The sequence below is a fragment of the Pelodiscus sinensis genome, unplaced genomic scaffold, assembly GCF_049634645.1.
Source record: "Pelodiscus sinensis isolate JC-2024 unplaced genomic scaffold, ASM4963464v1 ctg38, whole genome shotgun sequence".
Lineage (NCBI taxonomy): Eukaryota > Metazoa > Chordata > Testudines > Trionychidae > Pelodiscus > Pelodiscus sinensis.
Window position 1 is genome coordinate 3,348,572 of NW_027465857.1, and position 70,682 is coordinate 3,419,253.

A 70,682-nucleotide genomic window follows, 5' to 3' on the forward strand; every position below is an offset into this window, starting at 1 on the left:
AGCCTAACAAACTACAGCGAGGGAATTTGCATTTCAGGCAATGAGGAATGAAAAATGGAGGTGGAGTAATGTATTGCTGCTTGAAGAAGAGGAATGACAGTGGTAAAGTTGAGTACAGATGACAGCACCCAATCAGCTTGTGACAAACTCATTTCCTGCAAGAATATAGGGTTTCATCTGCTGGAACATTTAATAGGCATCAAAGCAAGATCACTTCTCTCCACTCAGTGCAGATTGAGAGCCTTCACTCTTGCTTTATTTTTGCCATTAAACCCTTTATATAGTTTTAATACAATATGTATAATCCTCCTGAAAACAAATAAATTTACACATTTCCCAGATTCCAAGGATTTCTAATGTTTACACATTTTATTTATATTTTCATAGAGACATTAAATATATGATGTGTGGAAATATGCAAAAAAACTAATTTATTAGAGTTTACAGAACAGCATTATGTTATGGACTTAATTACAGATCCAGGGAAGGCAGGCAGAGCCTGCAACCAGCAGAGCCAGGGGTGGGTGTCCACACCAGCCTAATTTTCAATATTAATTGAAAGGTGTGAGTGTGCCAAAGCCTGGCCATGCATTCTAAAGAACTTTTAATCTTCCCTAAATTGGGAGCAGTGATCTCCCCAGAGAATGAAGCTCTTTGGCAGGAGCTGGGAAGCAAACTTGTTATATTACACAATCCATCTTCATCAGTGCTTCCTTAGCAGGTGTGTGAGGCTGCAGAGCCCAACGAATGCCAGCAGCACACTGAGGCAATACCCCAGTGCTGTACCTATATTTGGGAACCTGTGGAGCCTTTGGCCTTCATGCACTTAGAGAGGTCGCAGGCCTCCAGGAAAAGGGGGGGCTCCCCTCTCACTGACCCAGTGTAAAGCAGCAACAACACCATGGAAGTCAATGAAAAGACCCTTTTAGCACAAGTGTAAGTACCAGGAGTATAAGGCCTGAGATTCTTGCATGGATTCTGGAGTGTTGCTCACTTAGCAAATGGCTTTGGGGCCCATGTGCTGATGGGAACCTTAAGAATGACCATAGGTGGTCAGACCAATGGCCCACTGTAAACTGACTGGCTTAATCCTGGGCCTGTAAGTAAAGGTCCAGTGGATCCTTTCAAACCATGGGGCCTGAGGGCAGGGCAGGCAACAATGCAAATGCAGTCCCCCAGTCAATAAGGCCCAGGCCCTGGTTCAGGGCAGGGCAGCCCAACAAACACAGTTCCCCAGGCACAAGCAGCAGGGGGGGGACGTGGGCCCTCTGTACTCCACCACATCCCAGCCCAGAGCCCTAGCAGCAGCAGCCCTGGCTGCTACTGGGGTCAGCAGGGATCCAGCCTGCAACACACTGACACACTCTAGAATGTTAGGAGATCAGCTTGACAGTCATCAGCATCCCCCAAGCCACTTCCTAACTCCCCCTCTTCATCTACCTGGCTACACACCAGCTGCTGGTCCTCAGGGTTGTGGTAGTCAGAGCCTTTGGGCAGGGTGTAGAAGGTCTCCTCTTCAGAGCAAGGGTCCGGTGGTCCAGGCTAGTCCTCAGCCTCTACCAGGCCCTCCTGGTTTAGGAGGGCAGGGCAGGGCAGGCCTCTGCTTCCTGCTGGGGCCTTACTTAGCTCCTGGGCTGGGCTTTTATGCTCCCTGCCCCACCCCTTGGCCTCTGTGGAGTTAAAGGAGCAGGACTCAGCCCAGTATCTTGTCTGTTAACAGTGGCCAGTGCCAGGTGCCCCAGAGGGAATGAACAGAACAGGGAATCATCAAGTGATACCTCCCCTGTCACTCATTCCCAGCTTCTGGAAGTTAAAGCATGGGGTTGGGGCTAATAGCTGTTGATGGACCTGTCCTCCAGGAACTTATCTAGCTCTTTTTGAACTCCATACCCTTAATCATTTCTGTTGCCCTTCCCTGCACCTTTTCTAATTCTAACATCTCTTTTTTGAGATAGGGCATCCGGCACTGCACAAGGCATGGGCGTACCCTCGATTTATAGAGTAGTGTGACAGGGTGCGGTCACAGAAGACCCCTTGGGAGTGCTTCCTGGGGTGCTGACAAAGCCACTGACACTCGCCTTCTTGCTCTCTGGGGCTTCTCACCACCCTGTCCTGCTGGGCCAGCTCCCTGGTCTCACCCAGCCAAGGCACGGAGCTGAGATCACTGCCCCCTGCCCCTCCCCCGAGAAGCAGTACAGACACTGAATCTCTTCAGGTCTGAGGAGAGTGCAGTTTTGGGCCCAGCTTCCTGGGATACCACTCCCCAAATGGGATCAGAACCCCAAAGGAATTATTCAGGTAACAATTTCACAATGAAGGGGTAATATGGCGCATAATATTACACTAAATGGCGACCGGACGGGAACATTCAAATGAAGCCTGGGATATTTAAGTCCCGGGCTTCATTTGCAACTTCGAATGCCTACATTAGCCTCCCTAGTTTGAACTAGGGGGCTTGTGTAGACATACCCTGACAGAGTCAGGCTGGAGGACTACAGCAGATAGAGAGAAAGGCAGCCCTGAGCAATTAGGGGCAAAGGAGATAGGGCTGCTGCAAATTAAGCAGAGCCAGCTGATCTCACCTGAGGCTGTCATTGAATCTGTTAAAAGGACCTGCTGGCAGGAAGGGGGGGAGTAGAGCATGCTATGCCATGCAGCATTGCCAGAGATAGCTAAGTGGTGGAGGGTGAGGTGCCCCAGACCAGGGTTGTTAGGCCTTCCTTTGGCTGGCAGCCTGAAAGCCCAGCTGGAGAGCTGGACAGGGCTGTTTTTGCAGCCCAGGCTGATCCTGGGGCATTGGCCCAAAACCTTTGTGGCCGAGAGACTGGAGCTGGAATCCTGCAAAGGGCAAATAGTCCAGGACTGAGGCTGCTTGAGGTAGGCCTGAGCAGGTGTGATGGACTGGGCCGGGTCTGGGCACCGCTGAGGGCGTCTGCTCAGGGCGAATTGCTCAAATTCAGGGCTCCTTACAGCCCCTGACTGGAGACCTTTCACAAATAGGCCACAAACCAGTCACACCAAGCACTTCAGCTACCAATTTGTCCAGCAGGAAGCCTCACCAGCAAAACCCCACAGACACCCCAGCTCTTCCTGTGCCACAATCAGCCCCGGGCCTGCACACAGGTGAGGGGTTATAGAACCCAATCTCACCTACCCCGAACAGGTCTTTCTGGTCCCAAAGAACCAGCCACAAATCCCCATCAACTTACACTTTGGCTCTTACCCACAAGATCATGCTGGGCCAATCCTTTAGAATCTAAAATCTAAAGGTTAATTAATAAAAGAAAGAAAAGCATGAGTGTAAGGTTAAGGGGAATACATTACATGCATCGAATCACCAAGTTCTCAATGCAGGCTCTTAGCAGAGATGTTACAAACTGCTAGCTTAGATGTCTCAACTCGGGCCGGGTTCAATATCTAGGGGTCCATCTCACACAGAACTGGCTTGAGCCCCCCACCCAGTAGCCTGGGAAATTCACACACCCATGGGCACCTTTGAGAGGTGTAGTAAGTTGAGGGTCAGTAACATGGAGTCAGCAGGCCTAAATAGAGGCTTGTAACATGAAAACAGCAACAGGCCTGCAATCTAGTGAGCAAGACTTTGGTTCAGGAACACAGGAGCCAAGAAAGAGGCCCTATTGATAATTGTGTGATTGTGTAAGTTAGGTCGAGCATGGAAGGACACAGGGAGGCACTGGGTACAGACTGTGAGCCAAAGGGGAGTAACGGAACATCTTAATAAGAAATGTCTTGGTACAGACTCCCTAAAAACTAATGCACATACCGACCTAGGTTCAGGACCGGGTCGAGATTGACAGCATGAAGGATAGTAAGTAAGCCCCCCTTCCGTAAGGTGAGGGGTGGTAACTAGGCAACAGAGGGTGGTAACCTGGTACATAAAGAAGTGATGTAAGTTGTTTGTACCTGTCTATAAAAGGACACCGCAGAGGGTGCTCTCCGGCCGACCTTGGGGGGCGCACTAGGCGCCTGAACGGCAGGTGTCATTGCCTAAACTTACAGAATGCACAGTAGCTTAATTTTGACTAACTGCTGTTAATATCTGTTATATGGCAATAGGCCTGCCCGGTGTTGGTACCTTGTCAACGCGGGCCATAGTGCCCAGTGGTGTAACATTGTACTGATCTCTCTTACCAACTGGTAGAGCTTCGCATTTGACAATAAACCTGCTCGATTGATTTCAAACCTTGCCTGCATCTGTCGTTTCCGGGGCCTCTCAGAGATCTCCTGTGTTGACCCAAGTGCACGGGGTCTAACACTCTAGATAAAGGGAGTACTGATTGTTAGGCACGCAGCTGAAAGTTTATCATCACTGATGGAGTAGAGGTCCTGTCAGGAGCATGCCAGGACGACCCTGACCAGACAACGCTGACACTGACAGTCCAGACCACCGAAGGTACCGAGGTACAGAACACCAAGGTACAAAAAGAGGCAATGCTTCCCCACTCGCAAGCACAGAGTCTGAGTGTAGAAAAGAAACATTTAATGAAACAGAAAGAGAAGTCATACGGCATTAACTTGGGGAAAACACCACAAACAGAGTTCATAGCCCAAAATCTCCCAGAGTCTGATACCCCAAAAGTCTCTGTCCCTGGTCAGTGCCGCCCAGAGTTCAAAAGTTCACCTGCAAGGTTCTACCTCCCAACCTGGGTGGAAAGGGGGGCAGGGGGGGTTGATAGGGGCACCTTATGTGGTCTGAGGCCGACAGTGCCACCTCTCCGTACGATTCTGCTGCAGCCTTTACCACAAGCCACTCCGCCACGCTACAACAGCTGTCTTGTTCCACTCCACCGACCGCTCTGCTGGTCTCCTGCCACCGCTCCTACAGGACACCCGCCGGCCGTTCCCACCAGCTGCTCCGCTGGTCGCCTGCCGCCACTCCTACTGGCCACCCGCCAGTCATTCCCACCAACCACTCCGCTGGCTGCAATGGGTCTGGCTCCCGGCCAAACCAGTGATTTCATCTCTTAGTGACTTCAACTCTTTAGCCATCACCTAGACTGGCAAAAGATTCCATCTTCCACTGGACTAGCAAAGAGACTCCTCATAGAGTCTACTTCAGGTCTGTCCTTAAAACAAAAGGGGGAAAGAGGCAGGTTGGGCCAGTCTTACAGCTCACACCTGGCAGGCGTGAAGCAGGCTGACTCAAGCCCTTTAGCCTTCCCCCCCCCCCCCCCAACTCAGTTCACTCAACTCTGGAAGGGGGAGGCTTGTTCCTCGGAGACCTCTTACAGTGATTGTGTTTCTCCTGCAAGCACTGGTGGCATGTTTTACAGTTCCCACATTTAGGGGTAGCATGATTTGTGACCCCACAACAGCCCAAATTATTTACAATTCTCCACATTCCATTCCAACACTGATCCTCCGTCAGCCCTGGCTGAATTGGATTTACATAGCCACACCCTGGATTCCTTCCCCCTCCTGGCATGAGCTGTATTTACATATTAACAGTTAACAGTGAATTATCTTGCAGAGCTAAACAATTGTAGTGAGCACACCCACCCCCAGGGCAGCTCCCTCCTTTTAGCTGGCTGATAACAAGCAGCAGTTCAGCCCCTGCTTACAAGGAGAATACATTACATGCATCAAATCACCAAGTTCTCGATGCAGGCTCTTAGCAGAGATGTTACAAACTGCTAGCTTAGAAGTCTCTGGTGTACATCCTATGTCAGGATGGGTCAGCAATCCTTCTTGGCTCACTGTCCCTCGCAAGACTGCATCTGGGATCAGTAGCAGAATTGAAGGCAAGATGGAGTCTGCCTCATGGCACTTTATATCCATCCCTGGTCTCTTCCAAGCTGGAGTGGGTCACATGGCCAAGTGACCTATCCCTGTGTCCCATGTCATCAGCCATTATATTGGCTGGTTTACAGGTTCCCAGACACATTCCTCAGGTGTGTATTGGGCACCTTGAGAGCCATTGTCCTTGGGGCCGTGCTAATTAGCATAGTCACTGACTGAACAATTGCTCTTTACAACAGGCCATCCAGAGCCCATTGCTCTGTCTCAGGCAGAGATCATTCCCAGTATCAGCACAGAGCCCATATTCATAACTCCGCATACAAACATCACATAAGTACATGAGTATCATACATAGAATCAGTAGAACATAAGCTTTCATTTGACACCTCACATGGCCCCCTTTGTACAGACTTTGGGGCAAACACCCCCTGGGGCACAGCAATGACCTGGCTGCTCCCCTTAAAATCCAGTAATGTGACAGCGGGGTATCGGGACCCAGCAGTGGGGCCACCCTTCCACACTATGCAAAACCATCACAGCTAGAGCTGCAGGTGCCTCCCACCTACTTAATGTGTCTCTGTGACCAAACCCACACATTGTTCTTGTGAGCACTAGGCACAGAAGTGCAACAAACACAAACTTGGACTGACCTAGACCGAAGATCGCACTACTCTAACAGCCATAGTGACTAGGACATAGCACTGATGGATGGAGATGGAAACCCTAACTGAAGAGTAACAGGGCTAAATCTTGAAACTTATACACCAGATCAGACTCTCACCAAATCCCTTCCCCATCTCACAGGGTTCAGAGCATACAGTTTGGGAGGGTCAATAAGACCCAGTAGGGAGAGACCCTGTGAAGATGAGATTTGTATCCAGCCCCAGGTTTGAATTGCAAATGTCCCCAACGTTTTGAGGCTGGAGTCCCAAGTTTGCACCACTGTCTAATCTGACCATGGTGAGGTTGCAAAACTGGCCTGAAAATATCACTGGTAGAAACTCTCCTATGACTACTGCTTCTGCTCTGGATAAAATACTGTGCCAGTTCCTCTCTCTGCCTTTCCTGGTACACAGCATTTTCACGTATTCCCACTGCAGCCAAGAACACAGAGACACATAGCAGAGAGAAGAACAGGGAGAGGGAAAAAGTTGAACAGATGTTCTTTACAGACCCTGCAAGGTCTGAGTGTTAGGCAGAGTTGAGTGGGTTCATGTTTTACCCAGATTGATTCCACAAGAACCTAAAAAAATGCTCTGAACACGAAAGCTTCATTTTGTCAACGTGATTGGTTAACAGACACGGAGGTGGCAATTTTCCCAGCCATCTTTGGCTATTAGCCATATAGCATGAGAGGGATGGGCAATAGGAGCTTTCATTTTGGCTATATTTAGTAATAAGAAACTGGGTAGCTTGGGTTTTTGACTGCAGCAAAAAGGACCATCTCTTTTAGCAGAATCCCTGGCCCTTTGTACTCGCAGGGTGCATCTACACAGGACCCTTACCTCGAAATAAGGTATGCAAATTGCGTAGCTTATTTCAAGTTAATTTCAAAATAGCTTATTTCGAAATTTGGTGCTGTCTGCATAGTGCCAAATTTTGAAATTAAATGTTATTCCAAAATGTCCCTTAACCCTTGTGGAATGAGAGTTACAGGGATGCTGGAATAGCACACCCGTTATTTTGAAATCTATTTTGAAATAACAGGCACAGTCAAAATATGCAGAATAGCTATTTCAGGATACTTTCAGTATCCCAAAATAGCGTCGCAGTGTAGACATAGCCTCAGAGAGATAGCCAACATCTCAGGAAGGTGCAGGCAGAAGTTTTCACACCAGGGTGCAACTGATGTCTAGAGTTAAGGCTGGGAAGGAAGGAAGAGTGAATAATTTCAGTGGATCTTAATTACCAAGATAATAATCATCCTATAAACAGTAAAATCCTAATTTGGCTGAACTGGGTTATTGCATAGGCAGAGAAGCTACGTCTAGACTACATCCCTTTTCCGTAAAAGGGATGCAAATTAGACACATCGCAATTGCAAATGAAGCAGGGATTTAAATCCCCCCGCTTCATTAGCATAACAATGGCTGCCGCTTTTTTTTCAGCACAGAGCTTTGCCGGAAAACAGCGCCAGTCTAGATGCTGATCTTGCGGAAAATAAAGCCTTTTCCGAAAGATCCCTGTCTAGACTGGCGCTTTTTTCCTGCAAAGCTCCGTGCTGAAAAAAAGCGGCAGTCATGTTTATGCAAATGAAGCGGGGGGGATTTAAATCCCCGCTTCATTTGCAATTGCGATGTGTCTAATTTGCATCCCTTTTACGGAAAAGGGATGCAGTCTAGACACAGCCAGAGGGTTTGAGGCAGTCACGTTTGCTCAAATGCTCACAGGTGAACCCAGTAGGGGTAGATGTGGGAGCTGGAAAGACAACTCACAGGAGACATTAAAGACTTCTCCCTCCACAGTTTCTGGCTTATATACCTCAATTACCCCAAAGCAGCAAAGCCCTTTGTAGCAGTTGGGGTTTACTGGTGTGGCATCCTGACAGGTCTTCTTCTCTGTCTATGATGATAACTGATTGGCTGCGTGCTTTCCTGCATTTGCTCCCCTGTTTACTGTGTTGACCATGTGCAATTAGTCAACACAACAGACTCTGAGAGAGCCCCCAAAGACCACAAAATTAAATAAGGATTGATGGTGCCCGGCCAGGTTTATTGCTAAACTAAATACGATAATAGTTGTGAGTGGACAGACTTGCCACTGCACCACTATGCATATGTACCCCCTGACAATGGACTCAGGATTCCACTATTGCCCCCTCAGCTGGACAAAGACAACTCTTTGGGGTACACTTTATACAAAGGTACAAACAAGTTACACATCACTCCTGACATATCAGGTTGCCACCCTCTGATGTTTGTACACTAATGCAAGAATCCTGGGCAACAAACAGGAAGAACTGGAGGCCCTGGCCCAGTCCAAGAAATATGATTTAATTGGGATAACGGAGACTTGGTGGGATGACTCGCATGACTGGAGCGCTGTCATGGAAGGGTATAGACTGTTCAGGAAGAACAGGCAGGGGAGACAAGGAGGAGGAGTTGCACTATATGTAAGAGAGCAGTATGATTGCTCTGAACTCCAGTATAAAGAGGGAGAAAAACCTGTTAAGAGTCTATGGGTTAAGTTTAAAGGAGCAAACAACAGCAGTGATGTTGTGGTTGGTGTCTGCTACAGGCCACCGAATCAGGTGGATGAGGTAGATGAGACTTTCTTCGGACAACTGAGCGAAGCTTCCAGATCGCAGGCCCTGGTTCTCGTGAGGGACTTTAATCACCCTGACATCTGTTGGGAGACCAATACGGCAGTACACAGGCAAGCCAGGAAGTTTTTGGAGAATGTTGGGGATAACTTCTTGACACAAGTGCTGAAGGAGCCGACCAGGGGCCGTGCGCAGCTTGACCTTCTGTTCACAAACAGGGAGGAACTAGTAGGGGAAGTGGAGGTGGGTGACAACCTGGGAAGCAGTGATCATGAGATGGTAGATTTCAGGATCCTGACCAAAGGAAGAAAAGAGAGTAGTAAAATACGCACCTTGGACTTCAAAAAAGCAGATTTGGACTCCCTCAGAGATCTGATGGAAAGAATCCCCTGGGATGTTAACATGAAGGGGAAAGGAGTCCAGGACAGCTGGCAGTATTTTAAAGAAGCCTTATTGAAGGCACAGAAAGAAACCATCCCGACGCGTAGCAAGAGAGGCAAACATGGTAGGAGACCGGATTGGCTTACAGGGGAAATCCTTGGTGAACTTAAGCACAAAAAGGAAGCTTACAAAAAGTGGAAACTTGGACAAATGACCAGGGAGGGGTTTAAATGTATAGCGTGAGAATGCCGGGGGGTTATCATAAGAACATAAGAACGGCCGTACTGGGTCAGACCAAAGGTCCATCTAGCCCAGTATCCTGTCTGCCCACAGTGGCCAGCACCAGGTGCCCCAGAGAGGGTGGACCAAAGACAATGATCAAGCGATTTGTCTCCTGCCATCCCTCTCCAGCCTCTGACAGACAGAGGCCAAGGACACCATTTTATCCCCTGGCTAATAGCCTTTTATGGACCTAACCTCCATGAAATTATCTAGCTTCTCTTTAAACTCTATTATAGTCCTAGCTTCCACAGCCTCCTCTGGCAAGGAGTTCCACAGGTTGACTACACGCTGTGTGAAGAAGAACTTTCTTTTATTAGTTTTAAACCTGCTACCCATTAATTTCATTTGGTGTCCTCTAGTTCTTCTATTTAGGGAACTAATAAATAACTTTTCTTTATCGGCCCTCTCCACACCACTCATGATTTTACATACCTCTATCATATCCCCCCTCAGTCTCCTCTTTTCTAAACTGAAAAGTCCCAGTCTCTTTAGCCTCTCCTCATATGGAACCTGTTTCAAACCCCTAATCATTTTAGTTGCCCTTTTCTGAACCCTTTCCAAGGCCAAAATATCTTTTTTGAGGTGAGGAGACCACATCTGTACACAGTATTCAAGATGTGGGCGTACCATAGTTTTATACAGGGGCAGTAAGATATTCTGGGTCTTATTTTCTATCCCTTTCTTAATAATTCCTAGCATCCTATTTGCCTTTTTGACCGCCGCTGCACACTGTGTGGAAGTTTTCAGAGAACTGTCCACGATAACTCCAAGATCTCTTTCCTGATTTGTCATAGCCAAATTAGCTCCCAATCATACTGTACGTATAGTTGGGGTTATTTTTCCTGATGTGCATTACTTTACACTTATCCACATTAAATTTCATTTGCCATTTTGTTGCCCAATCACTCAGTTTGGTGAGGTCTTCTTGGAGTCCCTCACATTGGGTATGTCTACACTAGCACCCTAGTTCGAACTAGGGTGGTTAATGTAGGCAACCGGAGTTGCAAATGAAGCCTGGGATTTGAATTGCCCGGGCTTCATTTGCATATTGCCGGGTGCCGCCATTTTTAAATGTCCGCTTGTTCGGACTCCGTGCCCGCGGCTAAATGTGGCACGAACTAGATAGTTCAGATTAGGCTTCCTGTTCCGAACTACCGTTACTCCTCGTGCAAATGAAGCCTGGGAAATTCAAATCCCGGGCTTCATTTGCAACTCCGGTTGCCTACATTAACCACCCTAGTTCGAGCTAGGGTGTTAGTGTAGACATACCCATTCTGCTTCTGTCTTGACTATCCTAAACAGTTTGGTATCATCTGTAAACTTTACTACCTCACTGCTTGCCCCTTTCTCCAGCTCATTTATGAATAAGTTGAAAAGGATTGGTCCCAGGACTAACTCTTGGGGGACACCACTAGCTTCCCCTCTCCATTCTGAAAATTTACCATTTATTCCTACCCTTTGTTTCCTGTCTTTTAACCAGTTCTCAGTCCAAGAAAGGACCTTCCCTCTTATCCCATGGCCATGTAATTTACACAAGAGCCTTTGGTGAGGGACCTTGTCAAAGGCTTTCTGAAAATCCAAGTATACTATATCTACTGGATCTCCCTTGTCCGCATGTTTGTTAACCCCTTCAAAGAACTCGTGTCTACATTGGCACCCTTTTCCGGAAAAGGGATGCTAATGAGACACTTCGGAATTGCAAATGCCGCGGGGGATTTAAATATCCCTCGCGGCATTTGCATGAACATGGCTGCCGCTTTTTTCCGGCTCGGGGCTTTGCCGGAGAAAAGCGCCAGTCTAGACGGGATCTTTTGGAAAATAAAGCCTTTTCCGGAAGATCCCTTATTCCTCTTAAAATCAGGAATAAGGGATCTTCCGGAAAAGGCTTTATTTTCCAAAAGATCCCGTCTAGACTGGCACTTTTCTCCGGCAGAGCCCCGAGCCGGAAAAAAGCGGCAGCCATGTTCATGCAAATGCCGCGAGGGATATTTAAATCCCCCGGGGCATTTGCAATTCTGAAGTGTCTCATTAGCATCCCTTTTCCGGAAAAGGGTGCCAATGTAGATAGACACAGCCTAATAGATTAGTAAGACAGGATTTCCCTTTACAGAAACCATGTTGACTTTTGTCCAACAAATTATGTTCATCTACATGCTTCACAATTTTTATTCAATTTTATCAGAAAGTCAAAGCGCAAATGGAATTGTGACTGGCTAAGGATGAACTGAAGGGTAACAAGAAAGGTTTCTACAGGCATGTTAACAAGAAGAAGGTGATCAGAGAGGGTGTGGGGCCCCTACTGGATGATGGAGGTAACCTAGTGACATATGATGTGGGGAAAGCTGAAGTACTCAATGCTTTCTTTGCCTCTGTATTCACGGACAAGGTGGGCTCCCAGACTAATGCGCTAAGTGACGCAAGATGGGATGAAGACGGACAGCCCTTGGTGGGTAAAGAACAGGTTAGGAACTATTTAGAAAAGCTAAACATACACAAATCCATGGGTCCGGACTTAATGCATCCGAGGGTACTGAGGGAGTTGGAAAATGTCATTGACGAGCCTTTGGCCATTATCTTTGAACAGTCGTGGAGATCGGGAGAAATCCCGGATGATTGGAAAAAGGCAAATGTAGTGCCCATCTTCAAAAAAGGGAAGAAGGACGATCCAGGGAAATATAGGTCAGTCAGTCTTACTTTGGTTCCTGGAAAAATCATGGAAGGGATCCTTAAGGAATCCATTTTGAGGTACTTGGAAGAGAGGAAAGTGATCAGGAATAGTCAGCATGGATTCATAAAGGGCAAGTCATGCATGACCAATCTGATTAGCTTCTATGATGAGGTAACTGGCTCTGTGGACATGGGAAAGTCAGTGGATGTGATATACCTTGACTTTAGCAAGGCTTTTGATACGGTCTCCCACAATATTCTTGCCAGCAAGTTAAGGGATTGTGGATTGGATAAATGGACGGTAAGATGGATAGAAAGATGGCTAGAAGGCCGGGCCCAGTGGGTAGTGATCAACGGCTCGATGTCAGGATGGCGGTCGGTTTCTAGCGGAGTGCCCCAAGGTTCGGCTCTAGGACCGGTTTTGTTCAATATCTTTATTAATGAGCTAGATGAGGGGATGGATTGCACCCTCAGCAAGTTTGCAGATGACACTAAGCTGGGGGGAGAGGTAGATACGCTTGAGGGCAGAGATAGGGTACAGAGTGACTTAGACAAATTGGTGGATTGGGCCACAAGAAATCTGATGAGGTTCAACAAGGACAAGTGCAGAGTCCTGCACTTGGGACAGAAGAATCCCAAGCATTATTACAGGCTGGGGACCAACCAGCTAAGTAGCAGTTCTGCAGAAAAGGACCTGGGGGTTACAGTGGATGAGAAGCTGGATATGAGTCAACAGTGTGCCCTTGTAACCAAGAAGGCTAATGGCATATTAGGGTGCATTAAGAGGAGCATTGCCAGCAGATCCAGAGATGTCATTATTTCCCATTATTCGGCTCTGGTGAGACCACATCTGGGGTATTGTGTCCAGTTCTGGGCCCCCCACTACAAAAAGGCACTGGAGAGGGTCCAGCGGAGGGCAACCAAAATGATTAGGGGGCTGGAGCATATGACTTATGAGGAGAGGCTGAGGGACTTGGGTCTGTTCAGTCTGCAGAAGCGAAGAGTGAGGGGGGATTTGATAGCAGCCTTCAACTTCCTGAAGGGAGGTTCCACAGAGGATGGAGAGAGGCTGTTCTCAGTAGTGACAGGTGGCAGAACAAGGAGCAATGGTCTCAAGTTACAGTGGGAGAGGTCCAGGTTGGATATTAGGAAAAACTATTTCCCTAGGAGGGTGGTGAAGCACTGGAATGGGTTACCTAGGGAAGTAGTGGAGTCTCCATCCCTAGAGGTGTTTAAGTCTCGGCTTGACAAAGCCCTGGCTGGGTTGATTTAGTTGGAATTGGTCCTGCCTAGAGCAGGGGGCTGGACTTGACCTTCTGAGGTCTCTTCCAGCTCTATGGTTCTATGATTCTATGTTACCTAGATTAACCCATTACCTTGTACATGGGGGTTTGATTACTATTTATTATGCTGTTAGTTTAGACCTGGTCCTGAACCTAGGTTGGCATGCCTGTTATTTGTGAGGAGTAGGTTGGTACCAAGCATGGCCGACTGGTATCATAGTCAGGGGAAGGCATTGCCTTCCCAAACCGCCAGCGTGGCCCCGCCCACACTCCACCCCCAGAACGCCTACTATAGGCGTACTGGGTCGGAGTGTTGCTGCCTCAGAGCACCCGCACTTCCCAGGGAGGCTGGGGCTGGTAAAAAATGTTAAGGACTCATTCTTTTATTGGAAATTGCTGTCTTTCAAATGTTTAACAGATTTGTAAAAATCATTTCTCCAAAAGGTTACAAAAGGTCTACTGAACTCCATTAGAGAGAGGTTGTGCTCTAAATCACCCATTACGTGCATGAGACTCTGGCAAGGGACACACCAAAGTCCTAACTTTCTCCCTTCATACACAACATTACTTGGCTCATACCCAGCAGCATTCTATTTCCAGGACAGTTTTCTTGACCCTTGGGTCGCTCGACCACAACAGAGGGGCATGCCTCACTGAATCGAGGTGTGAAATTATGAAAGAATGTGCCTTCCATAGCGTGGATTGCGCTAAGATCTCAGATGTGAAATTGCCACTTGTTTTTCTCTCCCTCACACTGGCCGGGTAGAAAAGATTGTATTTATCACCTGTCAGGGTTTGGCAGAGCTGAGTTACGTGGAGCAGGACAGCATAAAATTATCATACACAAGCATGAAATTACAAAATCGCTTGGAACTGAACAACAAAATTTCATTTCTGAGGGAAGCCATTCAATTTTTTAGCCATGGCATCTCAACTGCCAAACTTTGAATTGAAATTGAGAGTGAGGTACATGGAATATAGACAGCAATAACAAGCAAAGGCATGTAAACTAGCTATGCAAATACACTACATTAATGGCCCCAGAAACCTCCCACAGGAGATATGTAACTAAATAAATATCACATGTTCCAATAACTCAATGTATCTTATACATTGTGAAATGAATTATGCTGCAATTGGAGCATGGGCTGCTCCTGGCGATGGGACTCCCACATGGTTGGTGGTTCTCTCAGGTTGTGTGTCTTTTTTGCTTTTCCTCTCCCAATCTTTATGGGTAAACACTGCAAATATTTCAGCAGTAGAAATTGGAAAGAGAGGGTAGTGAGGCGGAATGAAGCTGTATGGACCAGAATTTGGGCAGGACACTGGGCTTAACCCCATAGCAGTGCAAGGCAGCGATGTGATTGCTAACACATAGAATGCTCCCTGCCCTGGCTTTGTGTCTTATCTGAAAGCTAAACTCACAAGTGCAACTACTTTCCCATGGGGCTCACTGGAGGCACAACTCACACTGATATACAGGGGGAGCCTGTTTGTCAGGCCAAACTTCATGCACTGCATGGTTTCCTTTAATCATCTGTGTGATACGAGTGGTCTTGGTGCAACCTGAGCAGGGCTTGCAATGGACTGAAATTGCATCTCCTTGCAGCTTAGGGGCCTCGTCAGCAGCTGCTGAACTGTCCGCCCAGTGAGTGCAGCAGCAATTGCTGGCTGTTACTGTGGTTTGGAGTAAAAGAGCTGTTCTGTTCTATGGCAACTGGTTGCATCCCTTTGGCTCTGGGCAAGGCAGGGAGAATATTTTAAAAGCACTATTTGTGTCAGGGCTTGTTGTGCATTTGTCTGCCGCTCCCTGGGGATTCTCTCCTGCCACAGAACTGGCATTGAACCTTCCTGGCACTGGCACCAGCCCCCCCAGCTGCAGCAGACTCCGGAGTGCTCTCAGGAGCAGCCAACACAAGGCTCTGCTCAGTAATCAGTTCTGCTGGTGAGCAGGCAGCTCAATCAATCATGGAGGGGACAGATGTGTCAGCTCTCTGCAGTGCTGCTGGGGCCAGCCAGGGTCTGTGCCGAGCAAACCAAATGGGTTGTTAAATAGAATAAAAGGTGGAAGGCCTGGGACTGGGCTTTCACAAAATGCTGAACACCCACCCTCAACAACCAGGCCCCTCAGAGGTTTCCCCACTCTGAGCCCCCCCCCCCCCCCCCAAATAGAGGTGCCTAAAGCACTAGACACTTAGGAAAAGTTTGGCCCTAGACACTAGGACTACACTTGTGGAGTGTCCACACTGCAAGCGTGTTCTTTCGACAGTACAGTGACAGGAAATTGAAAGAACAGAGGAGTTTTTGCGTAATTGGTCTTCCGCATTCTATGAGGAAGAAGCCTTTTTACGAAAGAGCTCTTTCACAAAAAGGCATGTGTGGCCAGGCAGGAGGGTTTTTGTGCAAGAAATGGCCTCCAGGAAAAAGCACAGGTGCTCTGGTGGACACTCCATAAAACTCATCACAGCTCTAGAGTTCCTGTCTCCTGGCCCCTCTTAGAGCTGCAGCCCCCTGGAGAAGCCATGTGGCAAGAAGCCAGCCCAGAGAGCAGCACCTCACGGCTCTGCTCTCCCTGGGTATGTCTACACTACAGAGTTAGTTCGAACTAACTTAGTTCAAATTAGTTAATTCGAACTAAGCTAATTCGAACTAACGCGTCTAGAACTAAAAACTAGTTTGAATTAGCGTTTTGCTAATTCGAACTAGCATGTCCACATTGAGTGGACCCTGAACCAGGCTTAAGGATGGCCGGAAGCAGTGCTGGCAGGGCATCAGAGGAGGACTTAGAGCATGGAAATGCTGTCTCAGGCTAGCCGAGGGCTGCGCTTAAAGGGACCCGACCCCCACTCCAGACAGACAGTTCTCAGGGGTGCCCCGCTTGAAAACCAGTCCTGGCTTGGAGTGCCCGGAGTGCCCACACTGGGCACATCACAGCACTCGGCCATCAGCCCGGCTGCACTTGCCGCAGGCTGCCATCTGGGGAGAGGGGACAATTGGGGGGCTGCAGGAGAGCTTCCACCCCCAGAAGCCCGCAGAGCCAGCCCAGTCCTCCCCATCGGGGGCTCATACCCCATTCCTTCCTCACCTCCTTCCACTTACCCTTCCCTAGCCCCCCTTCCTGATGTACAAAATAAAGATAACGTTTCTTCCAACATTGACTCTGTCTTTATTGAACAAAACTGGGGGAGACTGGGAAAAGGAGGTGGGAGAGGGGAAGAGAAAGGCTGGAAGAGGGGAGGGCAACTAACATGATCAGGGGTTGGGAACAGGTCCCAGATGAAGAGAGGCTACAGAGACCGGGACTGTTCAGCTTAGAAAAGAGGAGATGGAGCGGGGACAGGATAGAGGTCTCTAAAAGCAGGAGTTGGGTGGAGACGGTGCATACAGAAAAGTTCTTCATGAGTTCCCATAAAGAAGGACTAGAGGACACCAAAGGAAAGGAATGGGTAGCAGGCTTCAAACTAGTAAGAGAAAGTTGTTCTTCACACAGCAAAGAGTCAACCTGTGGAACTCCTTGCTGCAGGAGGCTGTGAAGGCTACAACTAGAACAGAGTTTAAAGGGAAGTGAGATCAAGTCATGGAGGTTGGGTCCATGGAGTAGTCTTAGCCAGGGGGTAGGAGTGGTGTCCCTGCCCAAAGTTTGTGGAAGGCTGGAGAGGGATGTGTCACATTACCGAATTGGAGGGAAGCAGCCAGATCGCTGCTGCACCCCTAGGTGGGGGTGTTGGCCCCAGAAATTAGTATTGAATGGGAGCTTATTGTTTGTTAATCTTATGTACGCTATTTATGTGAGTGTATAATGTCTGTGTGTGTAGGTAGGAATCTGTAATCTGTGTGGAAGCTGAATATTTCTCTGAATGTGGTTAAGCATTGCTATGGACAGGCTGAGTAGCGAAGCCCTGTGAGACAATGGCTCTCAATAGGCTATGGACACACCCAAAGAATGGGATTTGTCACCTGAGGGCAGCCAGCAGGGAACATAGAGATTGGCCTCTGACCAGGTGACCTGCTGCATACCAGAAGAGGCCAGGAAGGGGGTATAAAGAGGCCATGTGGTCGATGCCATTTTGTTCTCAGCTCAGCACTTCATCCCAGAGGCAGCATTGCAGGGATCGAAGAGCCCGGAAGACCTGTGAACCCATCCTGATCGTACGATGTGCAATAAGAACTTTTAAATCAGCAGCTGCAACATCTCTGCTAGAGCCTGCATCGAGGACTGGGAGATTCGGTGCATGTAACGTACTGTACTTTAATAACCTTACTCACAGGCTTTTCTTTCTTGTAATAATAAACCTTTAGTTATAGATTCTAAAGGATTGGCCTAGCGTGATTTGTGGGCAAGGTCCAGAGGGTAAATTGACCAGGGATCTGTGGCTGGTTTCTTGGAACCGGACAGAACTTGTTCAGGGTAGGTGGGATTGGGTGCTAGGACCCCCCACCCGTGTATGAGGCCCGGGGTCATCTGGGGCACGGATATGGCTAGGGTGTCGGAGGGGTTTTGCTCGGGAGGCTTCAGGCAGGCAGCTGAAGCGCTCTGTGAGACTGGTTCGTGGCCTATTTGGAGAGGTCACCAGTCGGGGGGGCTGTAAGGAGCCCCGCATTTGAGCAATTCGCCCTGAGTGGACGCCCTCAGCTGTGCCCAGACACGGCCCGGTCCGTCACAGGATGGCACGAGACAAATGGCTTGGTCACTGTCTTCGGTCCATCCCCTCCAGGGTCGCTAGGGTTGGCCGCTGTCGGCAGACAGGCTACTGGGCTAGATGGACCTTTGGTCTGACCCAGGACGGCCATTGTAAGCTCAGGGCTCAGGGTCGGAGGTCGCAGTGGACCCCCTTGATTTTCATGCACACCTGCTCCTGGGTGGCCAGGCTGGCAGTTCTCCTGCCCTAGACGGCCACTTTCCTGTGCCTAGTGTGGAGGTCGTGGACGAGGTCCACGATGTCTGCACTAGCCCAGGAAGGTGCCCGCCTCTTGCGGTCCCGGGCAGGCTCCCGGGAGCCGCCAGCCTGGTCCCGGGAAGAGGGGGTGGGCTGGGGGACAGTGGGTGGGTGGCTCTGTGCCGTGCCAGGTGCAGGGTCTGCTAGCTGGGTGCTGGGAGGCTTGCACCTGGCACAGGCACCGTAGCCAGCCCGTGCCCCTTTAAGGGGTCCGGGGCCGGGAGGGGGGCATAGAGTTTCCCTGGTGTTGGCCAGAGTGGCCACCAGGGCAAGCTGGGGAGGGCTAGCCTCCCACTAGTTCGAATTAAGGAGCTACACACCCCTTAATTCAAACTAGTAAGTTCGAACTAGGCTTAGTCCTCGTAAAATGAGGTTTTCCTAGTTCGAACTAAGCGCTCTGCTAGTTCGATTCAAATTCGAACTAGCGGAGCGCTAGTGTAGCGCCTATGAATGTTAGTTCGAACTAACGTCCGTTAGTTTGAACTAACATTGTAGTGTAGACATTACCCCCTTACTCCAGCCTGCTGCACCATGGCACAGCCACAAGCTCCCCAAGACCTCTCCGGCCCACACAGGAAGGAGACCCAGGGGGAGCAAGAGGCAGGAACCCTCTTGGTCAGGCCTGGAGATAGAGTTCCTCCTGGACCTGTGGGGCCAGGAGGAGACGCTCCAGGGTCCCCGGGCCAAGTGACAGAAAACCGACATTTATGGGCAGATGGCGCAGTCCCTGGCAGAGCACAGACACCCTTCCCGGGCCTTGGAACAGGGAAGGTCAAAGAACTCCGCCAGGGATATGCCTGTGCCACCGAGCACTCAGGGGCACGACCCCACTCCTGCCCCTACTACAGGGAGCTGCATGCCATCCTGGGGGATGGGGAAACATGCTCCCCATCCACCCATGTGGACTCTGGGCTGCCAAACCCCATCATTGCCCAGCCAAAAAGAGGAGCAGGAGGGCGAGGACCAGCCAGCTGTGGAGGAGGAGAACAGGAGCATTGTGACCTTGTCCCTGGAGCCAGTGCCTGTCATCAAGGACACCTCCCAGGCCTCCTCAGAAGCCTGGGAGGGATCCTCAGGTGAGTGGTCTCTTTGTTATGTACACAGAGGGCGGGCAAAGCAGGTGCACAGGGGGAGAGTATTGCTCCGTCTGCACATCGTGCTTTGGTCTACACACATGCAACCTCGTGCAGCATCACTGTGCAGCACGTGGACACAGCAGGCAGCCCCTGAGCATGCCTGGGATCCTGCTGGACACGTCCTGCCACAGGGGGTGGGTGTGTGCGCGCACACTGGCTGGAAGCAGTCTAGCCACAAGGATGCAGGCCCAATCCCACACAGACCGAGGAGTGCTGCACACAGTATACAGCCACGCCCATAGACAGCACTGCGAGCTGTGTGTGAGGCCCCTAGAACTGCCCAGGCTGCTCCCAGCTCCTCTGCTGCTTCCCCCTGCCCACCTTTTCTAAATTTATTATAAAGACAGTTTATTTTTTTGTTGAAACTAAAAGGTGTTTTTTTTTTTTTTTTTTAAATCGAGAGATCAGGGAAGGAGGGAAGGAAGAGGCTATGGTGCCCAGATCCCTTCCCCACAAAGCAGAGGCCCCTTGGGAGGAGGCCCTGGGGAGAGTTACTGGGGTGCTTGAGAGAACCTCTCCCTCAGGGCCTCCTGGATGCACACCCTGACTTGGTGGGCCTGTCGGATGGCAGCTGTCCACAGCTGCTCGAACGCTTGTCCCTCGAGGCCAGCGTCTGCCCCCCAGCCAAGGAGGAAGGCCTCCCCCTTCCTCGGCACAATGTTGTGGAGGACACAACATGCCACAACCACCTCTGGGATGTTGTGCTCCCCCACGTCGAGGCGGCTCAGCAGCCACCGGAAGCGCACCTTGAGGCAGCTGAAGGCGCACTCCATCTGGATCCAGGCCCGGTTCAGGCATTAAATTGTTTCCTACTGGGGTCCAGGTGTCCAGTGTACGGCTTCATCAGCCACGGCATGAGGGGTAGGCTGCGTCCCCCCATGATGCATTGTGGCATCTGCACATCCCCAACCACAAAGGCCCAGTGGGGGAAGAATGTGCTTGCTTCCAGCTTGTGGTACAGGACTGGAGTTTCTAAAGATGTGAGCGTTAATGTACCCTGCCTGACCATCCCACAAAAATGTCCGTGAAGTGTCCTCGGTGGTCGACCAGGGCCTGCAGCACGATGGAAGATCAGCCCTTTGCATTTATGAAGTGGGCCACACGATGTTCTAGTGCTCGGTTCGGGATGTGGGTCCCATCTATGGCTCCTCCACAGTTGGGGAGCCCCAGGGCAGCAAATCTGGCCACAGTTGCATCCAGGTTTCCCAGCCAGATGACCCTCTGCAGCAGGATGGAATTGATGGCCCTCACCACCTGCAGAAGGACAGAGAAACACAGAAAACACACCGAGAGAGAGAGAGAGAGAGGGGGGGGGTGCCTGAGCCCTTGGGAGGTGCCCGCCCCCTCCCATCCCCTCCCCCCAAACACCCCAGGAGCCACCCCCTTTGAGGCTGCCCCCCCAGCAGCAGGGCTGTGTGAGGGCAGGACAGCACAAACCCCCAGGGATGGGGCTTCCCCCCACCTCCACTCCCCACAGCCAGAACTCTCCCCCTCCTCCTGCCGTGCAGGGACTGCAGCCCCAGAGGGCCTTACCTGCATGAGGAGGGCCCCAACAGTGGACTTCCCCCACGCCAAACTGGTTGGCCACTGACTGTCTGGGGTGGCCAGATTCCAGAGGGCAATGGTGACCTGCTTCTCCAGGAGGACGGTGGGCTGCAGTTGGGTGTCGTGTCTCCGGAGGGCAGGGGCGAGCCAGGCACAGAGCTCCAAAAAGGTGGCCTTGTACCTGCGGACGTTTTGGAGCCAGTTCTGGTCGTCCCATGGCTCCATGACCAGCCGGTCCCACCAGTCAGAACCGGTGGCCAGCCTCCAGAACTGCCTCTCTACAGTGGGCTGTGGTTGCCAGACTGTAGCAGACGTACCCAGGGAGAAGGACTCCAGATTGAGCCTGGGGTCGAGCTCCTGCAGGAGCAGCATGGCAGCGTGCATCAACTGCTGCACAAACTGCAGCATGGCCGTGTGGGGCCAGGGCATGTCCAGGGGCAGCTCTGGCTCCATGGCACCAGTGGAAAAGCTGTGGAGTGAGTCTAGACTGGCAAGATTTTGTGCAAAAGCAGGTGCTTTTGTGCAAAAACTTGCCAGGTGTCTACACTGGCCGCTTGAATTTGTGCAAGAACACTGACTTTGTAATGTACAAAATCAGTGCTTCTTGTGCAAATACTTTCACACTCCCGCTCAGGAAAAAGCTCTCTTGTGCAAGAATACTTGCGCAAGAGGGCCAATGTAGACAGGGAAGAACTGTTTTGTGCAAAAAAGCCCCGATGGCTAAAATGGCGATCAGGGCTTTTTTGTGCAAAATCGTGTCTAGACTGGCCACGGATGCTTTTGAACATAATGGGGCGGTCGACAAGGGCTTCCCTTGTTGACTGCGGAGCGTCCAGACTACCGCGCTGTGCCACCAAACAGCTGATCGGCACAGTGCGGAGGCCATTTTGATGTAAATGAAGCGGTGATTATTTAAATCGCCGCTTCATTTCCCTGTCTAGAACCCTCATCTACTTGGCTCCGTCAATGGAGCCATGTAGTCTAGACATACCCTTAGACATGAGCATGTGAACAAGAACCAGCCAGCCCAGCACCTGAGAGAGAACACACTCAGAGCCATCCCAGAGGCCTGGCCCACCCTCCCAATGTTCCATCTCAAGCTGTGGCTATTCCTGATGGCTCAGAGGGAGGACATTAAAACACCCTCCCAGAAAGCACTGGAGGGGGAGAAATCCCTTCCTGACCCTTCCAGGTGGCCAACTGAAAACCCAAAGCTTTAGGAATATCAAACATAAATCAGATGTGAGCTTCAGGGCTGTCATAGAATCCAGAATCGGGCTGGAAGAGACCTCAAGAAGTCACTGAGTCCAGCCCCCTGCCCAAAGCAGGGCCAATCCCAACTAAATCAACCCAGCCAGGACTGTGTCAAGCCAGGACTAAAAAACCTCCAGGGATGGAGATTCCACCCCCTCCCTAGGGAACCCATCCCAGTGCTTCCCCACTGTGACGGACCGGGCTGTGTCTGGGCACAGCTGAGGGCGTCCGCTCAGGGCAAATTGCTCAAATCCGGGGCTCCTTACAGCCCCCTTGACTGGTGACCTCTCCAAACAGGCCACAAACCAGTCTCAGAGTGCTTCAGCTGCCTGCCTGAAGCCTCACGAGCAAAACCCCTCCGACACCCCAGCAATATCTGTGCCCCAGATGGCCCCGGGCCTATACACAGGTGGGGGGTCCTAGCACCCAATCCCACCTACCCCGAACAAGTTCTGTCCGGTTCCAAGAAACCAGCCACAGATCCCTGGTCAATTTACCCTCTGGACCTTACCACAAATCACGCTGGGCCAATCCTTTAGAATCTATATCTAAAGGTTTATTATTACAGGAAAGAAAAGCCTGAGAGTGAGGTTATTAAAGTACAGTACGTTACATGCACCGAATCTCCCAGTTCTCGATGCAGGCTCTAGCAGAGATGTTGCAGCTGCTGGTTAAAAGTCCTTATTGCACATCCTACGATCAGGATGGGTTCACAGGTCTTCCAGGCTCTTCAATCCCTGCAGTGCTGCCTCTGGGATGAAGTGCTGAGCTGAGAACAAAATGGCATCGACCACATGGCCTCTTTTATTCCCTTCCTGGCCTCTTCTTGTATGCAGCAGGTCACCTGGTCAGAGGCCAATCTCTAGGTTTCCTGCTGGCTGCCCTCAGGTGACAAATCCCATTCTTTGGGTGTGTCCATAGCCTATTGAGAGTCATTGTTCCACAGGGCTTTGCTACTCAGCCTGTCCATAGCCATGCTTAACCACATTCACAGAAATATTCAGCTTCCACACAGATTACAGATTCCTACCTACACACACAGACATTATACACTCACATAAATAGCGTACATAAGATCAACAAACAATAAGCTCCCATTCAATACCCCACATAGCTCCCTTTCATACAGATTTCTGGGGCCAACACCCCCACCTAGGGGTGCAGCAGCGATCTGGCTGCTTCCCTCCAATTCGGTAATGTGACACCCACCCTCCTAGGGAAATAGTTTTTCCTAATATCCTGGTTCTCCAGGAGTCTCTGGTTTTCAGCACTGCTCACCCCAGGGCTCACACATGGCTCCAGTTTTATTGACCATATCCCTGTGTGTCTTGTTCCAGACTGGCTGACAACTTTACCTGGAGGCCAGGAGGATTCATTACACATTACACACAGCTGCCACCCAAAAGGGGCAGGGAGGGAGGCTAGACATTAGAACACGTGGCCCAGGTGGTCAGTGGAGAGGCAGCTTACACTGGCAAAGATGTGAAAGTGGGGCCACAGCTGCCTGACTCCTTTTGGCCAGCTGTGGTCTCAGTTGCATGCAGCTTCTCGAGTCAGCATCCTGGTGGTAGAACACAGTATGGTGGCTGACTTGGGGGGAATTCTAACTCTGTGATAATCTCTCATTAAAATCAGGGAAATTCTTCTCCATATAATGGGAAGCCTCAAGCACTCCTCTGTGTTCTCCCCTTTCACATTGGTGCAAGCTGTTTGGAGACCACATAACAACTCTGAAGGAAAACTCTGGGACACTTGTGCTGCGTTCACTGGCCACTCCACACTCTCATGGGCATTTCCTCAAGGTGCCTCCTCGAGAACAGGAAATTAATGGCATTTTCATTAAAGCCATTCTGCATTACAAAACCCAGTGCCCACTAATCACCCTACCTCACCCTGGCTACGTCTACACTGCAGCGCTATTTCGGGATACCGCCGCGTCTTTTGAGCATGCCGTTATTTTGAAATATAATGGGCTTGCTATTCCAATGTCCCTGTAAATGTCATTCCAGAAGGAGTAAGGGACGTTTTGGAATAGCTTTTTATTTCTAAATAAGTGCTGTGTAGACAGCGCCAAACTTTGAAATAAGCTATTTCAAAATTGACTTGAAATAAGATACTCAATTTGCGCAGCTTATTTCGAGCTACGGGTGCAGTGTAGATGCACCCTCTCTGTGCAATGGGCTGTCATAGGTTAGAGCCCTAAGGCAGAAGGACCACATGGGTGTGTCTACACTGCACCCGTAGCTCGAAATAAGCTGCGCAAATTGCGTATCTTATTTCAAGTCAAGTTTGAAATAGCTTATTTCAAAGTTTGGCGCTGTCTACACAGCACTTATTTCAAAATAAATCACTATTCCGAAATGTCCCTTACTCCTCATGGAATGAGGTTTGCAGGGACGTCAGAATATTTCTGATATCCCGAAATATCGCTGCAGTGTTTATGTAGCCCATCAGGCTTCAATTTCTGGGTAACCCCGGGGTTTATTTTGTCCCGTAACCGTGTGTTAACCTTAACTAAAGATCCAGAAGGAGGAGGCCTTCTTTCTCTAGCTCGGGGTGGGCAAGAGGCGGCTAGAGGGCAGGCACCCTTACCACAGACCAGCTCATGCTGTTTTAAACAGCTAGGGTATGTTTACACTGCATCCCTAGTTCGAACTAGGGATGCAAATGGAGACAATCGAACTAGTTAATGAAGCGGGGATTTAAATATCCCACGCTCCATTAACATGATCTCACCGGCGCGCTAGTTTGAATCACAGCTGATTCGAACCAGGAAGTGCGCGCCGGGACGCGTTAGTTCGGACTAAAGCCCTTAGTCCGAACTAATGTTACTCCTCAAAAAATGATTCAAACTAGCGCGCTGGCGAGATCATGTTAATGGAACGCAGGATATTTAAATCCCCGCTTCATTAACTAGTTCGATTGTCTCTATTTGCATCCCTAGTTCGAACTAGGGATGCAGTGTAGACATAGCCCTTGCTACTAATTGCTCTGCAAGGTGGGGAGGGACAGGAAGATTTGTGCACTGTCCCCGCCCCCCCCCCCCCCCAAAAAAAAAGTCAGTTTCTGGCCAATAGGAGTTGAGAAATTTTGCTGGAGCCAAGGGCAGAGGAAAACCTCCTTCCTCCTTGTGCTGGAGCAGAGCCACATGGAGCAGCCAGCCCAGCAGACAGGCATGGAGCCTGTCTCAGGTTCTTGCAGAGCTGCTGGCTGTCAGCTGCCTAGATAAGCATATCCCAGCCAGAGCTTGCCTCTGGCACCCCATCCCCCCCCCCGCCTCAACTCCCTGCCCCAGGTCACTGCCCAAACCCTCTGTATCCCCTCTCCCCACCTCCTTCAGGTCACAACTACCTCTCAGACTCTGCATCCCTTCCTGCCCCCCATTCCCAGGCCAGAATCCCCCTCCTGTACCCATACCCCCTCCTGGACCATGCACCCCAAGCCCCTGCTCCAGATCATAACCCCCTCCTTCACTCAAACTTCCTCTCAGACCCCACACTTTCTCCTGTTCCCCAGTCCTCTATCCCAAGCTCCCTTCTGCACCCAACCTCTGTCCCAGACCCCATGTGCCCTCCATAGAATTGCAGCTCTTTCCCCCTTGCCAAAATCTTGGAGTGGCCCCTGTAGTGGGCTCCCACCCGCCACAGCACCACCTGCCGTCGGTTCGGGGAATTAGACCTGCCGGCAGGTGGCAGGATCCCTTTCAGGACGCTGCCCTCCAGCAATGCCCACAACAGCCTGAGCTCCTCCCCGCTTCCGGGGATTTGGGATAGGCCGATAGGCCTTCAGGAGGCGGTATCCCCATCTCCGGCACAGGGTGATACGCCGGTCCCACTGCGCTACCATGCCTTACAATAGTCCAGGGCAGCGAGTTTATTCCCAGCCTTGCTTCAGGTTGGGATTAAGAGGCAATAGTCTGCGTGCCCGGCCTTGCTTCAGGCCTGGGCCACTGGGGAATAAGTTCGCCAAACACAAGTCTATTAGCTCACAGTTCTGAGCAGGGCAGCCGCTCTAGTCCTGCCCCCTTTAAAAGGTCCCACCCAACTCACGGCAGACCCCCAAAAGTACTATAGGTAAGGCCGAGCCCTCGAACAGGGCGAGGCAACAAACTCATTAAGCCAAGCCCCGGCCCTAACTCCAGGCAGGGCAGCAAATGGCAGCCAGGCCCTGAGACAAGGCGTGACTGCAAACAAACACAAGTCTGTAGAAACTCCTAGTTCCAGAGCAAGGCCAGTAGTGCACCCGCAGCAGTGGTGAGGGGGAGACTGCCACCCAACTGGGGGTGGGGGGCCGCACAAGCCCAGGGGCCCTGAATGCAACCATTCAGCTGCGACTGGCTCAGCAGGGCTCCAGCCTGCAACTGGCTGGCTGAGGGCTGCTCTCAGCCCGTGCTATCCCCTGGACCATTCCTCGTCTCCCCTTCCCAGGTACCTGCACCTCCAGCAGGTCCATCAGGGCATCGAGGGCAGTGTCATCCCAGCAGGGTCCGGCCAGCCCAATCCAGGGGTCAAGGAGTTGGAGCTCTGCAGCATCCTGTGGGCTCGTCTGGCCTGGGAGTTCTGGCAACTATCAGGGGTCCAGCTGGTCCACCAGCTCGGGCCAGTCCTTTAGGTCCACAGGTAGTTCTGCTTGCCGGTTTGGCCAAGCCTCTGTAATACTAGCAGGGAAACCTCAGCTGGCCTTTGGGGAGGCAACTGAGAAAGACCAAGGCCAGATCTCAGCCTCCCTAGACAGAAACACTGGACAGACCTCTATCTTCTTCAGAGGCTGGACCCTGACTAAGCTCCCAGCAGTCTTCTTATAGTCCTAGCCCCACCCCTTAGCTTCCGGTCAGGTGAGGGGGCGGGGCTAGGCTGGGCCCAAAATGGCTCCCAGAGGGGTTCCTCCTTCTCTGGCTCTGTAGGTGTTCCCTCTTCCCCACTCCACTCCTAAGAAGGAGAAGAGACAGCAGAGTGCAGGGACTGCCCTCTTCCTTCTCCCCCACCCTGATTCCTGCTCCTGCACCAGCCGGAGCCCTCCCCACCCAGCCGCCTGCCTAGGCCTACTCCCCGGACCCTGCTCCAGCCGCTGTACCCCACCACCACCACCACCTGCTGCTGCTGCCTGGGGGGGGCCCGCCGGCTGCCCTCCACCACTGCTCTGGAAAAGGAGGACCACCCCACCTGCACCACTACCCGGAGACCTTCCACCGCTGCCTGCCCGCCCGCTGTTGCTGCGCCCCGCCGAGGGGGAGAAGAGGAAAATCACCGAGAACTGTGGAGGGGGTTTGTTTCAAAGACTGAGCTTTTCCTCATCTGCTCCGGGGTGGTGGTGAACTGAGTTGTTAAAAGGAAGGCTAGGGGAGAGGCTCTGAGCCCTCCCCCTAGTCCAGCTGCCCCCCCCCCCATACCACCTGCCCCACAACCCCCTCCACCAACCCCTACACCACCAAGGAAGCGCCCCTCGGTGGGGCTGGCTGTTCCCCCCCTGTTTGTGCCACCTGGGACTGTCTTTGCTGCGGCAGTGGGCGAGGACTGAGCCTCCCACAAGCGCTTGTGGGCGAGCTCCCTCCCCCCCCTTGGACTTGGCCCCCTTCCCTCAGCAGTGTTAGGTTGGGAGCCCCCCCCTTACCTTGGTTCCCTTGCCCTGTTCCCCACTCTGCTGGCCAGTTCTGTTCCCTTCTCCCCTCCTCAGTTTGCTGACTAGCTCAGCTTCAGTTTGTTTTCACCTGCCCCGCCCACATTCAGCCAGTGCTCTGTCTCGCAGCCCCTACTGCCCTATCCTGCCCTGCTAACCCGATGCCCCTCCTCCCCCACCCCCCCAGAAGTCCTGTAGCCCCACCCAGAGCTCTGCCCCCTGCCTGAGCGCTTGTGCCCCCCTCCCCCCCCTTTTTAGTTACCCTCCCTTCACATCACCCCTGCCGCTCAACAGCCCCATAGTCCTTCTTGTACCCCAGTGCAGCCGGAGGAGCCGGCCCCCGCCCTGCACCCATCACCTTGTTCATTGCCTGCCCTGCCAGCACCCTCCTCCTCTGCTTCCAGCCTTGCAGGGAGGACAGGTTGCTGGCCTCTTAGGTTTCCAGTCTACTACTCCTGGTAGAGCCCTCCCTCCCTGAAATCAGTTAGTGGGAGGGAGTGGTTGGTTCCCCCCCTCCCCCTCCTTCCCTCTCCCTCTCCTCCTCCCCAATTGTGTACCCCCCCCTTTTTTCCCTCGCGTGCCCCTTCCCTTGCAATAGCGCCCTCCTCCTCTGCCCTAGTCTCAGCAGGGAGGAGTGGCTGCTAACCCTTCCCTCTTACGGTTGCCCTTCCTCGGACCCAGTGCCCCCCCTCCTTCCAACCCCCCTCCCCCTTCCATTGATGCCCTCCGCCCCTGCCTGCTGTTTGGTGGGGAGGAGTGGTTAACCCCCGCCCCCCCCCGCCCACAGTTTGCCATTTGCACCTCCCTCCACCCACTCCCCAGGATGGAGGAGACCCCCGTCCCTGATGGTCCCTCGGTCCCATCAGTGCCATCGGCCCAAGCAACTGCTGCGGCCGACCTCCCTACCCCCGACCCGAGCTCTGCTGCTGCCACGGCTGCTGCCCCCCCTGACAAGGGTGGATCCTCTGCCTCGGCCGGCAAGAAAAATCGGGGAGGGAAGAAAGGCAAGGGCCCGGCCCGGAAAGCAGACCCCTCCGTGGCCAAAACCGCCCCGCCTGCTGCAGCCCCGACACCGGCTGCAGCTCCCCCCCTCCCTGCTGCTCCCCCCACCGGCTCTGGGGGCGATCCACCTCCAGCCCCCAGAGCGTACGCCCAGGTGGCCGCTGCCGCCCCCCCACGTGCCGGGTCATCCGCCCCGACTGCCGCCTCCAGCTCCATCCCTGGCGGCCGGGGCCCCTTTCCCGCCATGACCAGGAGGCACGGCGTCCGCTGCCTCCTGGTCGCCGCCTCGCCCCACATGGAAACCTACGTGCGGGCGATGGCGAGGGTGGTGGGGGCCTCGGCCGTGGTGGCGGCCTCTAAGATGTACGGCAAGGCGGTGTTCTTCCTTGCCTCGGAGGCCGCCGCCCAGGAGGCGGTGGAGAGGGGCCTGGCGGTGGGGGGCGTGCACGTGCCCCTCGAACCTCTGGAGGACCTGGGCGTACGGGTGGTCCTTACCTCCGTCCCGCCCTTCCTCCCTAATGCCGCCCTGTTACCTTCCCTCTCCACTCTGGGGAAGCCCATCTCGACCATCAGCCCTCTCCCGCTGGGCTGCAAGGACCCCGCCCTCCGCCACGTCCTATCCTTCCGCCGGCAGGTACAGCTGCAACTGCCGCCGGCGGCGCGTGGCGGGGAGGCGCTCGAGGGGTCCTTTATGGTGCCCTACCAGGGGGCTCTCTATCGAGTCCACTACTCCTCGGGGGAGACCCGGTGCTTCCTCTGCCGGGCGACGGGGCACGTCCGGAGGGACTGTCCCTTGGCCCGGTCGGGGGAGGCGTCCGGGACCTCCGGGGTCCGTGAGGACACTGGCCCCACCACCGCCAGCCCCCCTGGTAGTCTGGCCTCCGCGGCCGCCCCTCCTCCAACCGACGGCCCTGCTCGGGAGCCGGAGGCGCCCCCTCCGACGTGCCCGAGCGGGCAGGCGGGCCCCGCCTCTACTCAATCTGTCCCTGCGGGGCCCGAGGAGGAGAGGGTGGCGCGGTTGCCGCCGGGCAAGGGAGAGGGCCCTCCCCAGGTGGAGGTATCCCCCTCCTTCCCTCCTTTGCCACAACGCCCTCCCCGAAAATCAAACGTGCCCCCCAGCCTTGCCCCTGCTGACCAGCCCTCCACCTCCACCTCGGAGGACTGGACGCTCGTCCGGGGGAAGCGCAAAGCCCGCCGTTCGCGGGCTTCCTCTCCCCCCTCCGATGCGGAGGGCGGGAAGGCCCCCCGAAAGATCCCGAGGGGGGCCAGCGCTGTCAAAATCCCCCCCGGCGAGCGTCAGCAGGAGGCGCCGGCCGAGGAAGCCGTGGCAGCGAGGGGGGACAACCATGTCCCCCCTGAGGAGCCTATCCACGAGGAGGCCTCTGATGGAGCCCCCCCGGCCCAGGCTCCAATTGCCCCCCCTTCCGTCCCCGCCGAGGTAATTGGTGCCTTGGTGGCCGGAGGGGAAGGCTCCGGGGCCGAGGGGATGGAGTTGAGCTCCATCTTTGAGGAGATCGAGGCCCTGGGTCTGACCCCGCTTACCCAGGGGGAGGACGACCCTCCGCCAGCGGGCCTCGGTCTGGGCGGCGACTCCGTGGCGCCGCCCCCTCCTCTCCCCAACCCCGTGTCCCAGGTGGCCGACCCCATCCTCACGCTCGGGGCACCCCTGATACTGCCCACTGGCCCGGCCGACTCGAGCGCCGGAACGGATGCTGCCGAGCCCCCCGGGGCGACAGCTGGCGCCGAGCGACCGAGTCCAGGGGCTGAGGGTGCCCCCCCTCCAGTAACCGGGGTGGGGCGGTCATCCTCCCTTCCCGTTGGGGGCCCACCACAAGATACCATACTGGCCGACGCCGAGGCACTAATACTAGCTTTTCCATCTGAGCCCGGCGTCGGCGCGGACCCCCCAGTTCCTGATCCCGACCCCCAGGTCCCCATCCGGGAAGCGCCGCAGCCTGGTGGAATGGCCACGGGGGACCCCTTCCCAGACCCTGCCTGGGATTCCGATGCCCCCCCACGTCCCGATCCTCCCCCCACCCCCGCTTCTGCCCTTTACGAACCCATCTCCGGTACCGAACCCTCCCCTGTTCCCGATCCCTCTCCTACCCCCATGTCTGCCCCTTTCCCCAACCCTGACCCATCATCCAGCCTAGAGCCCACCCTCCCCCCCACCCCTACCGTGGAAAACACCCCTCCGTTGCTGTCCCCCCACCCTTTTCCCATCCCGGCCCCGGCCGTGTCACCCGATTCACCCCTACCACCTCCCCAAATGTCCGCTAGTGCCACCCCCGCGAGGGCCGTCTCATTCCCGCTAGCTATGGGCGGCCCTCGGGGGGTTGTTTTTGTATCCCCAGTCCCCGATCTGTTAGGGGCTGCCGTGTTCCCTCCGCCGCCTCCTCCCTTGCCGGGGTCGGGGGCGGGCAGCTCGGCGCCAGCCGTGTCGGCGCAGCGACGGGGATCGGACCCCTGTCTGCCCGCCTCCGTGGCCCGTGAGCTCCACCTGGGGGCCCGGACGGAGGAAAACCCCGGTTCCCCCTCGGCGCTGAGGAGCGAGCTGCGCCAATTCCTCGCGGACAACCGCGGGGCAAGAGGAAAGGTGCAGCTCGCCCTCCAGCGCTGGGGGGACTTTCATTCCATCCTTCAGGCCACTAGAGCCTTGTTGCAGCAGGGGAGAGGGGCCGATAGGCAGGACGACGCGGCCTTCCGCCGGGCCCGCAAGTTTCGAGACTCTCTCCTGACCTTCGGGTCGGGGAGCGGTCTGCTGCCGGGCCCGCGGGGGGCCGCCGACTCACCTGCCCGCAAGGATCCACCCCAGCCCTCAGTATGACTTACGCCACCATCGCGACACTGAACGCCCGGGGCTGTAGGGCGGGTCTCCGCAGGAGCCGGGTGCTCTCCTTCCTCCGGGAGGGGGGGTACTCGGTGGTTTTCCTGCAGGAGACCCACACGACTCCAGCCGTCGAGGCTGGCTGGCGGCTGGAGTGGGGGGACGGGGTGTATTTTAGCCACCTCAGCGCTCGCTCGGCCGGGGTGGTCACCCTGTTCTCCCCTGCCCTACGGCCCGAGGTGCTGGGGACCGCCGAGGTTGTCCCGGGCCGCCTGCTGCACGTCCGGGCCCGCGTGGAGGGGCAGACGTTGAACCTCGTCAACGTCTACGCCCCGAACGCGGGCCCGGACCAGGTCACCTTTTATCGGCAGGCGGCCACCTTCCTCGGCACTTTGGATCCTCGCGAGTGCCTGGTCCTGGGCGGGGACTTTAACACCATCCTCGATGACCGGGACCGTGTAGGACTCGCGAACTGCCAGGCCGCGGCGGACGTCCTCAGGGAGATCGTGGAACATCACTCCCTGGTGGACGTCTGGCGGGACCACCACCCGGACGACAGTACCACCTTCACTTACGTCCGGGTGGGGAACGAGCGGTCGAGCCACTCCCGGTTGGATCGCATCTACCTTTCGCGATTCCATCTGGCACGAGCCCACTCCTCCAGCGTCCGGCCGGCCCCGTTCACGGACCACCATTTGGTGGCCGTGAAAGCCTCTCTGACGGCGGAGAGGCTGGGGCCGGCCTACTGGCACTTCAACAATAGCCTGCTGGAGGATGCGGGCTTCGTGGCGTCCTTCCGGGAGTTCTGGCAGGCCTGGCGGGGGCAGCGGCCCGCCTTTCCCTCGGCGCGGCGCTGGTGGGACGTGGGGAAGGTGCGCGCCCGGCTCTTCTGCCGTGACTACTCCCGGGGCGCCAGCCGGCGGAGGGATGCGGCGATAGAGCAGTTGGAACGGGAGGTGTTGAAGCTGGAGGGGCGCCTGGCGTCCGCCCCCGAGGATCCACTCCTCCGCGAGGCGTACCGGGAGAAGCGGGAGGAGCTCCGGGCCCTGGAAGATCACAGAGCCCGGGGCGCCTTTGTTCGATCTCGCATCCACCTCCTTCGGGAGATGGATCGCGGCTCCCGTTTCTTCTATGCCCTGGAGAAAAGGAGGGGGGCCAAAAAGCACGTCACCTGCCTCTTGGCGGAGGACGGCACCCCCCTCACGGACCCGGCGGAGATGCGCGGAAGGGCCAGGGCCTTCTACGCCAGTTTGTTCTCCCCGGATCCGACCGAAGCCGACGCCTGCAGGGCGCTCTGGACCGAGCTCCCGACGGTCAGCGCGGGCGACCGAGACCGGCTGGAGCTGCCTCTCACTCTGGCCGAGTTCTCGGAAGCCCTCCGTCTCATGCCCAACAATAAAACCCCGGGCATGGACGGGCTGACCGTGGAGTTCTACCGCGTGTTCTGGGACGTCCTCGGCCCGGACCTCGTCACCGTCTGGGCCGAGTCCTTGGAGAGCGGGGTCCTCCCTCTGTCGTGCAGGCGAGCGGTGCTCGCCTTGCTGCCGAAGAAGGGGGACCTCCGCGACCTACGGAATTGGCGTCCCGTCTCGCTCCTCAGCACGGACTACAAGATCGTAGCAAAAGCCATCTCGCTGCGACTGCGGTCCGTGCTGGCGGACGTGATCCATCCCGACCAGACCTACACCGTCCCGGGCCGTAGTATATTCGATAACTTGTATTTGGTCCGGGATCTCTTGGAGCTCGGGCGTAGGGATGGCTTGTCGTTCGCCCTCCTGTCCCTGGACCAGGAGAAGGCGTTCGACAGGATGGACCACGGGTATCTCCTGGGCACCCTGCAGGCCTTCGGCTTCGGGCCCCGGTTTGTGGGTTTTCTCCGGGTGCTGTACGCCCTCGCGGAGTGTCTGGTCAGGCTCAACTGGACCCTGACCGAGCCGGTCAGCTTCGGGCGGGGGGTGCGTCAGGGGTGTCCGCTGTCGGGCCAGCTGTACGCTCTGGCGATCGAGCCCTTCCTCTGTCTCCTCCGTAGGAGGTTGACGGGGTTGGTGCTTCGGGAGCCGGAGCTGCGGCTGGTCCTGTCGGCGTACGCCGATGACGTGCTCCTCGTGGTCCGGGACCCGGGCGACCTGGCGCGGGTGGAGGCTTGCCAAGCCGTCTACTCGGCAGCCTCCTCCGCCCGGGTCAACTGGGTCAAGAGCTCTGGCCTGGTGGTCGGGGACGGGTGGCGGGCCGGCTCCCTCCCACCCGCGCTTCAGGCCATCAGGTGGAGCGCGGGTCCGCTGCTCTATCTGGGCGTCTATTTATCCGCCACGCATCCTTCGCCGCCGGAAAACTGGCAAGGTTTGGAGGCCAGGGTGGGTGGGCGGCTGCGGAGATGGACAGGACTGCTCCGGTGCCTCTCCCTTCGTGGGAGGGCGCTGGTGCTCAATCAGCTGGTCCTGTCCATGCTCTGGCACCGGCTCAACACCCTGCGCCCGCACCCGGAGGTCCCGGCCAAGCTCCAGAGGGCAGCTTTGGGGTTCCTTTGGCCGGGACTGCACTGGGTCTCTGCAGGGGTCTTGTCCCTCCCCCTGGAGGAGGGGGGCCAGGGCCTGGTCTGCGTGCGCAGCCAGGTCCGGACCTTCCGCCTCCAGGCCCTGCAGAGACTCCTCTTTAGTGCAGGTAGTCCGGCATGGAGCATTTTGGGGCACGCCTTCCTCCGCCGCCTCCGAGGGCTCCGATACGACCGGCAGCTCTTTTTTATCCACCCGAGGGGTCTTCCGCGAGACCTCTCAGAACTGCCGGAATTCTACCAGGACCTCCTCCAGACCTGGAAGCTCTTCTCGGCGACCAGGTCCGTTGTGGCCTCCGAGGGAGCAGACCTCCTCGCGGAGCCCCTGCTCCACAATCCAGCCTTGTGCGTGCAGGTGGCGGAGTCTCCCTCGGTGCGCCGAAGGCTGATCCTGGCAGAAACCACCATGGTCGGGGACCTCCTGGACTACGACAGGGGGGACTGGGTGGATCCCCGAGCGCTCGCTCAACACATGGGGCTCTCCACCCTTCGAACCCCCCTGCGCCTACTCCAGGAGGTGAAGGCGGCTTTGTCGCAGCCCGCTCGCGATCTCCTACAGAGAGCCCTGCGAGAGGGAACGCTCCGCCCCTCCCCTCCTGCAAAGCCTCCGTCCCTCTTTATTGGGCCCCTGTCCCGCGGGCCCCCCCGGCCTCCCCACCCTTGGACCCCCAGCCGGCTGCAAAATCTGCAGCCGGTCTGTTTCCGGACCGCGCCCAGGGAACAGCTGTACACGCTCGTGCTCCACGCTTTGCATTTCCCCACCCTCGTGTCCCGCCCCGATACAAAGTGGCGGGACTACCTCAGACCTATAGAGGGTGGGGAACCCCGATGGGCCAGCGTTTATTCGACCTTAATTCCGCGGCCCGTCGGGGACATCAGTTGGCGGCTCCTCCACGGAGCCGTGAGCACGGGCGTGTACTTGGCGCGGTTCACCCCTATCCCAGACACCTGCCCCTTTTGCGGCGTGAGGGAGAACCTGGCGCACGCCTACCTTGAATGCGCCAGGTTGCAGCCCCTATTCCGGCTCCTCCAGAACCTCTTATTGAGGTTCTGGCTGCACTTTTCCCCTCACCTTTTTATTTATGCACACCCAATCCGTGGCCCCACAAAGTCGCGAGACCTCCTCGTCAACCTCCTCCTGGCCTTGGCGAAAGTTGCCATCTACAACAGCAGGAGGAGGATGCTAGACGAGGGGGTTCTCTGCGACTGTGGGGCCTATTTCCGCTCCTCCCTCGTGTCACGAATCCGGGCAGAGTTCCTCTGGGCGGCGTCCACTGGCTCCATCGACAGCTTTGAGGAGCAGTGGGCGCTGTCCGGGGTTCTCTGCTCGGTGTCCCCATCCGGCTCCCTTATTTTGAACCTCTAGCCCGCACTTCTTGATCCTTTAGTCATTATTTGTCCCAAGAAATCAATTGAACATGGGTCCAGTGTCCCTCCCATAAGGTTGGGGAGGGGCTTTTAGAAGGTGGGCGGGCTTCGCCCGCCCACCATCCCATGATTTCAAATAGGCCCCACTCCACTCCTAAGAAGGAGAAGAGACAGCAGAGTGCAGGGACTGCCCTCTTCCTTCTCCCCCACCCTGATTCCTGCTCCTGCACCAGCCGGAGCCCTCCCCACCCAGCCGCCTGCCTAGGCCTACTCCCCGGACCCTGCTCCAGCCGCTGTACCCCACCACCACCACCTGCTGCTGCTGCCTGGGGGGGGCCCGCCGGCTGCCCTCCACCACTGCTCTGGAAAAGGAGGACCACCCCACCTGCACCACTACCCGGAGACCTTCCACCGCTGCCTGCCCGCCCGCTGTTGCTGCGCCCCGCCGAGGGGGAGAAGAGGAAAATCACCGAGAACTGTGGAGGGGGTTTGTTTCAAAGACTGAGCTTTTCCTCATCTGCTCCGGGGTGGTGGTGAACTGAGTTGTTAAAAGGAAGGCTAGGGGAGAGGCTCTGAGCCCTCCCCCTAGTCCAGCTGCCCCCCCTCCCATACCACCCCCCCCCACAACCCCCTCCACCAACCCCTGCACCACCAAGGAAGCGCCCCTCAGTGGGGCTGGCTGTTCCCCCTGCTAGTGCCACCTGGAACTGTCTTTGCTGCGGCAGTGGGCGAGGACTGAGCCCCCCACAAACGCTCGTGGGCGAGCTCCCTCCCCCCCCTTGGACTTGGCCCCCTTCCCTCAGCAGTGTCAGGTTGGGAGCTCCCCCCCTTACCTTGGTTCCCTTGCCCTGTTCCCCACTCTGTTAGCCAGCTCTGTTCCCTTCTCCCCTCCTCAGTTTGCTGACCAGCTCAGCTTCAGTTTGTTTTCACCTGCCCCGCCCACATTCAGCTAGTGCTCTGTCTCCCAGTCCCCACTGCCCTATCCTGCCCTGCTAACCTGATGCCCCTCTCCCCCACCCCTCCAGAAGTCCTGTAGCCCCACCCAGAGTTCTGCCCCCAGCCCGAGCGCTTGTGCCCCCCCCTTTTTAGTTACCCCTCCTTCACATCACCCCTGCCGCTCAACAGCCCCATAGTCCTTCTCGTACCCCAGTGCAGCCGGAGGAGCCGGCCCCCGCCCTGCACCCATTACCTTGTTCATTGCCCGCCCTGCCAGCACCCTCCCCTCTGCTTCCAGCCTTGCAGGGAGGAGTGGTCGCTGGCCTGTTAGGTTTCCAGTCTACTACCCCTGGTAGAACCCCCCTCCCTGAAATCAGTTAGTGGGAGGGAGAGGTTGGTTCCCCCCTCCCCCCTCCTTCCCTCTCCCACTCCCCAATTGTGTACCCCCCCTTTTTTCCCTCGCGTGCCCCTTCCCTTGCAATAGCGCCCTCCTCCTCTGCCCTAGTCTCAGCAGGGAGGAGTGGCTGCTAACCCTTCCCTCTTACGGTTGCCCTTCCTTGGACCCAGTGCCCCCCCCCTTCCAGCCCCCCCTCCTTCCATTGAGGCCCTCCGCCCCTGCCTGCTGTTTGGTGGGGAGGAGTGGTTAACCCCTGCCCCCCCTGCCCACAGTTTGCTATTTGCACCTCACTCCACCCACTCCCCAGGATGGAGGAGACCCCCGTCCCTGATGGTCCCTTGGACCCATCAGGGCCATCGGCCCAAGCAACTGCTGCGGCCGACCTCCCTACCCCCGACCCGAGCTCTGCTGCTGCCACGGCTGCTGCCCCCCCTGACAGGGGTGGATCCTCTGCCTCGGCCGGCAAGAAAAACCGGGGAGGGAAGAAAGGCAAGGGCCCGGCCCGGAAAGCCGACCCCTCCGTGGCCAAAACCGCCCCGCCCGCTGCAGCCCCGACACCGGCTGCAGCTCCCCCCCTCCCTGCTGTTCCCCCCACTGGCTCTGGGGGCGATCCACCTACAGCCCCCAGAGCGTACGCCCAGGTGGCCGCTGCCGCCCTCCCACGTGCCGCGTCATCAGCCCCGACTGCCGCCTCCAGCTCCATCCCTGGCGGCCGGGGCCCCTTTCCCGCCATGACCAGGAGGCACGGCGTCCGCTGCCTCCTGGTTGCCGCCTCGCCCCACATGGAAACCTACGTGCGGGCAATGGCGAGGGTGGTGGGGGCCTCGGCCGTGGTGGCGGCCTCTAAGATGTACGGCAAGGCGGTGTTCTTCCTTGCCTCGGAGGCCGCCGCCCAGGAGGCGGTGGAGAGGGGCCTGGCGGTGGGGGGCGTGCACGTGCCCCTCGAACCGTTGGAGGACCTGGGCGTACGGGTGGTGCTCACCTCCGTCCCGCCCTTCCTCCCTAATGCCGCCCTGTTACCTTCCCTCTCCACTCTGGGGAAGCCCATCTCCACCATCAGCCCTCTCCCGCTGGGCTGTAAGGACCCCGCCCTCCGCCACGTCCTATCCTTCCGCCGGCAGGTACAGCTGCAGCTGCCGCCGGCGGCGCGTGGCGGGGAGGCGATCGAGGGGTCCTTTATGGTGCCCTACCAGGGGGCTCTCTATCGAGTCCACTACTCCTCGGGGGAGACCCGGTGCTTCCTCTGCCGGGCGACGGGGCACGTCCGGAGGGACTGTCCCTTGGCCCGGTCGGGGGAGGGGTCCGGGACCTCCGGGGTCCGTGAGGACATTGGCCCCACCACCGCCAGCCCCCCTGGTAGTCTGGCCTCCGCAGCCGCCCCTCCTCCAACCGACAGCCCTGCTCGGGAGCCGGAGGCGCCCCCTCCGACGTGCCCGAGCGGGCAGGCGGGCCCCGCCTCTACTCAATCTGTCCCTGCGGGGCCCGAGGAGGAGAGGGTGGCGCGGTTGCCGCCGGGCAAGGGAGAGGGCCCTCCCCAGGTGGAGGTATCCCCCTCCTTCCCTCCTTTGCCACAACGCCCTCCCCGAAAATCAAACGTGCCCCCCGGCCTTGCCCCTGCTGACCAGCCCTCCACCTCCACCTCGGAGGACTGGACGCTCGTCCGGGGGAAGCGCAAAGCCCGCCGTTCACGGGCTTCCTCTCCGAGGGGGGCCAGCGCTGTCAAAATCCCCCCCGGCGAGCGTCAGCAGGAGGCGCCGGCCGAGGAAGCCGTGGCAGCGAGGGGGGACGATGAAGTCCCCCCTGAGGAGCCTATCCACGAGGAGGCCTCTGATGGAGCCCCCCCGGCCCAGGCTCCAATTGACCCCCCCCTCCGTCCCCGCCGAGGTAATTGGTGCCTTGGTGGCCGGAGGGGAAGGCTCCGGGGCCGAGGGGATGGAGTTGAGCTCCATCTTTGAGGAGATCGAGGCCCTGGGTCTGACCCCGCTCACCCAGGGGGAGGACGACCCTCGGTCTGGGCGGCGACTCCGTGGCGCCGCCCCCTCCTCTCCCCAACCCCGTGTCCCAGGTGGCTGACCCCATCCTCACGCTCGGGGCACCCCTGATATTGCCCACTGGCCCGGCCGACTTGAGCGCCGGAACGGATGCTGCCGAGCCCCCCGGGGCGACAGCTGGCGCCGAGCGACCGAGTCCAGGGGCTGAGGGTGCCCCCCCTCCAGTAACCGGGGTGGGGCGGTCATCCTCCCTTCCCGTTGGGGGCCCACCACAAGATACCATACTGGCCGACGCCGAGGCACTAATACTAGCTTTTCCATCTGAGCCCGGCGTCGGCGCGGACCCCCCCGTTCCTGATCCCGACCCCCAGGTCCCCATTCGGGAGGCCCCGCAGTCTGGTGGAATGGCCACGGGGGACCCCTTCCCAGACCCTGCCTGGGATTCCGATGCCCCCCCACGTCCCGATCCTCCCCCCACCCCCGCTTCTGCCCTTTACGAACCCATCTCCGGTACCGAACCCTCCCCTGTTCCCGATCCCTCTCCTACCCCCATGTCTGCCCCTTTCCCCAACCCTGACCCACCATCCAGCCTAGAGCCCACCCTCCCCCCCACCCCTACCGTGGAAAACACCCTTCCGTTGCTGTCCCCCCACCCTTTTCCCATCCCGGCCCCGGCCGTGTCACCCGATTCACCCCTACCACCTCCCCAAATGTCCGCTAGTGCCACCCCCGCGAGGGCCGTCTCATTCCCGCTAGCTATGGGCGGCCCTCTGGGGGTTGTTTTTGTATCCCCAGTCCCCGATCTGTTAGGGGCTGCCGTGTTCCCTCCGCCGCCTCCTCCCTTGCCGGGGTCGGGGGCGGGCAGCTCGGCGCCAGCCGTGTCGGCGCAGCGACGGGGATCGGACCCCTGTCTGCCCGCCTCCGTGGCCCGTGAGCTCAACCTGGGGGCCCGGACGGAGGAAAACCCCGGTTCCCCCTCGGCGCTGAGGAGCGAGCTGCGCCAATTCCTCGCGGACAACCGCGGGGCAAGAGGAAAGGTGCAGCTCGCCCTCCAGCGCTGGGGGGACTTTCACTCCATCCTTCAGGCCACTAGAGCCTTGTTGCAGCAGGGGAGAGGGGCCGATAGGCAGGACGACGCGGCCTTCCGCCGGGCCCGCAAGTTTCGAGACTCTCTCCTGACCTTCGGGTCGGGGAGCGGTCTGCTGCCGGGCCTGCGTGAGGCCGCCGACTCACCTGCCCGCAAGGATCCACCCCAGCCCTCAGTATGACTTACGCCACCATCGCGACACTGAACGCCCGGGGCTGTAGGGCGGGTCTCCGCAGGAGCCGGGTGCTCTCCTTCCTCCGGGAGGGGGGGTACTCAGTGGTTTTCCTGCAGGAGACCCACACGACTCCAGCCGTCGAGGCTGGCTGGCGGCTGGAGTGGGGGGACGGGGTGTATTTTAGCCACCTCAGCGCTCGCTCGGCCGGGGTGGTCACCCTGTTCTCCCCTGCCCTACGGCCCGAGGTGCTGGGGACCGCCGAGGTTGTCCCGGGCCGCCTGCTGCACGTCCGGGCCCGCGTGGAGGGGCAGACGTTGAACCTCGTCAACGTCTACGCCCCGAACGCGGGCCCGGACCAGGTCACCTTTTATCGGCAGGCGGCCACCTTCCTCGGCACTTTGGATCCTCGCGAGTGCCTGGTCCTGGGCGGGGACTTTAACACCATCCTCGATGACCGGGACCGTGTAGGACTCGCGAACTGCCAGGCCGCGGCGGACGTCCTCAGGGAGATCGTGGACCATCACTCCCTGGTGGACGTCTGGCGGGACCACCACCCGGACGACAGTACCACCTTCACTTACGTCCGGGTGGGGAACGAGCGGTCGAGCCACTCCCGGTTGGATCGCATCTACCTTTCGCGATTCCATCTGGCACGAGCCCACTCCTCCAGCGTCCGGCCGGCCCCGTTCACGGACCACCATTTGGTGGCCGTGAAAGCCTCTCTGACGGCGGAGAGGCTGGGGCCGGCCTACTGGCACTTCAACAATAGCCTGCTGGAGGATGCGGGCTTCGTGGCGTCCTTCCGGGAGTTCTGGCAGGCCTGGCGGGGGCAGCGGCCCGCCTTTCCCTCGGCGCGGCGCTGGTGGGACGTGGGGAAGGTGCGCGCCCGGCTCTTCTGCCGTGACTACTCCCGGGGCGCTAGCCGGCGGAGGGATGCGGTGATAGAGCAGTTGGACCGGGAGGTGTTGAAGCTGGAGGGGCGCCTGGCGTCCGCCCCCGAGGATCCACTCCTCCGCGAGGCGTACCGGGGGAAGCGGGAGGAGCTCCGGGCCCTGGAAGATCACAGAGCCCGGGGCGCTTTTGTTCGATCTCGCATCCACCTCCTTCGGGAGATGGATCGCGGCTCCCGTTTGTTCTATGCCCTGGAGAAAAGGAGGGGGGCTAAAAAGCACGTCACCTGCCTCTTGGCGGAGGACGGCACCCCCCTCACGGACCCGGCGGAGATGCGCGGAAGGGCCAGGGCCTTCTACGCCAGTTTGTTCTCCCCGGATCCGACCGAAGCCGACGCCTGCAGGGCGCTCTGGACCGAGCTCCCGACGGTCAGCGCGGGCGACCGAGACCGGCTGGAGCTGCCTCTCACTCTGGCCGAGTTCTCGGAAGCCCTCCGTCTCATGCCCAACAATAAAACCCCGGGCATGGACGGGCTGACTGTGGAGTTCTACCGCGTGTTCTGGGACGTCCTCGGCCCGGACCTCGTCACCGTCTGGGCCGAGTCCTTGGAGAGCGGGGTCCTCCCTCTGTCGTGCAGGCGAGCGGTGCTCGCCTTGCTGCCGAAGAAGGGGGACCTCCGCGACCTACGGAATTGGCGTCCCGTCTCGCTCCTCAGCACGGACTACAAGATCGTAGCGAAAGCCATCTCGCTGCGACTGCGGTCCGTGCTGGCGGACGTGATCCATCCCGACCAGACCTACACCGTCCCGGGCCGTAGTATATTCGATAACTTGTATTTGGTCCGGGATCTCTTGGAGCTCGGGCGTAGGGACGGCGTGTCGTTCGCCCTCCTGTCCCTGGACCAGGAGAAGGCGTTCGACAGGATGGACCACGGGTATCTCCTGGGCACCCTGCAGGCCTTCGGCTTCGGGCCCCGGTTTGTGGGTTTTCTCCGGGTGCTGTACGCCCTCGCGGAGTGTCTGGTCAGGCTCAACTGGACCCTGACCGAGCCGGTCAGCTTCGGGCGGGGGGTGCGTCAGGGGTGTCGGCTGTCAGGCCAGCTGTACGCTCTGGCGATCGAGCCCTTCCTCTGTCTCCTCCGTAGGAGGTTGACGGGGTTGGTGCTTCGGGAGCCGGAGCTGCGGCTGGTCCTGTCGGCGTACGCCGATGACGTGCTCCTCGTGGTCCGGGACCCGGGCGACCTGGCGCGGGTGGAGGCTTGCCAAGCCGTCTACTCGGCAGCTTCCTCCGCCCGGGTCAACTGGGTCAAGAGCTCTGGCCTGGTGGTCGGGGACGGGTGGCGGGCCGGCTCCCTCCCACCCGCGCTTCAGGCCATCAGGTGGAGCGCGGGTCCGCTGCTCTATCTGGGCGTCTATTTATCCGCCACGCATCCTTCTCCGCCGGAAAACTGGCAAGGTTTGGAGGCCAGGGTGGGTGAGCGGCTGCGGAGATGGACAGGACTGCTCCGGTGCCTCTCCCTTCGTGGGAGGGCGCTGGTGCTCAATCAGCTGGTCCTGTCCATGCTCTGGCACCGGCTCAACACCCTGCGCCCGCACCCGGAGGTCCCGGCCAAGCTCCAGAGGGCAGCTTTGGGGTTCCTTTGGCCGGGACTGCACTGGGTCTCTGCAGGGGTCTTGTCCCTCCCCCTGGAGGAGGGGGGCCAGGGCCTGGTCTGCGTGCGCAGCCAGGTCCGGACCTTCCGCCTCCAGGCCCTGCAGAGACTCCTCTTTAGTGCAGGTAGTCCGGCATGGAGCATTTTGGGGCACGCCTTCCTCTGCCGCCTCCGAGGGCTCCGATACGACCGGCAGCTCTTTTTTATCCACCCGAGGGGTCTTCCGCGAGACCTCTCAGAACTGCCGGAATTCTACCAGGACCTCCTCCAGACCTGGAAGCTCTTCTTGGCGACCAGGTCCGTTGTGGCCTCCGAGGGAGCAGACCTCCTCGCGGACCCCTGCTCCACAATCCAGCCTTGTGCGTGCAGGTGGCGGAGTCTCCCTCGGTGCGCCGGAGGCTGATCCTGGCAGAAACCACCATGGTCGGGGACCTCCTGGACTACGACAGGGGGGACTGGGTGGATCCCCGAGCGCTCGCTCAACGCATGGGGCTCTCCACCCTTCGAACCCCCCTGCGCCTTCTCCAGGAGGTGAAGGCGGCTTTGTCGCAGCCCGCTCGCGATCTCCTACAGAGAGCCCTGCGAGAGGGAACGCTCCGCCCCTCCCCTCCTGCAAAGCCTCCGTCCCTCTTTATTGGGCCCCTGTCCCGCGGGCCCCCCCGGCCTCCCCACCCTTGGACCCCCAGCCGGCTGCAAAATCTGCAGCCGGTCTGTTTCCGGACCGCGCCCAGGGAACAGCTGTACACGCTCGTGCTCCACGCTTTGCATTTCCCCACCCTCGTGTCCCGCCCCGATACAAAGTGGCGGGACTACCTCAGACCTATAGAGGGTGGGGAACCCCGATGGGCCAGCGTTTATTCGACCTTAATTCCGCGGCCCGTCGGGGACATCAGTTGGCGGCTCCTCCACGGAGCCGTGAGCACGGGCGTGTACTTGGCGCGGTTCACCCCTATCCCAGACACCTGCCCCTTTTGCGGCGTGAGGGAGAACCTGGCGCACGCCTACCTTGAATGCGCCAGGTTGCAGCCCCTATTCCGGCTCCTCCAGAACCTCTTATTGAGGTTCTGGCTGCACTTTTCCCCTCACCTTTTTATTTATGCACACCCAATCCGTGGCCCCACAAAGTCGCGAGACCTCCTCGTCAACCTCCTCCTGGCCTTGGCGAAAGTTGCCATCTACAACAGCAGGAGGAGGATGCTAGACGAGGGGGTTCTCTGCGACTGTGGGGCCTATTTCCGCTCCTCCCTCGTGTCACGAATCCGGGCAGAGTTCCTCTGGGCGGCGTCCACTGGCTCCATCGACAGCTTTGAGGAGCAGTGGGCGCTGTCCGGGGTTCTCTGCTCGGTGTCCCCATCCGGCTCCCTTATTTTGAACCTCTAGCCCGCACTTCTTGATCCTTTAGTCATTATTTGTCCCAAGAAATCAATTGAACATGGGTCCAGTGTCCCTCCCATAAGGTTGGGGAGGGGCTTTTAGAAGGTTTCAAATGATTTCAAATAGGCCCCACTCCACTCCTAAGAAGGAGGAGAGACAGCAGAGTGCAGGGGCTGCCCTCTTCCTTCTCCCCCACCCTGATTCCTGCTCCTGCACCAGCCGGAGCCCTCGCCACCCAGCCGCCTGCCTAGGCCTACTCCCCGGACCCTGCTCCAGCCGCTGTACCCCACCACCACCACCTGCTGCTGCTGCCTGGGGGGGGCCCGCCGGCTGCCCTCCACCACTGCTCTGGAAAAGGAGGACCACCCCACCTGCACCACTACCCGGAGACCTTCCACCGCTGCCTGCCCGCCCGCTGTTGCTGCACCCCGCCGAGGGGGAGAAGAGGAAAATCACCGAGAACTGTGGAGGGGGTTTGTTTCAAAGACTGAGCTTTTCCTCATCTGCTCCGGGGTGGTGGTGAACTGAGTTGTTAAAAGGAAGGCTAGGGGAGAGGCTCTGAGCCCTCCCCCTAGTCCAGCCCCCCCCCCCCCCCGCTGCCACCACCCCCAACGCCCTCTCCACCGCCCCTTACCATCTGGACTGTCTCTTCTCCCCCTGGTGGGGTTTGCTGCCCCGCCCTCCACCTGGGACTCTGCTGTAGCAGTGGGTGAGGTCGAGCCCTATGCAGTGCTCGTGGGTGTGCTCCCTCCCCATCCCCCTTGGACTTGGCCCCCCTCCCTCAGCTACATCTGGCTGGGGGGCCTCCCCTCACCCCTGGTCACCCACCCCACCGTTCTCCTTTCTTCCCCACTGCCTGCCCTCCCCTGCTAGTGTAGGTTGTTTTCCTCTCCCTCCCCAAAGTCACTTACCCACCACACCTGCTCCCAAGTTTGGTACCAGCCACGCCCCTACCCCAGCTAGCCCAACTGTGTGTGTGCCCCACCCTACCCAGCTGCTGCTTTGCCTCCATCTTATCCCTCCCCATCAGCCGCCCATCAGCCCTTGAACACCACCCAATTTGCCTCTCCCTCCCTGCCCCGAACGCCTGTGCCCCATCCCTTCCCCCCCCCTTTAGTTAGTCCCCCTGTTCACTGCACCTCCCCAACGGCCCCATAGCCCCCCGCCCCTTGTATCCCAGTGCAGCCGGAGGAGCCGGTCCTTGCCTAGTACCCGTTACCCTGCCCGCCCTGCCAGCACCCTCCTCTTCCGCTTCCAGCCTTGCGGGGAGAAGTGGTTGCTGGCTGCTCGGTTTCCCTGTCCCTAACCTGCCCCTTTCTGGTTCCCTCCCTCCCAGCAACCAGTCAGCGGGAGGGAGCGGTTGCTCCCCCCTTCCCCCCTTTTTCTTCCCAATTGCACACCCCCCCCCCTTCCTTTGCATCTTCCTGCCCCCGTCATAGCGCCCTCCTCCTCTGCTACAGCCTCAGCAGGGAGGAGAAGCTGCCAAACCCCCCCCCTGCATCCTCAGTCACCCCTCCCGAAACGAGCGTCCTCCCTCTCCCCCACCCTCTCCCTCATGGACACCCTCCTCCCCAGCCGGTTGTCTGGTGGGGAGGAGTGGTTAACCCTTGGCCCCCCCCTTGTTATCTGTGCCCCCTTCCTTCCGCGATGGAGGAAGCTCCTGTTCCTGTTGAACCCATGGTCCCCCCGTTGCCACCGGGCCTAAAGAATGCCGCGGCCGACCTCCAGACCCCAGGCCCGAGCTCCGCCGCTGCCACGGCCAACGCTCCCTCAGATTCGGGAGCAGCCACCACCTCGGCCGGGAAAAAGGGCGGGGGGAGGAAAAAGGGCAAAGGCCCAGCCCCAAAGGCCAAACCCACCACGGCCGTAGCTGCCACGCCCTCTGTGGCCCCACCATCTACCGCAGCCCTTCCTTCCCCTGCTGTTCCTTCCACCAACTCTGGGGGTGACACAACCAAGGCCCCCGGAGCGTACGCCCAGGTGGCCGCTGCTGCCCCCTAACCTGCTGAGTCATCCGCCCCGACTGCCGCCTCCAGCTCCATCCCGGGTGGCCGGGGCCCCTTTCCCACCATGACCAGGAGGCACGGCGTTCGCTGCCTCCTGGTCGCCGCCTCGCCCCACGTGGAAATGTACGTGCGGGCGTTGGCGAGGGTGGTGGGGGCCTTGGCCGTGGTGGCGGCCTCGAAGATTTATGGCAAGGCCGTGTTCTTCCTTGCCTCGGAGGCCGCCGCCCAGGAGGCGGTGGAGAGGGGCCTGGCGGTGGGGGGCATGCACGTGCCCCTCCCGCCATTGGAGGACCTGTGCGTACGGGTGGTTCTTACCTCCATCCCACCCTTCCTCCCCAATGCTGCCCTACTGCCTTCCCTCTCCACCTTGGGGAAACCCATTTCTGTCATCAGCCCTCTCCCATTGGGCTGCAAGGACCCCGCCCTCCGCCACGTCTTATCCTTCCGCCGGCAGGTACAGCTTCAGCTGCTGCCGGCGGCGCGTGGCGGGGAGGCGCTCGAGGGGGTCCTTCCTGCTGCCCTACCAGGGGGCCCACTATCGAATCCACTATTCCTCGGGGGAGGCCCGGTGCTTCCTCTGCCGGGCGATGGGGCACGTCCGGAGGGACTGTCCCTTGGCCCGGTCGGAGGAGGTGTTCGGGCCCCCCGGAGCCCGTAAGGGTGCCGGCCCCACCATCGCCGGCCCCCGTGGTAGTCCGAGCTCCACGGCCGCCCCTCCTCCAACCCACGGCCCTGCTCAGGAGCCGGGGGCAGGCGGGCCCCGCCTTTACTCGATCTATCTCTGCGGGGCCCGAGAGGGAGAGGGTGGTGCGGTTGCCGCTGGGAGAGGGAGAGGGCCCTCCCCGGGCGGAGGCATCCCCCTCCTTCCCACAACGCCCTCCCCGAACACCAAGAGCGCCCCCCGGCCTTGCCCTTGCTGACCAGCCCTCCACTTCCACCGTGGAGGGCTAGACGCTCGTCGGGAGCAAGCACAAAGCCCGCCGGTTGCGGACTCGATCCGCCCCCTCCGACGAGGAGGGCGGGAAGGCCCCCCTCCGAAAGATCCCGAGGGGGGCATGCGCTGCCGAGAGCGCCCCCGACGAGCATCAGCGGGAGGCGCTGGCCAAGGAAGCCGTGGCGGCGAGGGGGGGGGGGGGGTGACGATGCCCGCCCTGCGGAGCTTCTCTATGAGGAGGCCTCGGGCGGAGCCCCCCCAGCCCCGCTGAGGTAATTGTTGCCTCGGCGGACGGAGGGGAAGGCTCCGGGGCTGAGGGGATGGAGCTTAGCTCCATCTTCGAGGAGATCGAGGCCCTGGGTCTGACCCCGCTCACCCAGGGGGAGGACGACCCTCCGCCAGCGGGCCTCGGTCTGGGCGGCGACTCTATGGCGCCGCCCCCTCCTCTCCCCGATCCCGTGTCCGAGGTGGCTGAGCCCGTCCTCACACTCGGGGCGCCCCTGATACTGCCCACTGGCCCGGCTGACTCGAGCGCCGGAACAGATGCCGCCGAGCCCTCAGGGGCGACGGCTGGCACCGAGCGGCCGGGTCCCAGGGTTGGGGGTGCCCCCTCTCCAGCAATTGAGGCGGGGCAGTCATCCCCCTTTCCCGTTGGGGGCCCAGCAGAAAAAGCCATCCAGGCAGACGCCGAGGCATTAACACCTGCCTCCCCACCTGAGCCCGGCGCGGGCCCCCTTCCTGTTTCCGACCCCCAAGAACCCACTCGGGAGGCGCCGCAGCCCGGTTGGGATTGCCACGGGGGACCCCTTCCCAGACCCAGTCCAGGATCCCAATTCCCTCTCACGTCCCGATCCTCCCCCTACTCCCGCTTCCGCCCTTTACGAACCCATCTCCAGTCCCGAGTCCTCCCCTGTTCCCGATCCCTTTCCTACCCCTATCTCTGTCCCCGACCCATTGTTCGGCCCTGGACCCACCCCTCCCCCCGCCCCTGCCGTGGAAGATACCCCTCCTCTGCCGTCCCCCCCTTCCTTTCCCATCCTGGTTCCCGTCGTGTTGCCCGATCCGTCCCTACTGCCCTCCCAAACATCCGCCAGTGCCACCCCCGCGAGGGCCGTCTCGTTCCCGCTAGCTGCGGGCGGCCCTTCGGGGGTCGTTTTTGTATCCCTGGTCCCCAACCTGTTGGGGGCTGCCTTGTTCCCTCCGCTGCCTCCTTCCCTGCCGGGGTCGGGGGCGGGCAGCGCGGCACCAGTAGTAACGGCGCCGCGTCGGGGATCGGATCCCTGCTTGTCCGTCTCCGTGGCCCGTGAGTCTCATCCGGGGGCCCGGACAAAGGAGAATCCTGGTTCCCCCTCGGTGCTGAAGGGCGAGCTGCGCCAATTCCTCGCGGATAACCGCGGGGCGAAAGGAAAGGTGCAGCTCGCCCTCCAGCGCTGGGGGGACTTCCACTCCATCCTCCAGGCCACTAGAGCCCTGTTGCAGGAGTGGAGAGGGACCAGTAGGCAGGATGACGCGGCCTACCGTCAGACCCGCAGGTTTTGGGACACTCTCCTGACCTTTGGGTCGGAGAGCGGTCTGCTGCGGGGCCTGCGTGAGGCCGCCGACTCGCCTGTCCGCGAGGATCTACCCCAGCCCTCAATATGAATTGCACCACCTTTGCAACATTGAAGGCCCGGGGCTGTAGGGCGGGTCTCCGCAGGAACCGGGTGCTCTCCTTCCTTCGGGAGGGGGGGGGTGCTCAGTGACATTCCTGCAGGAGACCCACACGACTCCAGCCGTCGAGGCTGGCTGGCGGCTGGAGTGGGGGGACGGGGTGTATTTTAGCCACCTCGGTGCTCACTCAGCCGGGGTGGCCACCCTGTTCTCCCCTGCACTACGGCCCGAGGTGATGGGGACCGCCGAGGTTGTCCCGGGCCGCCTGCTGCACGTCCAGGCCCGCGTGGAGGGGCGGACGTTGAACCTGGTCAACGTCTATGCCCCGAACGCGGGCCCGGACCAGGTCACCTTTTATCGGCAGGCGGCCACCTTCCTCGGCACTCTGGATCCTCGCGAGGGCCTGGTCCTGGGCGGGGACTTCAACACCACCCTCGATGACCGGGACCGTGTAGGACTCGCGAACTGCCAGGCCGCGGCGGACGTCCTCAGGGAGATCGTGGAACATCACTCCCTGGTGGACGTCTGGCGAGACCACCACCCGGACGACAGTACCACCTTCACTTACGTCCGGGTGGGGAAAACACGGTCGAGCCACTCCCGGTTCGATCGCATTTACCTATCACGATTCCATTTGGCACGAGCCCACTCCTCCGGCATCCGGCCGGCCCCGTTCACGGACCACCATTTGGTGTCCGTGAAGGCCTCTCTGACTTCGGAGAGGCTGGGGCCGGCCTACTGGCACTTTAACAATAGCTTGCTGGAGGACGTGGGCTTCGTGGCGTCCTTCCGGGAGTTCTGGCAGGCCTGGCGGGGGCAGCGGCCCGCCTTTTCCTCGGCGCGGCGATGGTGGGATGTGGGGAAGGTGCGCGCCCGGCTCTTCTGCCGTGACTACTCCCGGGGCGCCAGCCGGCGGAGGGATGCGGCGATGGAGCAGCTGGAGCGGGAGGTCTTGAAGCTTGAGAGGAGCCTGGCGTCCGCCCCCGAGGATCCACTCCTCCGCGAGGCGTGCCGGGAGAAGCGGGAGGAGCTCCAGGCCCTGGAAGATCACAGGGCCCGGGGCGCTTTTGTCCGATCCCGCATCCACCTCCTTCGGGAGATGGATCGCGGCTCCCGCTTCTTCTATGCCCTGGAGAAAAGGAGGGGGGCAAAAAAGCACGTCACCTGCCTCTTGGCGGAGGACGGCACCCCCCTCACGGATCCGGTGGAGATGCGTGGAAGGGCCAGGGCCTTCTACGCCAGTTTGTTCTCCCCGGATCCGACCGAAGCCGACGCCTGCAGGGCGCTCTGGACCGAGCTCCCGACGGTCAGCGCGGGCGACCGAGACCGGCTGGAGCTGCCTCTCACTCTGGCCGAGTTCTCGGAAGCCCTCCTTCTGATGCCCAACAACAAAACCCCGGGCATGGACGAGCTGACCGTGGAGTTCTACCGCGTGTTCTGGGACGTCCTCGGCCTGGACCTCGTCACCGTCTGGGCCGAGTCCCTGGAGAGCGGGGTCCTCCCTCTGTCGTGCAGGCGAGCGGTGCTCGCCTTACTGCTGAAGAAGGGGGACCTCCGCGACCTACGGAATTGGCGTCCCGTCTCGCTCCTCAGCACGGACTACAAGATCGTAGCGAAAACCATCTCGCTGCGACTGCGGTCCGTGCTGGCGGACGTGATCCATCCCGACCAGACCTACACCGTCCCGGGCCGTAGTATATTTGATAACTTGTATTTGGTCCGGGATCTCTTAGAGCTCGGGTGTAGGGACGGATTGTCGTTCGCCCTCCTGTCCCTGGACCAGGAGAAGGCGTTCGACAGGATGGACCACGGGTATCTCCTGGGCACCCTGCAGGCCTTCGGCTTCGGGCCCCGGTTTGTGGGTTTTCTCCGGGTGCTGTACGCCCTCGCGGAGTGTTTGGTCAGGCTCAACTGGACCCTGACCGAGCCGGTCAGCTTCGGGCGGGGGGTACGTCAAGGGTGTCCGCTGTCGGGCCAGCTGTACGCTCTGGCGATCGAGCCCTTCCTCTGTCTCCTCCGTAGGAGGTTGACGGGGTTGGTGCTTCGGGAGCCGGAGCTGCGGCTGGTCCTGTCGGCGTACGCCGATGACGTGCTCCTCGTGGTCCAGGACCCGGGCGACCTGGCGCGGGTGGAGGCTTGCCGAGCCGTCTACTCGGCAGCCTCCTCCGCCCGGGTCAACTGGGTCAAGAGCTCTGGCCTGGTGGTCGGGGACGGGTGGCGGGCCGGCTCCCTCCCACCCGCGCTTCAGGCCATCAGGTGGAGCGCGGGTCCGCTGCTCTATCTGGGCGTTTATTTATCCGCCACGCATCCCTCTCCGCCGGAAAACTGGCAAGGTTTGGAGGCCAGGGTGGGTGAGCGGCTGCGGAGATGGACGGGACTGCTCCGGTGTCTCTCCCTTCGCAGGAGAGCGCTGGTACTCAATCAGCTGGTCCTGTCCATGCTCTGGCACCGGCTCAACACCCTGCGCCCGGCCCCGGAGGTCCTGGCCAAGCTCCAGAGGGCAGCTTTGGGGTTCTTGTGGCCAGGACTGCACTGGGTCGCTGCAGGGGTCCTGTCCCTCCCCCTGGAGGAGGGAGGTCAGGGCCTGGTCTGCATACGCAGCCAGGTCCGGACCTTCCGCCTCCAGGCCCTGCAGAGACTCCTCTTCAGTGCAGGTAGTCCGGCATGGGGCACCTTGGCGCGCGCTTTCCTCCGCCGCCTCCGAGGGCTCCGATACGACCGGCAGCTCTTTTTTATCCACCCGAGGGGTCTTCCGCGAGACCTCTCAGAGCTGCCGGAATTCTACCAGGACCTCCTCCAGACCTGGAAGCTGTTCTCGGCGACCAGGTCCGTTGTGGCCTCCGAGGGGGCAGACCTCCTCGCGGAGCCCCTGCTCCACAATCCAGCCTTGTGCGTGCAGGTGGCGGAGTCTCCCTCGGTGCGCCGGAGGCTGATCCTGGCAGAAACCACCATGGTCGGAGACCTCCTGGACTACGACAGGGGGGACTGGGTGGATCCCCGAGCGCTCGCTCGGCGCATGGGGCTCTCCACCCCCCGAACCCCTCTGCGCCTACTCCAGGAGGTGAAGGCGGCTTTGCCGCGGCCTGCTCTCGACTTCCTGCAGCGGTCCTTGCGAGAGGGTACACCCCGCCCCTCCCCTCCTGCAAAGCCTCCGTCCCTTATTATTGGGCCCCTGTTCCACGGGCCCCCCCCGGCCTCCCCACCCCTGGACCCCCAGCCGGCTGCAAAATCTGCAGCCGGTCTGTTTCCAAGCCGCGCCAAGGCAACATCTGTACACGCTCGTGCTCCACACCCTGCATTTCCCCACCCTCGTGTCCCGCCCTGATACCAAATGGCGGGACTATCTAAGACCCGTAGAGGGTGGGGAACCCCGGTGGGCCAGCGTCTATTCCGATCTAATTCCGCGGCCCATCGGGGACATCAGTTGGCGGCTCCTTCACAGAGCCGTGAGCACGGGCGTGTACTTGGCGCGGTTCACCCCTATCCCAGACACCTGCCCCTTCTGCGGCGTGAGGGAAAACCTGGCGCACGCATATCTGGAATGCGCCAGGTTGCAGCCCCTATTCCCGCTACTCCAGAACCTCTTACTGAGGTTCTGGCTACACTTCTCCCCTCTCCTTTTCCTATATGCACACCCAATCCGTGGCCCCACAAAGTCGCGAGACCTCCTCGTCAACCTGCTCCTGGCCCTAGCAAAGACTACCATCTAGAATACCAGGGGCAAGATGTTGGACGAGGGGGTTCTCTGCGACTGTGGGGCCTATTTCCGTTCCTCCCTGGTTTCACGAATCCGGGCAGAGTTCCTCTGGGCGCCGACCACTGGCTCCTTCGACAGCTTTGAGGAGCGGTGGGCGCTGTCCGGGGTTCTCTGCTCAGTGTCCCCATCAGGTTTCTTTATTTTAAACCTTTAGTCTGCACTCCTTGATCCATTTTTCATTATTTGTCCCCCGGAATTAATTGGACATGGGTCCAGTGTCCCTCCCGAAAGGCTGGGGAGGGGCTTTTAGAAGGTGGGCGGACTTCGCCCGCCCACCCCCCCGTGGTTTTCCAAATAGTACCTCCGAGACAGAGCAGGGTAATACAGTCTGTTCCAGAGCTTGGTACGATTTGGCATCCAGGAGGTGGGTGGGTGGTAGCCCGCCCACATCTAAAAGACCACCCCCCATCCTGTGGGGAGGGTCCACAGAAACTGGAAAAGCCAACTAATTACGGGGGACAAATAATGAACAAACAGGGACGGGTGTGAGGGTCAAAGGGTTAAAACGAGGGAACCGGATGGGGATACTGAGCAGAGAACCCGGGACAGCGCCCACTGCTCCCCGAAGGTCTCAAGAGAGCCAGCAGACGCTGCCAGGTGGAACTCTGCCCGGATACGTGAGCGGATGCAGGAATGGAAATAGGCCCCACAGTCACAGGCCCCTCCCCCGGCCAACCTCTTCTCCCTGGTTTTATAGCTTGCCCGTTTGGCCATCGCTAGGAGGAGGTTGACCAGGAGGTCCCACGACTTTGTGGGGCCACGGATGGGATGTGCGTAAACTAACAAATGGGGGGAAAAGCGCAGCCAGAACCGTAAGAGGAGGTTCTGGAGGAGCCAAAAGAGGGGTTGTAGCCTGGCGCACTCGATGTAGATGTGCGCCAGCGTCTCCCTCACGCCACAGAGGAGGCACGTGTCGGGGGTGGGGTTGAACCGCGCCAAGTACACGCCCGTGCTCACCACGCCATGCAGGATTCTCCAGCAGATGTCCCCGGTGGGCCGTGGAACCAAGGTCGCATAGAGGCTGGCCCACCGGGGCTCTCCACCCTCCATTGGTGGTAAGAGGTCCCACCACTTGGTGTCTGGGCGGGACACGAGGGTGGGGAAGTGGAGCGTGTGAAGCACGAGCGTGTACAGGTGACTCTTTGGCGCGGTTCGGAAGGGGACCGGCTGCATCGCGTGCAGCCGGCTAAGATGACGAGGGGGGAGGCAGTCGGGAAGGTACACAGGGCTTGGGGCCGATGGAGAGTTTGGGAGGGCTGGGGGTGAGGGGTGGGCAGGGTGCACCCTCTCGCAGGACCTTTTCGAGGTAAACCCGAGCAGTGGGCGGCAAAGCGTCCTTCACCTCCTGAAGTACGCGCCGGGGAGTACGTAGGGTGGAGAGCCCCATGCGCTGGGCGAGCGCCCGAGGATCCACCCAGTCTCCCCGGCGGTAGTCCAGGAGGTCTCCGACCCTGGTGGTTTCTGGCAGGACCAACCTCCGGCGCGTAGAGGGAGACTCCGCCACCTGCACACGTAGATGGGGGTTGTGTAGCAGGGGCTCTGCGAGGAGGTCTGCTCCCAAGGACCTGGTCTCCGCAAGCAGCTTCCAGGTGCGGAGGAGGTCCTGGTGGAAGGCCGGCAGCCCGGAGAGGTCTCGCGGAAAAACCTCTCAAAAGAGCTGCCGGTCATATCGGAGCCCTCGGAAGCGGCGAAGGAAGGCGTGCGCAAACGTGCTCCACGCCGGACTACCTGCATCAAAGAGGAGTCTCTGCAGGGCCCGGAGGCGGAGGACATGAACCCGCGTGCGCAAACACGTCAGGCCCTGCCCTCCCTCCTCCAGGGGGAGATGGAGAACCCCTGCAGGGACCCAATGCAGTCCTGGCCAGAAGAACCGCAGCATCAGCTGCTGGATACGGGCCAGGAAACCCGGGGGCGGGACCAGGGTGCTGAGACGGTGCCAGAGCAGGGATAGGACCAATTGGTTAAGTACTAGTGCCCTCCCACGCAGGGAGAGGCACCGGAGCAATCCCGTCCACCTCTGCAACCGCTCAACCACCCTGGCCTCTAAACCTTGCCAGTTCTCCGACAGAGAGGGATGCGTGGCAGAGAGAAAAACGCCGAGATAGAGCAGCGGACCCGCGCTCCACCGGACGGCTTGAAGCGCGGGTGGGAGGGAGCCTGCCTGCCACCCGGCCCCTACCACCAGGCCAGAGCTCTTGACCCAGTTGACCCGGGCGGAGGAGGCCGCCGAGTAAACTGCTTGGCAAGCCTCCACCCGCACCAGGTCTCCCTGGTCCTGGACCACAAGGAGCACGTCGTCGGCGTACGCCGACAGGACCAGCCTCGTCTCCGGCTCACGGAGCACCAACCCCGTCAACCTCTTGCGAAGGAGACGGAGGAAGGGCTCCATGGCCAGAGCGTAGAGCTGGCCCGACAGCGGACAGCCTTGACGTACTCCCCGCCCAAAGCTGACCGGTGCGGTCAGGGTCCAGTTGAGCTTGACCAAGCACTCTGCGGAGGCATACAGCACCTGGAGAAAACCCACAAAATGGGGCCCGAAGCCGAAGGCCCGCAGGGTGCCCAGGAGGTACCCGTGGTCCATCCGGTCGAACGCCTTCTCCTGATCCAAGGACAGGAGGGCGAACGACAGACCGTCCCTACACCAGAGCTCTAAGAGATCCCGGACCAGAAAGAGGTTGTCTAAGATGGTTCGGCCCGGGACGGTGTAGGTCTGGTCTGGATGAACCACGTCCGCCAGCACAGACTTTAGCCTTAGGGAGATGGCTTTGGCAACGATTTTATAGTCCGTGCTGAGGAGCGAGACGGGACGCCAGTTCCTCAGATCGCGGAGGTCCCCCTTCTTGGGCAGCAAGGCAAGCACGGCTCGCCTGCACGATAAAGGGAGGACCCCGCTCTCCAAGGACTCGGCCCAGACCTTGGTAAGGTCCGGGCCGCGGACGTCCCAGAACACGCGGTAGAACTCCACGGTCAGCTTGTCCATGCCCGGGGATTTATTAGTGGGCATGAGACGGAGGGCTTCCGAGAACTCGGCCAGGGAGAGAGGCAGCTCTAGCCGGTTCCGGTCGCCCGCGCTGACCGTCGGGAGTTGGTTCCAGAAAACCCTGCGGGCGTCGGCGTCAGTCGGATCCGGGGAGGAGATAGAGGCGTAGAAAGCACGAGCCCTCTCGCGCATCTCCACCGGATCCGTGAGGGGGGTGCCGTCCTCGGCCAGAAGGCAGACGATGTGTCTTTTAGACCCCCTCTTTTTTTCCAGGGCATAGAAGAAGCGGGAACCTCGATCCATCTCCCGAAGGAGATGGATGCGAGAACGAACAAAGGCACCCCGGGCTCGAAGGTCCTTGAGGGCCCGGAGTTCCTCCCGCTTCTCCCGGTACGCTCCGCAAAGGGGCGGATCCTCGGAGCCGGTGGCAAGCCGCCTCTCTAGCTCTAAAACCTCCCGCTCCAACTGCTCTATGGCCGCATCCCTCCGCCTGCTGGCCCCCCAGGTGTAGTCCCGGCAGAAGAGCCGCGTGCGCACCTTCCCCATATCCCACCACTGCTGTGCCGAGGGAAAGGCGCACCGCCACCCGCGCCAGGCCAGCCAGAACTCCCGGAAGGTCGCTACGAAGCCCACATCCTCCAGCAGGCTGTTATTGAAATGCCAGTAGGCCCGCCCCGGCCTCTCCGAAGAAAGAGAGGCCTTCACGGCCACTAAATGGTGGTCCGAGAACGGGGCCGGCCTAATGCCAGAGGAGTGGGCCCGGAAGAGATGATGGCGAGACAGATAAATGCGGTCCAACCAGGATTGGAAAGACCGATGACCCACCACCTGGACGTAGGTAAAAACAGTTTCCTCACCCAGGTGGAGGTCACGCCAGACGTCCACCAGGGAGTGATGGACTATCTCCCTGAGGACGTCCGCGGCGGCCAGGCACTGCTCGGGCCCCGTACGGTCCCGGTCCTCGAGGGTGCAATTGAAGTCCCCGCCCAGAACCAGGCACTCGCCAGGATCCAAAGAGCCGAGGAAGGCAGACGCCCGCTGATAGAAGCGGAGCCTCTCCGAGACTGATGACGGGGCGTAGATGTTGACAAGATTTAATATCAGCCCCTCTATCCGAACCCGGAGATGTAGCAGGCGACCCTGCACGACCGCGGCGGTCCCCAGCACCTCGGGCTGCAAGTTTGGGGAGAACAGAGTAGCCACCCCGGCTTGACGGGCCGACAGGTGGCTGAAATAAACCCTGTCCCCCCACTCCAGCTGCCAGCTAGCCTCTGCGGCCAGAGCTGCGTGGGTCTCCTGGAGGAATACGACAGAGTACCTCCCCTTCCGAAGGAAAGAGTGTACCTGACACCTACGGAGGCTGGACCTGCAGCCCCGGGTGTTTAGAGTGGCAATGATGAGCGCCGGCATCGAGAGGGCTGGGGAAGATCCTTCTTGGAGGGAGTGCCAGCGGCCCCCGTTGGGCCTCGCAGCAAACCGGGACCGTGCCCAAAGGAAAGAAGGGCGTAACGGAAGCTGCGGACTCGCTGGTAAGCCGCGGCCTCCCGCCGCCCGGTCCCTTTACCCTCCCCTAGGAGGGCCCTTACTATTTGTAGGATGAGATGAAAATCTCCCCAGCGCTGAAGGGCGAGAGCGACTTTGTTCTTGGAGCCTCGGATGTCTTCCAAGAAATCACGCATCTCGCCCTTCAGCGCATCTGGCATCAGGGACTCGGGCCCTCCAACGCCTTGGGGCCAGACCTCTCCCTGAGTCCCGTGACCCATCAACACCAGGTTGCGGGGTGTCTGAGGTCCCTGCTGGGAGGACAGTGGCGGAGGGAGACCGGCCCCAGACGTGCTGGGAGCAGGAGAAGCGAAGACCGCCTCCCGGGGGCCAACGTCTAGAGTAAACGTGGCAACCCCAGGGGCGGCAGTAACAGAGTAAGGGGAAGAGAAGAGTTCAGGCAGGGGATCAGGAAAGGGAGGGAGATGAAGAAGAGGGGTAGGGGGAAGAAGCGGTGGAGGATTGGGGAAGAGACAAGGATGGGGGGGGAGGAGGAGGGGGGGCGGGAAGCTCAGTTGGGAGGGGGGTGGAACAGGGATCAGGAGAAGGAGGTGGGCGAGAAGCCTCAGCGGAGGAGGCATCGGGATGCGGTGCCTCCTCGCAGGGCAGAGAATCAGTGGCAATGGTAGGGGTAGTGGTACTCTCCCCAGTGTTGGGTTCCAGTGCCAGAGAGAGTGCAGCACCAGAGGCCTCAGCACCGGGGGTGATGGATATTAACGGGACCTCCCTTCCGCTGAGAGCCTCAAGGGTTTTGGTGGCCGCGGCCGAAACGCTGCCGATGGCCGGGCAGACGGTCGCACCCTGGGGCAACTCAGAGGCAGGGAGAAGGGACAGCAGCGGGTCGGAAGGGGAAGGAGAGGTCGGTTGTTGTCCTTCCAGGACCTGATGATCCCCCTCTGAGGCAGCCGGGGTCAGCCCCAAAGCCTCCACCTCCTGAGAGAGGAAGGCGAGCCCGCTGCCCACCACCAGATGGTGATCTTTGTCGGTGGCAAGGTCAGCGGCCGCCCCCTCAGCGGAGGTGGGAGCATCCTCCATGGACGCCCCCTCTTGCAGGGACCCCGGGAGGGAGGTGTTCACCTCTCCCGCAACCGCCGCGGTCACCTCAACCGCTTCGCGGTGCTGTGAATCGTTCAAGGGCTCAGAGGGTGGGATGGTTTCAGCGTCCATCCCCATAGGTGCAGGGAGGTTGCCCTCCCCCTCAGTGGGCGGGGTGGAAGGCCGAGCACGCTTTCGGCACCTCCCTGTTGTAAGCTCCCATCCCTCGGAAGAAGGGGGCTGGCCCTGATTGGAGGAAAAGCCAGGGGACAAGGGCGATGGTAGGAGGGCAAGGGTAGATGAGGGCTGGGCAGCAGGGGAAAGGGATGCCTCCCCCCGAGGCAGGTCCTGCCCGAGTCCCATTACTGACCCCGCCGCCCTCTCCTCCGCGGGCCCGGCCTTGCCGCTTTTGGCGGTGGCAGCAACAGCACCCGCACGCTCGTCTGGGCCCTGCGGAACCCGAGCGGGATTGACGACTGTCACGGTTGGAGGAGGGGCGACCCCAGGGTCCGGACCGTCAGGGCCACCGGCGATGGTAGGGCCGGTGCCCTCCCGGGCGTCGGGGGTCCCGGGTGCCTCTCCGAACCCGGCCAGGGGACAGTCCCTTCGGACGTGCCCCGTTGCCCGACAGAGAAAACACCGGGCCTCCCCCATGGTGTAGTACACCCGGTACTGGGCCCCTTGATGGGGCACCAGAAACGACCCTTCGAGGGCTTCTCCGCCACGTCCCGCCGGCAGTAGTTGGCTTTGTACCTGCCGGCGAAAGGAGAGGACGTGGCGGAGGGTAGGATCTTTGCAGCCCAGAGGAAGGGGACTCAGGACTGACAGAGGCCTCCCCAGGGTGGAGAGGAAAGGCAGTAGGGTGGCATTGGGGAGGAAGGGAGGAACGGAGGAAAATACCAACCGTATGCCCAGATCCTCCAAAGGCTCGAGGGGAACGTGGACTCCCCCCACCGCCAAACCCCTTTCCACCGCCTCCTGGGTGGGGCCCTCGGAGGCCAGGAAGAATACCACCTTCCCGAACATCCTAGAGGCCGCCACCACGGCCGTGGGCCCCACCACGCGTGCCAACGCCCGCACGTAGGTTTCCATGTGGGGCGAGGCTGCCACCAAGAGACAACGGACCCCGTGCCTCCTGGTCAGGGTGGGAAAGGGGCCGCGGCCACCGGGGATGGTATTCCGGGAGGCGGCTTGGGAGCCGGCAGGTGGGAGGGTGGCGGCTACCTGGGCGTACGCCCTGGGGCCCGGGACACCGTTGCCCCCAGAGCTGGTGGAAGGAACAGGGGAGCGGGAAGGAGGGGGGGCCGCGGCCAGCAGATGGGTCGCGGCCGGGGAGTGAGCCCTCGCCTCAGGAGGTTTTGCCTTCCGGGCGGGGCTCTTGCCCTTCTTGGTCCCCCTGCCCTTCTTGGTCCCCCGGCCCTTCCTACCCTTCAGGGGAAGTTCTTCAGAGGTGACTGGAGGTGCCGCAGCAGAAGCGGTCGAGGCCCCGGGGTCCTCGTCCATGTTCGCCCCCTCTACCATAGTGATGGGGGGCCCGGCAGCCTCAGAGGGGTTCTTGTTTTTAGGGGTGGGCGAGGAAGGTCTGGCAGGGGTGTCGCTGGACAACCCCTCCATTGTGGTTATAGGTGGGAAGGAAGGACAAACAAACAAACAATTAGGGGAGGACCAAAAACACCAGGGGAGGGAACAAGGAGGGAGAGGGAGGGGAGGAAGGAGGTTCACCGCTCCCCCCCCCCCACTAGGCTGGAAGTGGGGTGGAGGGCGACTGTTCAGAAAGGGGAAAACGGAAGGAGTAAGGAATACAGCTCCCAGCACAGGACGGTAAGAGCGGCTCCTCCGGCTGCACTGGGAATGAGAGAGGGTCAATCATTGAAAGGCATGTGGGAAGTGAAACGGTGTGTGGGGGGGGGGGGTAAACTAAAGAAGAGTGGGAGGCTCAGGTGCCGAACGAGATGCCAGAGGGGGCATGGGCACATGGGTAGAGGAGAGGGGATGCAGGCTGTGCTAAGGGGCCTGCTCAAGAAAGCAGGGGGGCAGCAAGATGCTTCAGGCCGGGGGGGGGAAGGAAGCTAATGTGCCCACGGGTACCTGAGTGGCAGGCTCTCTGTACCTGCTGCAGGACCCACCAGAGCAAGGGAGGGGCGGGGAGGCAAGCAGTGGGGCCAAGGAAGGAGATGGCCCCTGCAGCACCTGAGGCTGGGGAGGGAGCAGCAACAGCAGCAGCAGCAGAAATGCAGGGGAGACAGCAGGGAGCAGAGGGAACCACCCCCAATCCCAGCACCCCACAAAAGCTGTGCCAGCTGCCACCTAGGGGCCCAGATGGCAAGAGGCCCCTCACAAATACTCCCCTCCCCCCCCCCCACCAACTTGTGGAGGGGAATTAAGAACCCCAGGAGTTGCTGTAAAGCAGCCCCCTTACCTCCTCCACTCCAGAGGGAGTAGCAGCTGCAGGAACGGTGAAGTTCAGGCCTGCAACTGTGAAAAAATGGGCCAGACAGTCCCCAAAAAGATGGAAAATGGGGGGTCCCGCTCCCCCCACCAGGGTGAGGCAGCAAAGTCCCCCCTGTCCACCCCCACACCCCCAGCAGCTCCTGCAGCCAGCTGAGGGGTGGGGGTGGGGAAAGGCTGCCTGCAGACAGAGCAGGCAGAAAGAAGAGGGGACCTGGCCCAGAATGTAGCCAGGGCCTGCCTGCCATAACCCCAGTGGCCCCCCCCCTACTTCCCTCCCAAAAAGTGGAGGGAAGGGGTGCAAGGAAGGAAAAAGCACAACAAGCCCAGACCAGCAGCCTGCCATGCTCAGTGGAAGAGGGGTTCCTTTTCAACTCCAGTCAGGAAACAGAGCTGGGGGGTGCAGCCGGTTCCAGAGCTTGATGGAAGGGGAAAGAGGCAGCTCTTGCAGAAAGAGGCAGCAATCCTGGCTAATTAGGGGCAACTGAGACAGGGTGGCTGCAAAATCAATTAAGGCCCAGGTGAAATCAATTGGGGCTGCCTGGATGCCTATTTAAGAACCCTCCCTGTGGGTGAGGAGAGAGCTAGTGTGAAAGGTGCTTGGAGAGTTATGAGAGTGTGGAGCAAATTGAGACGGAGTTTGGAGAACTGAGCGTATGTCTACACTACCCTCCTAGTTAGAACTAGCGGGGTAATGTAGGCATACCGCACTTGCAAATGAAGCCTAGTTCGAGCCCCGTGTAGCCACGCTGCACGGGGTTCGAACCAGCAGGGTTTTAAAAATGGCGGCTCCCCGCTTATGCAAATGAAGCCTGGGAAATTCAAATCCCGGGCTTCATTTGCAAGTGCGGTATGCATACATTACCCTCCTAGTTCGAACTAGGAGGGTAGTGTAGACATACCCAGAGAGAGCTTGGAGAGTGGAGAAGGAGTTTGGAGAGACAGAGGAGCCAAAAGAACAATGTTGATCTTGTTAAAACACTACAGGGAGACAACAAATCTCAAACCAAGGCAAGTAAGCTATATTACTGTAACTTCTAGACTGTGGGACAGTGGGCTGAACAGGTGTCAGGGGCCCAGGAGTGGGACTGATCCTGCCACACTGTCTATAAAAGTACACTGCAAAGGGTGCTCACTGGCTGACCTTGAGGGGGTGCACTGGGCACCTGAATGGCAGGTGTCATTGCCTGAACTTACAGAATGCACAGTAGCTTAACTTTGACTAACTGCTGTTGGACCCTCTTTGCAGCCTTCAACTTCCTGAAGGGAGGTTGCTATCAAATCCCCCCTCACTCTTTGCTTCTGCAGACTAAACAAACCCAAATCCCTCAGCTTCTCCTCATAGGCCATGTGCTCCAGTGCCCTAATCACTTTGGTCATCCTCCACTGGACCCTCTCCAATGCGTCCACATCCTTTTTGCAGTGGGGGACTCAGAACTGGACACAATACTCCAGATGTGGCCTCACCAAAGCCGAATAAAGGGGAATAATCACATCTCTGGTTCTGCTGGCAATGCCCCTCCTAATGCATTCTGGTGCTCTGAGTGCAGAAGATGGGGTCCGCAAGGGTCCTTAAATGCTTTGCCTTTATAGGCTCTGCTTACAAAAACTCCCCAGAGTCACAGATTTACTGACTTTGGGGGGTAGCTGCCACCAAGTGTTTTCAGCCTGAAAAACAGGAGGGAACATGTGAATTCCTTCCCCAGGGGTACCCCAAGCTCTTTTGCCCCAAGAGAGCTTGGAAAAAAAAGCAAAAAGCACAGAAAAACAAACTGTATCTCTGATAGCTGACCTCCAATACTAGTCAGACGCACACAGACCTCCTGTTTCCTTCCAGGACACAAGAATCAAATCATCACCTTAAAGATGTTTTTATTAACCAAACAAAAGAGTTGATAAAGCATATGTGGTTGCTAGGTGTTACAGAGCAACTTAGAAAAGAACAGATCAACAACCCAAAGAATCATAGTTCTTCGGGCTCAAGTATCAGAGGGGTAGCCATGTTAGTCTATAAGGGTATGTCTACACTACTCCGCTAGTTTGAACTAGGAGGGTAATGTATGCATACCGCACTTGCAAATGAAGCCCGGGATTTGAATTTCCCGGGCTTCATTTGCATAAGCGGGGCTCCACCATTTTTAAATCCCCGCTCGTTCGAACCCTGTGCCGCGCGGCTACATGCGGCATGAACTAGGTAGTTCGAACTAGGCTTCCTAGTTTGAACTACCGTTACTCCTCATTCCATGAGGAGTAGGAATAAGAGATCCTCCGGAAAAGGGCTTTATTCTGGAGGATTGCGCCAGTCTAGATGCTTTTTTCCGGCTTTTCCACAAGCTGGGAAAAAAGCAGCGGCCATGTTTATTTAAATCCGCGGGGGATATTTAAATCCCCCGTGGATTTCCCTATGCTGACTTACCTGATTTGCATCCCTTTTCCGGAATTTGTGGCCAGTCTAGATGTAGCCATGAGTTTAGGATTAAATAAATGTAAGCGGGGTCAAGGTAAACTCTATCCTGACATATGGTGGTGAACTGTGGCAAGTGGTACAAAGAGACTTCAGGGGCTGAGCCCAATTTGCATAGACACACCCACCCTGTCTAATATGTGCTCACAGCAGCCCAAATGGTCACTTTGGCCACTGTGGGATCCCCAGTCTCTCTGTTATTGAGGCAGGGGGGATAAAAGTGTTGTTACCCTGATTATGCGAATCAAGGACAATGGAATGGTGGAACTGTTTATGACAGAGGGATTCGCCATAAACTAAGTAGCACTTGCTAGACAAGGGGCATGGGTTCCAAACCCAGTCAAATTGAGTGAGGCTGGGAACAGGTTTTTGTATTTGGTGGTGGGGTCTTGTCTGATGGCCTATACAGCACCAATTGCGTTCCCTTCTCTGTAGAATCTCAAGTTAATTTAGTTTCTGGCAGGGGTCTGGTTGTGAGCTGTGGAGTTACCTTTACTGGGGGCTAGTGGAGCACTAGTCCTAAAGCTTCTATGTTATGAGCTGAAATTGTTGTGGGGAGTCTGGTGCTATGCTGCAGACAAGAACTGAAATCATTGTTGCTGAGGGGAGCCTGGTGCTAAGCTGCTGGGCTACTAGCAGAGCAGCTCACAAGGGACAACCAGCAAGCGCAGGCTGACAGCAGAGTGGTTTGCCGGGATGATCTGTGGGTGCGGGGACGACCTGTGGCTGGTAGGAGCGGCAGCAAACAGCCAGCGGAGCAGCAGCAGGAGCAGCCAGCTGGCAGCCGGGGGCGTGGACCGAGACGGCTGGCGGAGCTGGACAGTGGAGGCGGCTCACTGGACGACAGGCAGAGTGTGACGGAGTGACTTGTGTCGGCGGCGGCAGCAGAACCCCACGGAAAGGCGGAGCCATCGGCGGAGCCACCAGCGGGCCACGTAAGGTGCATCGATCCCCGCCCCTCCAGGTTGGGATGGTGAAACCCTGCTGGGTGAACTTTTGAACCCTGGGGCGGCACTGACCTGGGGCAGAGACTTTTGGGGTGTTGGACTTTTGGGACGTTGGGGAGATTTGTGGCTGGGGGGAGGGCCTTCACTCATGTTTGGTCTGTAAATCCGAGTTCTGGTGTTTCCCCGATTTAATGCTGATGTCGGTTACCTCATGTTATTAAAGGTTTGCTGCTCTACTGAGGCTCTGTGCTTGCGAGAGGGGAAGAATTGACTCTTTTGAGGCACCCAGAGGTGTATGTAAGATTTCCCAGGTCACTGGGTGGGGGCTCGAGCCGGTGTTGTATTACCTCATTGGGAGGAGACCCCTAGATACTGAACCCGGCCCTTGCTGCTATTAACTCGGCCTGGCAGAAGGGCTACACAAAGACTGTGAATGGCTAGCTAACTACAAAAGTAATTTCTCCTCTCTTGCTATTCACACCTCCAGATCAGCTGCTAGAAGTGGGCCTCATCCTCCCTGACTGAATTAACTTTATCTCTAGTCTGATTCTGGCCTGCATATTTATACCTGCCTCTGGAACTTTCCACTACATGCATCCGACAAAGTGGGTCTTTGCCCATGAAAGCTTATTCTCCAATACATCTGTTAGTCTATAAGGTGCCACAGGGCTTCTTGTCACTTTTGCAGTTCTTTGGGCTGTAGCTTAAATGGTGAGTGGGGGAGGGAAGGCATAGATTCACACAGAAGTTTAACCAAACAACCATGTAGTGAGCAGGGGTGGCCACTCACTGACCCCAAGGTGGAGAAACCCCTCTCTGAGCCCGGGTGGGCTGAGACGGAGCTTGCCCCTTTAAGTTCACAGAGGCCAAGGGGTGGGGCAGGAAGAATAAAAGCCCAGCCCAGGAGCTTAGTGGGGGGGGGGGGGGGGGGCTGAGCCGCTGGAGCGAGCAGAGGCCTGTGCTGAGCTCTCATGCTTAGGCCCTGAGGATTTGGCGGAGGTGGATGACTTGCCCAGGCATTGAAGAGGAGACTTTCTGTACCCTGTCCCCACATGCAGAGTACCCAGACCCTGAGAACCCACTGCTGACTGGGAGTCACGTACAGATAGAGGGGGAGTTGGGAAGTGGCCCAGGGGAAGCAGATGATGGTCAGGTGGACCTGATAGCCCGTTGACGTATGTCGGCATGTTTTGGATCGGATTCTCCTCTGACCCCAGTAGCAGCCAGGGCTGCCCCTGCTAGGGTCCTGGGCTAAGACATGGTGGAGAAGGGAGGGCCCGCATCCCCCCTGCCACCCCACATACTGGGTGGCAGTCTCCTCCTCCCCACTTGTGCTGGGAACTGTTTGTTCGCCCGTCCTGTCCTGAACCAGGACCCAGGGCCCTGGCTGTATTGACTGTGGACTGGCATGAGCGTCGCAGCCGGCCCTGCCCTCTGGCCCCACCATCTTAAAGGGGCCGTCAGACTCGTAGGTATAAGCCTAATCATCAGTCAGGGCACCAGGACTATGCGAGACCGCTTACAAACCAAAATAAAGAAAAATACTCTGGCGACTAAATACATGTTTTCCCTTTATTTACTCATGATCCCTTCCTGGTTCAGTCCACTTCCATGCCCGGAATTCCTTGGAGGCATGGTAGTCCTGCCTGGATTTAAATAATTCTGTCTGGGTATGTCTACACTACGACCCTAGTTTGAACTAGGGTGGTAATGTAGGCAACCGGAGTTGCAAATGAAGCCCAGGATTTGAATTTCCCGGGCTTCATTTGCATAAAGCCGGGTGCCGCCATTTTAAAATGTCCGCTAGTGCGGACTCTGTGCCGTGTGTAGCCGCGCGGCACGGAGTCCGCACTAGCGGACATTTAAAAATGGCGGCACCCGGCTTTATGCAAATGAAGCCCGGGAAATTCAAATCCCGGGCTTCATTTGCAACTCCGGTTGCCTACATTACCACCCTAGTTCAAACTAGGGTGGTAGTGTAGACATACCCTCTCTCTTCACTCCTGGCTTGCTTTACTCACAAAGAAAGCAGGCAAGATACAGTTCAAATCTCAGCACTGTATCGCATTGGTTCTTCTGGCTCTCTGCCAACACCCCTGCTAACTACCCTGTGTTTAACCCCTTAGTCACTGGGGGCTGGCCAGAACTCCTCCTATCCATCACAGTGTCATTGAGAGAACAGTGTACCCACAGTTCCTGCATATAAGCTGGGACTGTGTGGAGAGAGCCTCAGGAGTGACAGGGAGAGAAATAAGGGGGCGCAGAGGGGATTTCTTACTGTGGGGCAGAACAGGAGTAACCAGTACTAGTCTGTGCCTCGCTTCCAGGATTTCAGCCAGATTTATTTCTGTGTTTTCACATGAAACATGTGATGAGTATTTGTTGCCACCTGTGTTTTCTCTGTTGGTTTAGTCTCAGCAGATCCTTCTTCCCAACAGCAATCATGAAACAGAGGATCCCTGCCCTTTGCTCTGCCTTCTCTGTCTGACATCAGGGCTGCTTCTGGGTCTTATCGAAGAATCAATCTTTCTTTCTCTCTCATCTCTCTCCCTCGTCTCTTGTTCTCTCTTTGGGTACGTCTAGACTACATGCCTCTGTCACCAGAGGCATGTAGATTAGGCTACCAGACATAGGAAAATGAAGCTGCGATTTAAATAATCACCACTTAATTTAAATTTACATGTCTGCCGCGCTGAGCTGACAAACAGCTTGCCAGTCTAGACACAGCCTTTTTGTCTTTCTTTTTTTCCTCCCTCTCTCTCTTTGTCTCACTCGCGGTCTCTTTGTGTGTCTCTCTTTTTGTCTCTGTCTCGCGCTCTCTCTCTCTCTCGCTCTCATTATCCCTCTCTTTGTCTCTTTCTCTCCTCTTTTTCTCTGTCTCTGTCTCTGTCTCTGTCTCTGGTTGTCTCTCGCTCTTTTTCTCTTTCTCTCTCACACGCTCTCTCTTTGTCTATATCACTCTCTCTCTCTCTCGTCCTTGCTCTTTTTCTCTTTCTGTCTTCTTTGCTCTTTTTCTTTCGCTTGCCTCTTTCTCTCTCACTCGCTCTGGGTATGCCTACACTACAAAGTTAGTTCGAACTAACGGACGTTAGTTCGATCTAACTTTCATAGGCGCTACACTAGTGCTCCGTTAGTTCGAACTTAATTCGAACTAACGGAGCGCTTAGTTCGAACTAGGTAATCCTCATTCCACAAGGATTAAGCCTAGTTCGAATTTACTAGTTCAAATTAAGGGCTGTGTAGCCCCTTAATTCGAACTAGTGGGAGGCTAGCCCTCCCCAGGTTTCCCTGGTGGCCACTCTGGCCAACACCAGGGAAATTCTACTGCCCCCCTCCCGGCCCCGGACCCCTTAAAGGGGCACGGGCTGGCTACAGTGCCCGTGCCAGGTGCAAGCCTGCCAGCACCCAGCCAGCAGACCCTGCACCTGGCACGGATCGAGCCACCCACCCGATGCCCCCCAGCCCTCCCCCTCTTCCCGGGACCAGGCTGGCGGCTCCCGGGAGCTTGCCCGGGACCGCAAGAGGCGGGCACCCGCCTGGGCTAGTGCAGACATTGTGGACCTCATCCACGACCTCCGCACTAGGCACAGGAAAGTGGCCAGCTAGGGCAGGAGAGCTGCCAGCCTGGCCACCCAGGAGCAGGTGTGCAAGAGAATCAAGGGGGTCCACTGAGACCCCTGACCCTGGGCCCTGAGGTTACAATGGCCGTACTGGGTCAGACCAAAGGTCCATCTAGCCCAGTAGCCTGTCTGCCGACAGCAGCCAACACTAGGGACCCTGGAGGGGATGGACCGGCAGGGCATCAGAGGAGGACTTAGAACGTGGAGCTGCTGTCTTGGGCTAGCCGAGGGCTGCGCTTAAAGGGACCCGACCCCCACCCCGGAAAAACAGTTCTCAGGGGTGCCCCGCTTGCAAAGCAGTCCTGGCTTGGAGTGCCCTGAGTACCCACACTGGGCACATCACACCACTCGGCCATCAGCCCGGCTGCACTTGCCGCAGGCTGCCATCTGGGGAGAGGGGGCAATTGGGGGGCTGCAGGAGAGCTTCCACACCCAGAAGCCCACAGAGCCAGCCCAGTCCTCCCCATCGGGGGCTCGTACCCCATTCCTCCCTCACCTCCTTCCACTTACCCTTCCCTAGCCCCTCTTCTTGATGTACAAAATAAAGATAACGTGTCTTCCAAAATGGAATCTGTCTTTATTGAACAAAACTGGGGGAGACTGGGAAAAGGAGGTGGGAGAGGGGAAGAGAGAGGCTGGGAGAGGGTAGGGCAACTAAAATGATCAGGGGTTGGGAACAGGTCCCATATGAAGAGAGGCTAAAGAGACTGGGACTTTTCAGCTTAGAAAAGAGGAGACGGAGGGGGGACAGGATAGAGGTCTCTAAAAGCAGGAGTTGGGTGGAGAGGGTGCATACAGAAAAGTTCTTCATTAGTTCCCATAAAGAAGGACTAGAGGACACCAAAGGAAAGGAATGGGTAGCAGGCCTCAGACTAGTAACAGAAAGTTGTTCTTCACAAAGCAAAGAGTCAACCTGTGGAACTCCTTGCTGCAGGAGGCTGTGAAGGCTAGAACTAGAACAGACTTTAAAGAGAAGTTAGATAAATTCATGGAGGTTGGGTCCATGGAGTGGTATTAGCCAGGGGGTAGAAATGGTGTCCCTGGCCTCTGTTTGTGGAAGGCTGGAGATGGATGGCATGAGACAAATAGCTTGGTCATTGTTTTCGGTCCATCCCCTCCAGGGCACCTAGTGCTGGCCACTGTCGGCAGGCAGGCTACTGGGCTAGATGGACCTTTGGTCTGACCCAGTACGGCCATTGTAAGCTCAGGGCTCAGGGTCGGGGGTCTCAGTGGACCCCCTTGATTCTCTTGCACACCTGCTCCTGGGTGGCCAGGCTGGCAGCTCTCCTGCCCTAGACGGCCACTTTCCTGTGTCTAGTGCGGAGATCGTGGACGAGGTCCACGATGTCCGCACTAGCCCAGGCGGGTGCCTGCCTCTTGCGGTCCCGGGCAAGCTCCCGGGAGCCGCCAGCCTGGTCCCGGGAAGAGGGGGAGGGCTGGCTTGTGCCGTGCAGGGTCTGCTGGCTGGGTGCTGGCAGGCTTGCACCTGGCACGGACACCGTAGCCAGACCGTGCCCCTTTAAGGGCTCCGAGGCTGGGAGGGGGGCAGACGAGTTTCCCTGGTGGTGCCCAGAGTGGCCACCAGGGAAAGCTGGGGAGGGCTAGCCTCCCACTAGTTTGAATTAAGTGGCTACACTGCCCTTAATTCGAACTACTTAATTCGAACTAGGCATTAGTCCTTGTACAATGAGGTTTACCTAGTTCGAATTAAGCGCTCTGCTAGTTCGAATTAAGTTCGAACTAGCGGTTTGTATGTGTAGCGCCTATTAAAGTTAATTCGAATTAACGGCTGTTAGTTCAAATTAACTTTGTAGTGTAGACATACCCTCAGTGATGAATTATACAAGCACCAGAAGGAAAACTGACTTTTTTGATGTGCTATTTTATAATTGCATGCATAAGCTACAGCATTCTCGAATCAGGCAAGCATTATTTTACGCATTAAGTAACCTTTTAAAAAAGTGTGACAACTAGGGTACGTCTAAACTACATGCCTCCGTCGACGGAGGCATGTAGATTAGCCAGATCGGCAGAGGGAAATGAAGCCGCGATTAAAATAATCGCGGCTTCATTTAAATTTAAATGGCTGCCCCGCTCTGCCGATCAGCTGTTTGTCGGCAGATCGGGGCAGTCTGGACGCGACGCGCCGACAAAGAAGCCTTTCTTGATAGGCACAGGTAAACCTGGTTTCACGAGGCATACCTGTGCCGATCAAGAAAGGCTTCTTTGTCGGCGCGTTGCGTCCAGACTGCCCCGATCTGCCGACAAACAGCTGATCGGCAGAGCGGGGCAGCCATTTAAATTTAAATGAAGCCGCGATTATTTTAATCGCGGCTTCATTTCCCTCTGCTGATCTGGCTAATTTACATGCCTCCGTCGACGGAGGCATGTAGTTTAGACACACCCCTAATGTATCATTGGTTGATAAAAAGCAAAATATATGAAAAATAAAAGCCCACAATTTTGACATAAAATACAAAGAGTTCAAAATAAAATGACTTTATGACATTTTATTTTCTGCACTTGGAAATGTATGCAATGCATTCAGGGAAGATCTTAGAGGCTTCAACGATGTTTAAACTATGACAGCAATGTGACGGGCATGTAAACTCCTTAGGACAGGGATTGCAATGGGAACTAGATCCATGCCTGCATATCCTAGGGCCTACCCAAAACAAATAATTAATAGCGTCAATACATTGATCATTCAGTTGGTCCTGTTTATCATATAGGAAGCAGAGGGCTAGGTATGACAGGGTGAGGTCACAGAAGACCCCTTTGGGGGGTGCCTCCCTGAGTCCTGAGACAGCCACTGGCATTCCCATTTTCTGGGACTTCTCACAGCTCTGTCCTGCTGGGCTAGCTCTCTGGTCTCCTCCAGCCAAGGCTGAGATCCCTTCCCCACTGAGAAGCAGTACAGACACTG